General features: G+C 41.6%; 1 protein-coding gene across 1 annotated transcript; it reads left to right on the top strand.

Annotated features, from left to right (window-relative positions):
- Positions 1 to 30,791: 30,791 nt before the first annotated feature.
- On the top strand, positions 30,792 to 56,281 carry LOC128621049 (roundabout homolog 2-like). The gene is made up of 2 exons (XM_053646527.1): positions 30,792 to 31,971; positions 55,848 to 56,281. The coding sequence occupies exons 1-2, from the start codon at positions 31,917 to 31,919 to the stop codon at positions 56,279 to 56,281; spliced, it is 489 nt and encodes a 162-aa protein (XP_053502502.1). The 5' UTR covers positions 30,792 to 31,916.
- Positions 56,282 to 72,089: the final 15,808 nt, after the last annotated feature.

Below are 72,089 nucleotides of genomic sequence, written 5' to 3'. Positions count from 1 at the left end.
ATTCCATATTGCCTGGGATGTTTTACAGTGCTGCCAGAATCACACATAAGCATTCACTTAGACACACACATACACACATGTACACACACACACACACACACATTGTAATGGCTCCTCAGAGAACCGGAGGAAAGTGCTTCTTCAGCATGCATTAATGGAGCAGTTTGGTGCTGGCTCTGTAATGAGTGCCTCAACCTCCCCCCCCCCCCCCCCCCGCCATCCTCTGCCTGTGTGTATTGCTCCAGCACTCACAGGTCAGCGCTGACGGGCTACAATCAAACGCCACAACTCTCTTCTGCTTATTATTTTGGTGGCAGCCATTTTGTTTATTGTCCAGGTTTTAAAAGCCCACCCTGCCCCCGCCCCACACACCCTCACCTGACCCCCGGGCCACCCACCGTACATGGCTTTAGGATCAATACAGGACCACAGTTAAGTAGATTTACAGTATGTGATTACATTAGTAATGTACATGTAGTGTGTATTTCTATTTTTCAGTTCTATTTTTCAGTTTCACATCTGTATGTTTTTTTCTTTTTTTTTCTTTTCCATTATGTAAGTTTTGTGATTTTTCACGTGAATTTTTCTAACCCAATTAATTTATTTTCATGATAATTTTTCAAGTATTTTTACTTTTCAAATGTGATTTTTTCCCCCCACGTTAAAAAAATATATATATATATTTTCACTTAGAATTTTTTTGGTCAATTTCTTTTCCAAATGATTTTTTTTTTTCGCAATTCATTTGTTTTCACGTGTATTTTTTCATGATAATGCGTGAATTTTTCACATGTTAATGTTTGTTGTTTTTACTTTCCACATGATTTATAAATGTTCACGTTATTTTTTTTATTACGCAGATTATTTTTTATACATTATTCATTTATTCATTATTCATTTATTGTCATGTTATTTTTTCACATAATTTTCTTCATGGGTTGTTTTTCACATCTGATTTTATACACAATTCATTACTTTCTCATTTTAATATTGAACACCTAATGCATGTGTTTGTATTTTCTTATGTGATTTTGTTGGGGGTTTTTTTTAGCTTTTAGGAAACTTTTGTTTTGTCTTTTTTTTTTGATTAATGTATTTTCACGTGTAAATTTTTCCCATATTGTCCACACGAGGTCATGTCGTGTTGACTTGGGCAATTTCAGGTCGTATCAAGCAATTTTTCATGTCATCACATTTTACTCATGTGAAATGTTTGTGAGTTTTCCGTTATGGTCACTACGAGGCCATTCACTTGGACATAACTGGAGTTCATCTACTCCTTGGTCATAAAACTGAAATGTGTCCTCTGATGCTTTTCATGACCTCCAGTTAATTACTGAGTTTTGTGTTTATAGCCTTCGCTATCTATATAAGGGTGTGTGTTTGTGTGTGAGTGTGTTTCTATTCGAAAATAATTCTGTGAAGGACGAATACCAGACACTCTAACATACTTGAGCTGAGTATCACAGATTGTGATTAGCGCCCATCCCTGGCCTCAGTAAAGAGAAGGATTAGAGAAAGTGGATGAAAAATTGGGCCGTAATCGTTCACTATCTTGGGCTTCATCCAAACCCGGAGCGCATGACGAGAGCACGCTGAAGAACAACAGAGTGTAAATGAGCAAAACACTCTCTCATCTCACTCAGATTTAACACTCATTATACTCACTCTGTCTGTCTCACTAAGCGTGCCAAACCCTTACGACAGGCAGACAGAGGGATGCAGCATGGCTTTATTAAAAGAAACCAATGCAAACAAACCAGAAGGACAAAGCAATACCAAAACCAATGACAGGCAAACAGTCAGAGGATCTTTTTATAACATATTATTATTTCTGCTGTGGCTCCTGCTGAGTTGGAACGCAAACCTGCAGCCACGCGGTCAGTGCAAAAAAACTCAGTATGTGGTTTATTATGGGAAATCCAATAATCATTGTCTATAGCTGGTGTCAAAACACAGGCAGGCAACATCAAACAGGGCTAATCTAGAACCAAAAACATGAACAAGCCTGACCATTTAGAACCAGCTTGATCACCTAGGCTATTGGAACTGACCATATAGGACCAGCCTGAGCATCTATAACCAACCTGACTATCTAGGCTGTCGAGCCTCATCAGACAGAATCAGCGTTCCCGACTCGTCTAGTAAACCTGAAAAACTAGCATCAGACTGACCATCAAGATCAACCCTTGAACATCTAGTGTGTTGAGCTGACTAGCTAGAACCTGCATGACCATTTAGACCCAGCCTTAAACATCTACGGTGTTGAACCTACTAGCTAGAATCAGCTCGTCTAGTTAGAACCAGCCTTAAACATCTGGGGTATTAAACCTACTAGATAGAACCAGACTGAATCGCTAGAACCAGTATGACCATTTAGAACCAGTCTGACCAACTAGGCTGTTAAAACTGACCATATAGGACCAGTCTGACCATACAGAACCAACCTAAACATCTATAACCAACCTGACCATTTAGGCTATTGAGATTTCACAGAATCAGCCTTCCCAACTAGGCTAGTAAACCTGAAAAACTAGCATCAGACTGACCATCAAAAACCAGCCTTGAACATCTAGGATGTTGAAATTAGCCTGACTAGCTAGACCCAGCATGACCTAGTCATTTATTCTGTTGAACCTGACCAGCTAGAACTAGGATGACTAGACAGAACCAGGGTAACCATCCAGTATCTGGCCAGTTAGAACCAGTCTGAACATCTGAAACCATCAAACCAGAGCAATATTTATGGCTTAAGAGGAACTTGTTTCCTCTGAATATGCTTTCATGCCATCTTCACAAATAGCCACCTAACCTACTCTATATTGCAAGAACGTTGCTGTTCGGTGACACCTCAAATGTTATCCACAGTGCTATTTAATAGCACCATTATCCTCATTGCAAATCGAGTGCATATTTTTGTAAACATGTTGAGAGCTTTTGTTGTGACCTTGGTTCTCACGAGCAGAGAGAACGTCCCGCTCACTTTCAGCGTCAGTGTCAACCGGGCTCTCGTTATCCTCAGACATGAGCTTCATCTGTTATTAAAATATGCAGCTCTGCTCTTCATTCAAGCAGCACACGAGTGCATAGAGTTTGAACAAATTATTCCAGTCTAGTAGGGTTTAAGAGCAGGACAGCAGAGAACAGCTGATGCAAAAGTTTACACCCCCGTATAGTTTTAAATGGAAAAACGTTAAATGTGAAATGGCTGCTTCCTGAAACAAGACTACAATCTGAAGAGCTAAAAGCAAGCAAAGGTTTTCTTCAGACCTGATTATTAAGAAGGCAGAGTATTTTGGGAAGAATGTTGCATGAGTTGGCCCTATCCCTATCCGTATCGTCAGGCGATAGCGAACTCGAATCCCACCAATACCTCAGCTATTTGCAGCCAAGAGAGCAAAACTGGCTGGTTGGTAGGGATGGCATTACACTCTCTCTCCTGTCAATCACAGTGACATTAGTCAATTGTGGGTGTCTTTGAACTCATATGTATGCATAAAGCAGAGGTCACACTAGACTTTTAGCATGCGAAATTTCTTCGCTGAGAATATGGGCAGCGACCGGATATGACATCACACGTCAATGTTAAAATATACCATCCGTTCCTGTATGCAGCGACACCACAATCCAGGCAACTTCTCTTTTCATGTTGATTTTATATTCTTTTAAAGCTGTGTTGTATAAAACTTTGGCGAAATGCGCAACTTCTTCGCATGATACTTGCGTTTCCGGGCTCCAGCATTCGGCTGCGTATGAATGGAAGTCTGTGGAAATTTCGCACGCTGAACGTCGAATGTGATCATCCATTAAGAGTGTGGATAGCTCTTTCCTCTGTTTAGCTGCCCTGTGACATTGGAAAAGATCTGGTAGCTTCACATGTCTAATAGGAAACACTTGTTAGCCTTGACGCTCCCTGGTTACTAGCTATCATGGGTGGGAATTGGCAGGTGACCAAACTGGGAGTGAATTGGGTAAAATCTCAAAAAAAGAGATGAAGCAAGGATTTAATTAGATTTCAGTTCTTACATGTTTTGGACACACAGAATGTACGGAATGCTAGTCTGAGGTAGGATTTGAAGGTATCTGAGTCATGAATGGTGAGCGATTTTGAGGTTCAGTCAGGTTAAACCGCAATGATTTTCTCTTTATTCTTGTCTTTTACTCAGGAGGAGAAGTTTTTTTTTTTTTTTACTGTCCTTGGAAAAACCATCTGGTTGGTGGGGAAAAAAAACCAGGCATTTTTCCTGTCAGTGTTGTAGAAACATTACTGGATAGAGATGTTGAGAACATTCTGGCTGGTGTGTTTGACACACAAGTGCACTTTCATACTTTTTTGCACACACGAGTTAGCAAGAATGAACTGTGTGAAATATTGCGATGGAAAAATGGTGAAGGAAAGTTCAGGAATGCAGTTGAGCGATCTCCAGTGCGCAATACTGTGACCGATTATTTTAATATTCTAACAGATGTGGAAGCAACACACCAAAGTGTTGAATGATAGAAAGTAGAAGTGAGATTTTCTTTGTCTTTTTTTTTTCGACAGAGACAAAGCAAACACAAATACGGCTGAATGATATCATTCAGTGGGAGCTGGAGAACTGATTTATAGAGTGGTGGATATGAGAGAAGAGGAGAGATCTAATGTTATTTAGTGCAGTGTGGTGCTGATAAATGGATAAAAGAGATAGTAAGATGGAGTCAGACTCTCATCATCATCATCATCATCATCAACATTCCTGCATTCACCTGGCTAAGTCAACATTTATACACCACTTCCACCAGGAACTCAATTAAGAAGGAAGTTTCACTGTGATTGCCTCACTCTTACAGAAAAATCACATCCGTCTCACGTGTGATTTCACGTGATACACGTGAAAGACCTACAGAACAGAATTTTAATATTATGCAAAAATAAAAAAATAAAATAAAATCACAGGATAAAAAAATGAAAACACACACTACACATGGATATTATGATATGATAGAATGAATCATATTATTAAAAAACTATCACGGGAAAATAAATGGGAAAAATAAGACATGAAAAATAAAACCTCATGCACTACATGTGAAAATGTAAATAATAATAATAATAATAATAATAATAATAATAATGAAATGTGCAAAAATCACAGTTCACAATAAATGAAAAGTGTGTAAAAAAAAAGTGTGAAAAGTGTGTAAATAAATAAATAGATAAATAAATAAATAAATAAATAAATTACAAATCAGGTGAAAACTAACAAAGCAAGCACTATATATATATATATATATATATATATATATATATATATATATATATATATCACGTGAAAATAATTGGAAATTGTGAAAGATAAGCAAAAACAAATATTATTAGCATGTAAAAATAAATGAAAAATGTGGGGGGAAAAACTTTGTGAAAATAACAGGTCAGTCACTTCATGTGGTATTAAAACATGAATAAAAATGAATCATGTGAAATAAATGACTCGTGAATTTTGTTCAGTTTGTGTTACTAATAGAGCTGTAGTCTCTCTCTCTCTTGCCCTGTTTCTTTTATTCCACTTATCTTTTTTATTTTCTCTCCCCACTCCATGCTCTAGTTTTTGCACTCTTCCCTCATTCATCGTCTCTCTCTCTCTCTCTCTCTCTCTCTCTCTCTCTCTCTCTCTCTCTCTCTCTTATGCTGCTCCTCTATCTGAGCACACAGACGGTCTGAGTGTTTGTTTGGGTTGTTCTGGCTCCTCTGTTTGGCCTCCAGTAGGGAGGACAGGAAACTGGCGTGTAATTACTGAGAGAGGGTTATTTAAAGCAGACTTACATGCTTAAAAGGCATTTAATGATGGATGTAACTGTGCCTGAGGCGCTGGGATAGCACACGCAGTCCAACCTGATAAGATGGTCTAAAAAAAATTCAAAATTCCAGTCTCTCGACCTAATCTCTCACTTCATTTATTCAGCTTTTTGATGTATTTTGCTCTCCATCTTTTTTCCCCCGTCTGTCTGACTTTGGTCAACTCTTAGGGTGGGCTGCAGCAAATGACAAGGATTAAATTAATCAGAATTTGAAGCTAATCAAGGATTTGTTGATTGAAATCATACTTTAAATCTGTGGTTTGTGTTGAACATTGAACAAATCAGCAATTAAAATCCAAAGCGCTGATTAAGGGCTTTACTTAGGATTATTTCTAATTAACTACATTTTTCTGTCATTCTGAGTAAAAATTCAAACTTTTTTTGAGGAAATATTTAGTATTTTTTTTGTATATTCAATGTTGTATAAAGTATGATAGTGTGTTGGAAACTACTTAAACCACTTAAGATAAAAAATGTTTAAAAAAAAAATGTATCAAAAGACACAAAGGTTAGTGTTATGGGTGAGGTTTTTCTTTGTACATTTTTATTTATCTTTTTTTTTTTACTAATTTAACTTTTAAGTTACTACTAAATTGAATAAAACTAAGATAAATTAATAGTTAACTAAAGTTAACTAAATTAACAGCTAAATTATTATTATTATTATTATTATTATTATTATTATTATTAAACATTAATACAATAAATTGCCACAACCTATCATTATTGCTTATTATAAAATAAAATTAGGGTAAAACTATGTTTTAAATTTCAATGTTTATGTTTTAAAACAAGGATTGTTCCAGCTTAATTAATAATAAATGTTCATAATATCATCTATTTTACAATAACCTGTTTGCATAAGTGTGCACACTTTATATATATATATATATATATATATATATATATATATATATATATATATATATATATATATATATATATATAAAAAACTGTGGATTTGGCTATGTTCAGAATCAGCCAATCACATTCAATCTCATGTTCAAAATTAATTATCATACAGCTTTCATCAATGAAATTATTCCGATTAACTACCAATAAAGACCAGCTGTTTCTGTAGGATTTTATGGATTCCTCCTGGTTTCATCTGACTGCTGAAGTTATGGTCTGCAAAGAGCTGTCTTGCTGTCAAAATCTAGCAATCAGGAGAGGGGTACAGAAAAATTTCCTAATCATTAGTTGTACCATGGAACACCGTGAAGGCCATCATCAACAAATAGAGAAAAGGGAGCACGAGCAGGATGTCCCTTCAAACTGTATAATAGGACAAGACAGAAAATTACCACAGAGGCTGCCAAGAGACCTGCGGCAGCATTAAAGGAGCTGCAGGAATATCTGACAAGTACCGATTACTCTCTGCATGTGACAACAATCTCTCATATGCTTCACACGTTTGGGCTATGGGGTAGGGCGGCTAGACAGAAGCCATTTTTCACAAAAAACAGCCACACCCTACTAAATCAACCATGTTGAAAAATGTGTAATGGTCTGTTGAGACCAATTCCAACAGGTATATTAATTTCATAATTCCAAAAGGTTTGTTTGGTGCAAAAAAGTACCACCAAAAGACGGCCATCCCCACGGTGAAGCATGGTGGTGGCAGCATCATGCTTTAGGGCTGCTATTCTTCAGCCAGAACTATGGATTTTATCAAGGTGGATGGTATCATGAATAGGTCTACTAGTCTACTAGTAAGCTGAAGATGAAAAGAATTTTCAGCATGACAGTGACCCAAAGCATATTCGCAAATCAACAAAGGAACGGCTTAACCAAAAGAAGATCAGTGTTTTTGAATGACCGAGCCAGAGCCCAGACCTGAATCCAACAAAAAAATTCTGTGGGGTGACCTGAAGCAGGCTGTGCACATGAGATGCCCTTACAGTTTGATGGATCTGGAATGTTTTTGCAAGAAAGAGTGAGAAAATATTGCTGAGTCAAGATGTGGCACGCTGATAGACTCTTACCCAAAAAGAGTGAATGCTGGGATAAAATTTAAACTAAGCATTAGCTTAGGGGTGTGCACACTTACTATTGTACATTTATATTATTCATTTTGTTCCCCCTAAAATGAGTCTTATTGTTTTTCAATTTAATTTACAGGCTGCAATTTCACATTAAAGGTGGGGAAAGGTCTGACATGATTTATCTTGGCTTGTGAGTGTGTTTAAATATATATATTCAACAGCTCTGGAAAAAAATTAAGAGATCACTGCAATTTTTTCTTAAATCAACATCTCTACATGTAGGGCAGCCATTCCATTCCAGTGTCTGTTGAATTCCAACTGATTAGCTGATCAACTGACTGTGGTCTATCCTCTTGTAATTGAACCAGATGGATGGCAAAGACTGTGCTAGTAGTACCTCAAAAGTAATTGGAATCAAAAAATAATTATTGATCATGCCAAAAGAGATGAAAAGGAAAGTTTTGAGTGAGGAAATGAAGGGTTCTGGCAATTCTGGCTTTACTGGCAGAGGGATACAGTGAGTGTCGGGGTGCTTCCATCCTTAAAATTTCAAAGATGGCGGTTCATAAGAACAACGTCAAGCAGCAGACATTGGGGACAACAAAGCTACAGAGGGCGAAAACGACTCTCCACTGACCGGGGATGACCGCCAACTCATTCAAATGTCACTCATCAACCGTAGGATGACATCAAGTGACCTACAAAAAGAATAGCGAACGGCAACTGGGGTGAAGTGCATGGTGAGAACGGTTAGAAACGGGCTCCTAGGAGGCAGGGCTGAAGTCGTGCAAAGCTAGAAATAATGCGCTTCATCAATGATCAGCAAAGAAGAGCCATGGCTGAGGTTTGCAAAAGATCACAAGGATTGGAACGTAGAGGACTGGAGTAAGATCATCTTCTCCGATGAGTCCAATTTTCAGCTTTGTCTAATACCTGGTCATCTAATGGTTAGACGGAGACCTGGAGAGGCCTACAAGCCACAGTGTCTCACACCAACTGTGACATTTGGTGGAGGATCGATGATGATCTGCGGCTGCTTCAGCAAGACTGGAATCAGGCAGATTTGTCTACGCATGAATCAAACCACGTACAAGGTTGTCCTGGAAAAACACTTACTTCCGTCTGCTCTGATAATGTTCCCCAACTTTCCAGCAGGACAATGTGCCATTCCACACAGCCAGGTCAAGCAAAGTGTGGATGGAGGACCACCAGATCAAGACCCTGTCATGGCCAGCTCAATCTCCAGATCTGAACCCCACTGAAAACCTCTGGAATGTGATCAAGAGGAAGATGGATGGTCACAAGCCATCAAACACAGCCGAGCTGATTGAATTTTTGCACCAGGAGTGACTTAAAGTCTCCCAACATCAATATGAAAGACTGGTGTAGAGCATGCCAAGACCCATAAAAGCTGGGATTGAAAATCAGGGTTATTCCATGAAATATTGATTTCTGGACTCTTCCTAAGTTAAAACATTAGTATTGTGTTGCTTAAAATGAATCTGAACTTTTCTTTGCATCATTCAATTTCTGAAAACACCGCATCTTTTTTTTTTTTGTTGTTGTTGTTGTTGTCATTTTCCGCAAATAAATGCTCTAAATTACAATATTTTAATTTGGAATTTGGAAGAAATGTTGTGAGTAGTTTATAGAATAAAATACAATTTTAATTTTACCCAAACACATACCTATAACTAGTAAAACCAGATAAACTGATCATTTTGCAGTGGTCTCTTAAATTTTTCCAAAGCTAAAAAAAAAATAAATAAAATAAAATAATTAACATATATAGTATTTTTTTCTGCTGCAGCTCATTTGGTGCAGCTCAGTATTCAACATTCTCAGCCTTCTCTCAGTATAGATTTTCTTTCTTATTATAAAACACCATCACTCCTCACTGGGATGAGTCTGTGTGGTGTGTTGTACGGGTTTGATTAATTGCGTGTTGTGTTATTGGGACCAGGCCGGGCTGTATGGGGATGGCAGGTGCAGAGCTGTTTACGCTCAGCCGATGAAGATGTTTTCTCCTGAGTGAAGAGCTGAAGATCTGCTCCCATAACGAGCCACAACTCGCTTCCTCCGTCTGCTGGAGGAGAGCACTCTTTCATCACAGAGGCAGGAATCTCATTAGGGAAAGAGAGCAATGGAGGAAGGTTGTTTTTTTTTTTTTGTTTTTTTTTGACTTGTATGAATTGAGACCTAGAGGCGTTGTAATCCTGGCATGAAGATCAGACAGTTTATACCACCGCTTTCTGATGGAAAGAATATGTCAATCAAATTCACATCTATTTTTACTTGTTTATGTCTGGAATGTGAAATGGGGAAAAAAAAAAAAAGTTGTGTCTGTCGTTTCACTTTTTGGTTTTCCAGCACGGGTTAGATTCCCACTGTGGCTTGGCATACCTGACTCTTCCATCCAGACGCTGGAGCTCACCTGTGGGAATTCCCCATGCACTCAGCTGTGAATTATAGGACAATTACCCAGCAGGCTTAGCCCCTTTTCCCTCTGTCATTATAGCGAGCACCGGTAATAAAGCCACTCTTTCTGTACATTCTCTCTGACACCAATGCCCCCCACCAACCCCCACCCCCAAGAATCACAGGTGGGAAACAGCTTGCCTCCGTAGTGGCTTCCACTCCTATTGCCTCCATGGGATGCTTTAATAGCATGGGGAGGACTGTTATTTTTGGATGGGAAGTGGCTAAAAATGGGAGACCATCCAAACAGTGAACTCCCCTCCTGAGCCACAGTAAAGATGGTTAGATAGCTTGGCCATACTTTTTTTCCCTTCAGTGCACGAGTGTTTACCTTCAGGCTTAGCTTGACGATCATTATGTGCTGTTCTAATGTGTACAAAATTATCAGCTGGTCTTCATCCTAAACAGTTCTGAGTTTCCAGGAAAAATCATCACAATCCTCCAGACAATCACTGAGCTCACCCACTGGGATGTAGGGAGGGGATTCATCCTCATCAAGAGAAAACTACTGGAGAAGAACTTCTGACGAAGATGAAGAGTAGTAATGTGTTTGTGAGTTGGGGGGCGGGGTAATGAGAAAAAGAGAGATTAGACAGTTTTCTGGTGTATCCAATTCCACTCTCAGTCAGGGTTTTGAGTTCAAGCTCAACCATTCAGACATTTTTTCAAATAGTTTTCTCCACGTCTTTCTTGTCTTATGAAGACAAATAAGTGGAGCAGAACCACTAGGTGGGTTTCTGCTTTAGGAACCATGTCAGGAACATACTGGGTGCTTTTGCAGGAACACAAAAACCAGGGCTCATACCTTCGTGGTTAGTTTGAAGAGTACTGAACTTCCAGTAAAGGACACCAAACATCTCACTAATAAATGAATTATAACATGATCCTTAGTCCCTAGCTGAGCTTCTCTGCTGATAGTGAGCAAGAGATGACTAAAGAAGAGCTTCAAGATTAAAAATGTTGTTGGATTGGGGTGGTAACTGGAGAAGAAGAGAGGGTAATGGGAAGAAGAATCTCAGTCTCAGTTTTAAGTCTATTCTGGCCCCTTCAGCCACTTTCCTTTCAGTTTCTCCCCCTCTTTCTACACTGAAGATGAGTGGAGAAGAGCTGCTGGGTGTGTTTCCACCTCCAAACCTAAACAAGAACCCAAGGAAATCAGGAGGCCTGTTTTTATTTCATTGGCCTTAAGCCTTAAATCAGGAGTATTCCAGCCCCAAAGGTCCAGTGTGGCTGCAGGCTTTCATTTCAACTAAACTTTGGTTTTGTTTGGCTAAAATAAAACATCCTTTGCACTGGCCTTTTGCAGATAAGATTGGACACTACTTATTTAAAGCCCGATGTAGATTTCTACAAAAGGGGATTTGTACAAAGTCAGAGCCCTCTAGAAAGCTAGACCGCATAACCATCCAAGCAACCCTTGGGTAGGCTTTTTTCTTCTTCTTTTGGGTTTACAGGAACCTTGCCATACTGAATGCCACTGATTGCCCTTCAATGGCATTTTAAAAACATTTGTTTATCCTTCTAGTTCCTCAAAGATCCAGGAACATCAGTGGAAATGCACTTACTATGATCCCCTCCACTGTGGTCACATGCTGGAAATGTGAGGTCTTAATCCCTTTACATGATAAGTGAGGAATAAAATGCTCCATGTCGTGATGTTATAGGAAAATGATCAACAATCAGGTGGAGAGATGAAGCGGAGTTACCAGCTGCACTACTGTTACCCAAAACCTTCTGATGAATCAGAATCGAGAATTCACCGGCACTGTGATATAAACAAGCGTAATCTATAATTTAGTATCTACTATACAATGCCTTGTTTACTTAAATAAGTTTAATGGTGTACATTCATCAATAATGAAGCAAGGTGAATGCTTTACTGCAATCAGCAGTAGCTATTACTCCTTTCCGTGCTCAATTTATCATAAGCAGGGCTATATGCAGTGATATTAATACAGTTCCATGAAGAACATGTTGGTAATGTTTCTTATCGCTGCCCGGGGCGGTTCCTGCCTGTGTTCCTGTGCTTATTCATGGCTGCTATGTGAGCAAGCTTCTCATTAGCTCCTAGCCTGGGCTTGGCTTGGGATTTCCCTCCCATAAACAGTAATTGGGGAAATCCACAGAACCTCCCCATTACCTCCAAACCTTACAACCTGGCCTCTGTGCCTGGGCTCACGCTCACTGGTTGTTATTGCGTTGCCATGGAGATTGCATGGTAACCGAGAAGCCCTGAGGCATTTTGGGTGGCAGTGCTATCGACTCTAATGGGAAACAGTAGGAGAGGTTGAAAACATCTTTTGAAGCGTATATCATATGTCAGAATTGATTTACAACACGCTTTGGTTTCAACACAGAAGCATTTGAAGTGTATTAGAATAACATTGAGCAGAAAATTTGTAATATGTTGTGAGGTTCTTTTTGTTCTATATCTCTATGATATTCTGCACCACTTCCTAATAGAAATTAATCAGTCCTACAGTGCATTTTAGTAGTGTTTTTACAACAAGGCCAGTACATGATGAATCTGCGAAGCACTTTGTTTACTTGCTCCAGTCTGGCATTGTTCAACCCAGTTCACACTTATTGGACCGCTGATGGTCCTGCGCTGGTTCATCACAAGATATAAAACACGATCTATCAACGTTTGGTGTGCAGCGTTGTTCCACGAATTGGGAAACCATAAGAGCCTTCCTTGACCAAGCCTTCTGACAGCAGATGGTTTGATTAAATAATGTATCTTCAGATGCATTTATTGTGATTCCACGATTGGTGTTCTATGTAGCTTTTGTATCATTTTTCAAGCTGAAACAAAATATGTGATATATATATATATATGTATGTGTATATATATATATATATATATATATATATATATATATATATATATATATATATATATATATATATGTATGTATATACATCCATCCATCCATCCATCCACCCATTTTCTATACTGCTTATCCTAATATAATATAATATAATTTTTCAGCATGGAATCTTAAACGCAAATGCATTTGACTGCATTTAACAATTCAAAAAATGGTGTGCTAGCCACCTCAGGCAACACTTTCTCAATCTTTTTTTTCTTTCCTTTTTTTTCCTGTCACTTCTTTGTAACTGACTGTCCAAATTCTTCCCTGTTCTCATACTGTAACCTGTCATGTTTACCGAGAGACCACAAAGTGTAAACCCTTCCTCCTTGAAGCCTCTTACAAAGTGCTAAAACTGGAGACTCCTTACATAAAACATAACCGTATCAACATTCATAAACACTCTTTTGTTTGATAACAAAAGGTGTTTTTTTTGTTTTATATATTTTATTTATTTATTTATTTATTAGAATTTGTTCATCTAAAGGATCAGCCATGCAAGTCCCTGTGTAAGTTGTTACTATAGCAACTAGGGATGCATCGATAGTGATACTGGTATTGTGCATCTTTCTGCTACCATGTGATACTGATTCCGATGCCAAAAGAAGACGACACTTCATTTAATATCAACTCTCTCACACAATAAAGAATGAGTATGGTAGCCTAAATGCAAGAATACGTGTGTTTTCTTTTCAGGGGGGAAACTGAAATGTTCAGTGATGTCCCTGCTCGACTTGTAAAAAGTACATTACTCATTTCTGCATTAGTATCAGTGTCGTTATTGACATGTAGCAAAAAAAACAAAACACGTCCTCATACTCGTACTCGATCTGAGAAAAGTAGCATGTATGCATTCCTACTTGAGATTCGAATGTATTAGAACGAGCACATTAATGTAAACCTGAGATCTGTCAGAACTACTGTTCTTGAAAGTGAATTAACTAACTAATCAGAACTGAGAATCCAACAGTGCTGTTGTATTTTTCCCTCGCATGACTACCTGGGCATATTTGTGGACTATGTGTGTGTGTGTTTGTGTTACAAAACGTTGCTTAATACCCGATTGGTGACAGTCTAGAGCCATTAATAAAATCCTGATCCACGCTAAGCTGACAGGACTGTTCACGGAGGTGTCCTGGGAGAAGATCATGCCTGGAATAAAGATCCAGATCCTCAGGTAGCCCCGGTCCGCCATCCCCAGGTGTCATTACTGATGCTGGAGCTGCTGAAGGGGGTGTTGCTCCTACCTCTGACACCCCATTAATCACCCCGCACCCCGCCAGCAGACTAATCACCATAACGTGGGCGCCCCCGAGCTACAGAGGGGGACGTGAGCGTGTGAAGGATGTCCAACAAACCGCTTCCTGTTTGGCTCCACTACATGACCATGACTAATGGAGCGCACAGAACCTCGCTGACCCACCATACGATTACATATCTCCACACTCGCTGACCGAGACAAATTAAACCCCCAATTTAGCCCACATTCATATCGTCTTTATTTCCATCTCGGCGTGCCATTGTTGATCTGTCGATAACGGGGGTTTTGCGGGATGAAGAATGCTTTTGTATGGTAAAGAGAATGAAGAGAAATATGGGATTGGATATTGAAGTCAGTTTTAGGGTGTGTGGGTGGTTGAGAGAAGGTGATGGAGGGGTGTAATCTAGTGATTGGTATGATGGAATTAAAAGGGGAAAAAAACCAGAGCTACATCTACAGAGCTTCTGAGGTGACACGGTGGTTATTTTTTATAAGGCATGGCGACGATGAATGTAGACGAACGTTGATATCTAAAGACGAATGAACCTTCAGAGATCTACGTCTACTTTTGCCCGTTTAAAAAAACATTGAAAATGTAAGAATTCATTAATAAATAAGATTTGATAGAAAATAATGATGCACCTTTCTTTCTCTAAACATTCAGATTTTTTCCTCCATCGCTATGAAAAGTCCATATGGCGTTTCTTCTGTCTTATAGCTGATTATTACAGAACTTTAATTAAGGAATTCACTTCAAGCCAATTTAAACCTTCCTAATTTATTCACCATTCATTGGCTGTTTGATGTCGTTAAACATCTAAATGGCACATGTAAATAAATTAACTAAAGCATGTCAATAGGCGTGCAAACTTTTGAGCTTGACTTAATGGCTGTAATATTTAGACCCTATTGAAAATCTAACATCAGTGATGAACACAGGAGTCTGAATTTATGAGTATGTTATAATGTAGAGGTACATTTGATATTTTTTCACTCAGAAACCAAGAGGATTGTTGTTGGGGTTTTTTTTGGTGTTGTATTCAGTCCTTAAACATAAATCTCATGACAAGTTGTCCTAAATTGTCTGAATTGTCCAGCGTTTCAGACCAAAGCTGCTTTCATTTCAGCAGCTCCAAACTGGAGGTGTTTTTTGATTGGCAGCCGCCTCCCTGCTAATTACAAACTACTGCATTAGCAGCGGAGAGGCTGATTTGCATGCGTAAACACTAGAGTCGGCTCCGTCATTATCAGCCGTAATAACAGCACACGCTAATCAAAGGCCAGAGTGTCACTCAGTACACACGGAGGAAAAAAAATACTGCAGGTTCTGCTAATGTACCGCTCCGTCTTTCCTCTCTGAAGCTCACGGGCCACTAATGATAGTGACGCGTTAGCAACTGGAGCTTGTGGTGTCATAACACATGACGTGTTGAGAATTTGTAAGCGGTGCTTTAAGGACCGATGATAGAAATCAAACGAGTGCGTCAACATCACCGGGAAAGTTTCAGGCTCTGAGAAATCTTTTTTCTTCTTTCAGTTCAAGTTTCTAAGGTTTTAATCAACAAAGTACAGTTCAGTTAACATTGTTTTCTCAGAAGGTAAATCTAGAACCATTAAGAGCCTTTGGTTTGACCATCTGGGGGTAATCCTTAAAGGTTCTATGTAGAACCTGAGAGTTTCCTTCTCAGAAACAGTTCCAGGTAGAAGATAAAACTGATAACCATCCAAAGAACCACCGAAGAATACTTTTTCTAAAACCTTGTACTTTTAGGAAAATAAGGCTAATGCTGTATATAACTGTTGTGTTATTTGGTTTGTCCGTCCGAGGTAAAAGTACTATGCGGAACCCTATATCAGACTGCTATATAATGACTGCTTTATAATAAAAAAAAATAATAAGTTACCCATCCAAAGAACATTTTAGGAACTTTTTCCCCTAAAATAACCCACTGTTGAAGTCTAAAACTCTTAGAGGAACTCTTTTCTAAGATTACACATTCGTAGAAAAAATAAATAAATCTAGAATCCCAAAGGGTTTTTTGATTTAGGTTTCCACTTGAGGAACACAAGTTCTGGAACCCGACAATTTCCTTTTCCAAAAAGTCCCTTCAGAAAGCTATAACCATTAACCACCCAAAGAACCCTAGAGGAACCCTTTTTTTCAAAGAGTATACAATCTGTTAAAGTGTAGACTCCTGAACAGTTCTTCAGTTTTTCTCTATGGGAGAACCTCTGAAAGTTCTAAACCGTATTGATGGTTCCCTTTCAGAAGGGTCTTTAGTAAGGCAGAACCCTTGAGGGAACATTTTATGAGTGTAGGCTAGAGGTGGGATTAGCATTCGCATCTTTTTTGTATTTGTACAGAAATCTCGTGAGATCAGGCTGATACTTCAAAAGTCATGATGTATATTCTTACAAAAAAATGTTCCACCTAGGACCCTTAAAGATTCTTTAGCTTGTCCTTTTAGAGAAGTTCTATGTAGGACCCTATGTACTATTATTTTACTCTCATCCAGATGCTAGATTGGGATCAAAAAGTAAGCAAAAAAAAAAACAAAGAAGGTCGCTAACAGAGAAGTATTATTTTTTTCCAGAAAATGTTACAGGTAGAACTTCTTAGGAAAGCTAAAGCCTTTTATAACAAAAAAGTTTCATCTAGAAACCTCTTGGACAACCCCTAAAAGTTATAAAACCATACAACAGAGGGTTAACCTTTCAGAATGGAGCAACAGAACATTTAATGTTTACTGTTCTCGAGTAGGCAAAGATCTTTAACATACTCAGAAAAGAGTTCCATCTAGCATTGTTAAGGATCCGTCTCTTTAAGGAAACCCCTTAAAGGTTCTCGGCAGAATCCCATAACAAAAGGTTTAGATTTCAGAAAGAATGCTGTTATTAGATCAAACTTCTAGCCATCCAAAGTACCATGAAGAACATTTTTTAGAACATAGAGCACTCTTCAGGAAAAAAAGCTTACATTTAGAAGTGTAGTCTGTAGTGAACATTTAAAGGTGGTATGTACAGTTCCAAAACAGAGGGTTTCTAAGCTTCTAGGCCCCTTCAGAAAGCTATAACCATCCATTAACCATCCAAAGAACCCCTGAGGATCATCTTTCTAAGCGTGTACACTTATAGAAAAAAAAAAAGTAAAATCAAGACGTCTAAAGGGTTTTTTGATCTGTCCCTTTGGAGGAACCGCTAGAAGTTCTAAAACTCTAAACAAAAGGTTTTCTTTTCAAAAAAAGGACAGGTAGGACCATTTTAGTAAGGTAGAACTTATCGTGTAATTGAAGATGCAAGTGCAGATTTATTAGTGAAAAAACAAACAACTATAGCAGTGATACATGAACGAGGAACATAAACACTGGAACAAAAGCAAAACGGCAGACTAGGAGCATGGCTGTGGAACACATGACTACACAAACGTACAAAGATGACAACAGTAGCTTGACAATGAGGTGCTCAAACACTAGAACATAAACAGAGGTCCTAATGAGGGTGAGACGGAGCACAGGTGAGCGTGATTAGGACATGCGATGGGGTCATGTGACATGCTGGGGCTGATGGGTAATGCAGTTCAGTGCCAATTTTGGCATGACCATGACAGAACCCTTAAGGAACCGATTTGTACACTTATAGAAATAAATGTCAAATCCAGAACTCGAAAAGGGTTCTTTGATCTTTCCCTTTGGAGGAACTACCAGAACTTCCAAAAACTCCGAAACAACACCTAAAAGGCCAGGTAGAATATGTTTAGAAAAGTAGAACCCTTTTATTAGAGTGTAGATTTAGGGCTGGGATTATCATTGGATATCTCATGAGATTAGGTTCTAAAGTCTTTAAAAGCTATTAAGGTTTTTAGGAAAAGTTCTGTACTGTAGGAACCTGTGTACTGGCTCTGAATTCACCTTCATAAAGATGCAAGCTAAAAAAAGAAAAAAAAAAATGAAGAAAGAAAGAACCTAATATTGATTTCTTTTTCAGAAAATGTTCCAGGTAGAACCTCTTAAGAAAGCTAAAGTCTCTGACGGTCCTTTGAGGAACTGCATTAATGAGCACATTAAGTAAAATTGAACATAAATGCCAGATGTCGCTAGCACAAACAAAAGCGTTTAAGGTTTTGTTGCTTGAGTGGCTGTCTGTCAACGTCAGAAAGACAACCACGAGTCAAGTCCATCAGGGCAGAACCATTTGAACATTATAGTGCTGAGGTTCTGCCGGCTGAACCCCGGCTCCCCGAGCAGATGGTCAGCAGACAAACCCTGAAAGATGAGAGTCTGAGAGATGATTGGGTTTGATGTGGTTATGCGCACATAATTGCTGAAATGAGCTGACAGTCATCGGGGTGTGATTTGTTTAAGCGGGACTAAAGAACAAGGGGTGCAGTTTGGCGGGGACGGAGGGTAAATGGGGGGGGGTGGCGGTGGTGAGGTGGCAAAAGCAGGAGTAATTGAACGTGTGGGTGTGTGTTTTGCTTCACTGAGGTTCAATTGATGTGTGTGTTTGCCCTTTTGTCGACGTGATTCGATTCAATCGCATGAAAACTAATTTCAGGGAAATGTTTTGAATGTTTTGAGAAGACCATTTTCCTTTTCTTTCCTCTTTCCTTTCATTTTCTGGGCAGATGGTAGCTAAAAAACTAACAAAAAAAAAAAAAAACACTAAAAGACACGCTAACTTCGGATGCTAGCAAGCTAGATAACTATTATTTTGTGAAAAACCACTAGCCGAGGTTACTTGCAAGCTTGGAAACATTAAGCTAGCTATTAATTTTGGAGAAAACACTAGTCCTGGCCACTATCAAGCTAGCTAACTTTAGACTGATTATTATTTTTGTGACAAACCACTAGACAAAGAAGCTAACATTAGGCTAACATTAGGTTATTTACGATTTTGTAAGGGGAAAAAAACACTAGCCATGGTCACAAAGTAGCCAACTAGCAAAAGTCTGGCTATTATTTTGCGGTGGGGAAAACACTAACTAAGGTCACTAGCAAGCTTGAAAATGTTAGACTAGATGTTAATTTGTGAGAAAACACTAGTCATAACAACTATCAAGCTAGCTAACATTAGGCTAATTATTATTTTGTGACAAACCACTAGACAAAGAAGCTAACATTGGGCTATTTATTATTTTGTAACCCTACAAAGCTAGCTAACATTAGCCTGGTTATTTTTTGTGTAAAACCGGTACTGCAATATCTAGCTTGGTCTGACCAGCTCCCAGCTGCCAAAGCACAGGCTAAGCCGGTCAAACTGCTACACCTGGCAAAGAAGACCTGTGTTTTGGAAGCTAGTATTTGTTTCCTAAGTGTTTTGACTAACATTTGGCTAATTATTATTATTTACGGGTGGGAAAAATGTAAATCATTATCACTAGTTACTGTTTTCTGAGGGGGAAAAACACGACAAGCTAGCTAACATTATTAGTAAGCTAGCTAACGTTAAAAAAGACTATTCACTGGTTTATATTAATGTGCCCGTTTTCATACGCTACCGTTGCTATAGTAGCAGCTCATTCACAGGGACTTGTACGGCGGACGCTCCATGTAAACGGATTAAAAATGTGTGCAGTCATGGTGATTTTTTTTTTTTTTTTTCTGTAAGGAGAGGTTTATGTAACAGTTACGGAAGGAGTCTCCAGTGTCAGAGCTTTGTAACAGTCAGACGGAAAGCTGTGAATGGAAGTTTTCAAACATCTGTAGGACAGAGGAGGGTTTTTTTTGTTTTTTTCTTTGCACTTTCTCTGCGTCATTGTTGTTGCTGTTTTTTTTATACCAGCATGACAGCGAGTGTTTTATTCCTGACTTAGAGGAGAGGCATGTCGTTATGAGAGTGAGGAATGTACGTTGGCTTCAGGCGCTTGCCAGTTTAAAGAGTTAATACTCCACTTTACAGCGATTTACCATAAATCTGATGCTTATTCAGCATGCGTTTGAACGAGTCACACCATCGTCCTCGCCATGTTCGGTTAGACACAGTGTCTTGTTTATAGCAGGTGTCCCTCCTGAGGCCAGTCTCCCAAACATTAAAGGATACTTATCACCCTCCCTTCATGATCCTATGCTGCTTTCCACCTTAGGTTTTTTTTTTTTTTTTTTGCTTGCTTGAGACGTGTCTCTGAATCGTACTCTTGTTTCAAAGTGTCTCCCTCAGCCTTGGGTAAACATATACCTCCTTTTTTAATTAAAATAAATCTGCTTCGCGTCGATATTTCACAGCCATCAGGGACATGGCTCTGGAGGAAGATACAGAGATATGGTGGCTGGATTTCGAGTGGAGGAATAAAGCAGGAGGGCAGAGATGATGGGGTGATAGTGCTGGGACGGGTGCGGGGTGATGGTGTTGGTGAACTACAGCCTTTTTTCACGTGTGGTAAAGACACGGTGTGTTGCTTATGGATATTTAGGATTTTGTTCTCACTAGGACGTCACCTGGGGCTTTTACACGTATCCGTACACAGTGCTGTTTATCCCAGACCTGTGCACTGCGCTGAAACATAAATATTGTTTAAACCACTTTTTCTCTACAGATCAACTCTGTAAAATAAAACACATCCACATTTCCAGCTGGATTTACCTCCGACGATGAGTGCAGATGGATGGATGGATGGATGGATGGAGAATAGAAGGAGTGAAGGAGAAAGTAAGGAAAGAAGGAATGATGAATAAGGAAGGAATGCGTGGAGGAGTGAGGAAGGATTGAGTGAGGAGGAAAGGAAGTAGGAAGGAAGGAGTGAGGAAGGAAAGGAGGCGTGATTAAGGAAGGAGTGAGGAGGAAAGGAAGAAGTAAGGAAGTAGGAAAGAGTAGGAAGGATGGAGTGATGAAGGAAAGAAGGGGTGAGGAAGAAAGGATGGGCAGCTGGACGGCTGGCATGGAAGGAAGGACGGATTAGGAAAGAAGGAAGAAAGGACGGATTAGGAAGGACGGATTGGGAAAGAAGGAAGAAAGGACGGATTAGGAAGGAAGGCTTAGGAAAGAAGGAAAGAAAGGAAGGATTAGGAAAGAAGGAAGGAAGGAGGGATTAGGAAAGAAGGAAGGAAGGATTAGGAAAGATGGAATGAGTAGGAAGGAAGGTGTGATGAAGCAAGGAAGGAATTGTGAGGAAGAAAGGACGGACAGATGGAAGCGAGGAAGGACGGCAGGACAGAGGAAAGAAAGGGAGGAATGAGAAGAAAAGAAGGAGTTGTAAAGGGAGGGAGGGAGGGAGGGAGAGAAGAAGGAAGGGGTAATGAAGGAAGAAAGGGTGGACAGACAGATGGATGGAAGGAGTGAGTGAAGAAGGAACAAAAGATGGAAGGAGGGAGGAAAGATGAAAGAAAGCAATGATAAGAAATTATAATAACTCTGTAGATCAGCAGTTATTACACCTTTACTTTTAGACATTAAATTAGACATTTACTTTTATTAGTTTACGTTTATCTTATAATTTATTTATCTGAACTGGTTAGTTAGCAACCCTGCTGTAATAAAAGTGATAAATAAACAGTATATTTATGTATAATATATATAGTGTATTATCTGTTGTCTCAACTTGCTCTGAAATTGACCATGTAAATATCAAACATGGATGGATTGAAAATGTCAGTGTGCTCATATTAACTGGAAGAGGGGGTGGGAATGGAGGCAGAGATTTTTCTGTTTGTTTTAAGCGGGCGGACGGCAGATCGAGTCCCGGCTCTGAAATTTACAGCTCTCCCTCCTGCCCCCACTGCTCGCTACTGCGGCAGACAACAAAAGAATAAATCATTTAATAAACGTGCATTCCTCAGACATGCATTTGAATATCAAGACAAATCGTGTTATTCTTTTTCTCCTGGTGAATGCAGATACTGCCGAGCTGAAAGTATTCCAGCGGAAAATCACGAGGTTCAGCGAGAAGCCAAACAAACAAAATAAACAAATGCTAAAGTGGGGAAGGAATGAATGAAGGAAGAAGGGAGTAATGAAGAATAAATGAAGAGGGGAAAATAGAAGGAATGAGGAAGGAAGGAATGAGGAAGAAAGTAGTAAAGAAGAAATAAAGAGGGAAAAGAGAAGGAATGAGGGAGGAAGGAAGGAAGTAGTAAAGAGGAAATAAAGAGCGAAAAGAGAAGGAATGAGGAAGGAAGGAAGGAGGAAAGAAGTAGTAAAGAAGAAATAAAGAGGGGAAAAGAGAAGGAATGAGGAAGGAAGTAGTAAAGAAGAAATAAAGAGTGAAAAGAGAAGGAATGAGAAAGGAAGGAAGGAAGGAGGAAGGAAGGAAGTAGTAAAGAGGTAATAAAGAGTGAAAATAGAAGGAAGGAGGAAGGAAGTAGTAAAGAAGAAATAAAGAGTGAAAAGAGAAGGAATGAGGAATGAAGGAAGGAAGGAAGGAAGGAAGGAATGAGGAAGGAAGTAGTAAAGAAGAAATAAAGAGTGAAAAGAGAAGGAATGAGGAAGGAAGGAAGGAAGGAGGAAGGAAGGAAGTAGTAAAGAGGTAATAAAGAGTGAAAATAGAAGGAAGGAGGAAGGAAGTAGTAAAGAAGAAATAAAGAGTGAAAAGAGAAGGAAGGAGGAAGGAAGTAGTAAAGAAGAAATAAAGAGTGAAAAGAGAAGGGATGAGGAAAGAAGGAAGGAAGGAAGTAGTAAAGACGAAATAAAGAGGGAAAATAGAAAGAATGAGGAAGGAAGGAAGGAAGGAAGGAATGAGGAAGAAAGTAGTAAAGAAGAAATAAAGAGTAAAGAAAGAAGGAGTGAGGAAGGAGGAGGGAAGGAAGGAAGGAAGGAGGAAGGAAGGAAGGGAGTAGTGAAGAAGAAATAAAGAGTGAAGAAAGAAGGAGTGAGGAAGGAAGGAAGGAAGGAGGAAGGAAGGAGTGAAGTAGAAATAAAGAGTGAAGAAAGAAGGAGTGGAGAAGGAAGGAAGGAAGGAGGAAGGAAATAGTGAAGAAGAAATAAAGCGTGAAGAAAGAAGGAGTGAGGAAGGGAGGAAGGAAGGAGGAAGGAAGAAGTGAAGTAGAAATAAAGAGTGAAGAAAGAAGGAGTGAGGAAGGGAGGAAGGAAGTAGTGAAAAAGAAATGAAGAGTGAAGAAAGACGGAGTGAGGAATGAGGAAGGAAGGAGGAAAGAAGTAGTGAAGAAAAATAAAGAGTCACAAAAGAATGAGTGAGGGATGAGGAAGGAAGTCGTGAAGAAGAAATAACGATTGAAGAAAGGAGGAGTGAAATAGTAAAGAAGAAATAAAGAACAGAGAAAGAATGAGGAAGGAAGGACGTAGTGAAGAAGAGATACAGAGTGACAAAAGAATGAGTGAGGAATGAGGAAGGATGAAGCAAGGAGGAAGGAAGTCGTAAAGAAGAAATAAAGTGGGGAAATAGAAGGAATGAGGAAGGAAGGAAGGAATGAGGAAGAAAGTAGTAAAGAAGAAATAAAGAGTAAAGAAAGAAGGAGTGAGGAAGGAAGGAAGGAGGAAGGAAGAAGTGAAGAAGAAATAATGAGTTTACAGAGAAGGAATGAGGAAAGGAAGGAAGGAAGGAGTGAGGGATAATGGAATGGAATGGTCATTCTACATGAAATTCCCAGCTGGAACTTTCTCTGTTATAATGATCTCCACTCTCCACTCTGGGAAGGCTTTCAGCTAGATTTTGGGGCGTGGCTGTGGGGATTTGTGTTCATTCAGCTACGAGAGCGTTAGTGAGGTTGAGATCAGGCGCTGATGTCGGGATGGGAAGGAGACTCCAGTTCCAATTCATCCCGAAGGTGTTCAGTGATGTTGAGGTCAGGGATCTGTGCAGGACACGCGAGTTCTCCGACCTTCTTCCGGCCTTCACACGCCGTGTCTTCATGGAGCTCGCTTTGTGCACAGGAGCATCGTCATGCTGGAACAGGTTTGGGTTTCTCAGTTCCAGTGAAGGGAAATTATAATCCTACAGCACACAAAGACGTTCTAAACAATTGTGGGCTTCTAACTTTGTGGTAACAGTTTGGGGAAAAGCGAAAGCGAGAGCGAGAGCGAGAGCGCGAGAGAGAGAGAAAGAGAGCTGTAGGTATTCAGGCATTTGCTTTTAATTGCTGTTCTAAGAGATGTTTTCAGTGCGTTTATTCGTCTTTGATGTTGAGACATCACTTGAACGAGGGATATTCCAGAAAAGCGCTCCGCAGGGGGGAAGTTTATCCTGACACGGTGCTCAGAGACGTCTGTACAGGCTCGGCAATGACTTCTGAGCAAGCACGACTTATTTGATGATTTTTTCAGCTCTTCTTTAATCAGTTTCTCCGCCTTTGGTTCACTCGTGTTTCAGTGTAGGTTCAAAAGCCTGGCTCGGAGCAGCTAACTCAAATTTGGCTCGTTGCTTTTATTTTGTGTGTGTGTGTGTGTGTGTGTGTGTGTGTGTGTGTCACATGAATTAAGCAGCTATTGCATAACATGTAAAACATTTAAGGTGAGGGGGAAAATGGGATTGAAGTAGCAGAGACATTTTAGCTTTTGTACTTTCATCTGTACAACAACAATCGCTTGTTTATTGACGTTTAGGGAATATTGTCTGTTTTGTTTCTCTACAAAAAAGGATAGCTTCTTAGTTTCTTAAAAGGATTCTTACTTGGACGACTCCTCTCTGTGTTGTAGGGTTCGGTAAAGAACGACACATCCTGAAGTGTTTTATTCCTTTTACACCACAGAAACTTACCAACCACTACTTTTTTTTTTATTTTATTTTATTATTATTCATTAAACAATGGCACATTGTACTTTTTATCCATTTATAGTTACATTTAATGTCCACGATACAAGTCCGGTCCTGTTCTCTGACTTTATAGCAGCTGTAAACAGTCCTTCCTTGACCAGCCCGTCGTTTTTTTTTTTTTGGTTTTTTTTCTCTCTCTCTCTTTTGAAGTTAATTAGCAAATAAATAAATAAATAAATAAAAGTAGCTTGTTACGTTGCCATGAAACTGCAAAACACAAACTGTCATGTTGCAAAGCGCTGACGGTGGAGACTCCTTCCGTAAATGTTTCCTTACAAAGAAAATGCACCATATCAATGATTATGATAAAGAGGAAAATTATATTTTTGGGGGGCAGTGATGGCTCAGTGGTTAAAGGCTTTGGGTTACTGATCAGAAGGTCGGGAGTTCAAGCCCCAGCACTGCCATGCTACCACTGTTGGGTCCTTGAGCAAGGCCCTTAACTCTCAGTTGTATAAAAGAGATAAATGGAAGTCGCTCTGGATAAGGGCGTCTGCCAAATCCATAAATGTAACATATTGTAAATAGCAACACACTTTTAATCTGTTTATTTTTATTAATATAGCAGCTGTAAACAGTCGTTTCCACATTTCTTTCCTAAGTGTGCACTTTTTTCTTTTTATAATAATAATAATAATAATACAATTTACAACCCTAAAGGTCATTTCATTTTATCCTGCTTGAGGAACCCATACATGTTCTATGTATATCCCCTATGACTGTTAGAACCCCTTTAGGAAGCTTAAAACCCCTAAATATCCCTGATAATGTACACTAAACGCTCAGTTATTACTTTTTTTTTCCATTTATCATGCTCCTTGGTGGTCTTAGTGTTTATGCAGACACCACCCTGAACCTCTGCTTGTATAACTTCTCAGATGAACCATTGGGGGGCGCTAATGTCTCACTACTCAATATACTCAATACACTCGCTGTAGAGAAACGTGATCTCTCTCTCTCTCTCTCTCTCTCTCTCTCTCTGTGTGTGTGTGTGTGTGTGTGTGTGTGTGTGCGCTCTTCCCATCCATCAGCTTTACATCAGCCTCTCAGTTTACACTATGACTTCTTGTCATTCACGATATAAAGAATGTAACCTTGAACATCACGGTTTCCTCCGTTATTCAGGAGCAGTGAGGATAAATCTGTTTTGTTTTGTGTTTTTTCTTCTTCTCACTAACAGCTCGAACTCCACCTGTACTGTACTGTACTGTACTGCATTGTGTCTCGTAATATTGTCCTGGAAGTCATCTCGGTGTGTTTTTGCGCACTAACACTGCAGGCCGTTTCTGCCCACATGAGTAATGATGGAGTCATTTCTCAGCAGCTTTTCACAATTTAATGAAGGGAAATTGCTAAATGCACAAGGCCTGGATGGGAGTGGTGGGCTGAGGTGATACTGGAACAGGGGAGACAGCGGTGGAAACAGTTCGAGCAGGTTTTTCAGCTTGGTGAGGTGGTGCATGTCACAATAAATACATAAAAATTAAAATAAAATAAATAAATACAAATAGAATTCAATATCAATATCTATTAAATGAGAGTATAATTGCTGAACATAGTGGCAAAGGACATGTCAGTACAGCAAACAACAACAACACTACTACTACTACTACTACTACTAATAATAATACAGCCACAGTTACATGCTGCTGGGGTTGAACAATTTGACGGTTTAATATCAATTATCACAATATATGTCATCATAATCTTTTTTTCTGAGATCTCACCAGTATCTTGATATCTTTTCCTCTGGTTTTATGCATTTAATATAATTTTAAAAAACAATAAATAAATAAAAAGAATTACACTGGTAATAGATAGGTAGATAGATAGATAGATAGATAGATAGATAGATACTGTAGATAGATAGATAGACAGAGAGATAGATAGATAGATACTGTAGATAGATAGATAGACAGAGAGATAGATAGATAGATACTGTAGATAGATAGATAGACAGAGAGATAGATAGATAGGTACTGTAGATAGATAGATAGACAGAGAGATAGATAGATAGATAGATATTGTAGATAGATAGATAGATAGAGAGATAGATAGATATTGTAGATAGATAGATAGATAGAGAGATAGATAGACAGAGAGATAGGCAGATAGATAGATAGATAGATAGATAGATAGATAGATAGATAGATAAATTCTGTAGCTAGATAGATAGCTAGATAGCTAGATCGATAGATAGAGAGATAGATAGATAGACAGAGAGATAGACAGAAAGATAGATAGATAGATAGAGAGAGATAGATAGATTGATAGATAGATAGATAGATAGATAGATTGATAGATTGATAGATAGATAGATTGATAGATAGATAGATAGATAGATAGATAGCTTGATAGATAGATAGATAGATAGATAGATAGATAGATAGATAGATAGATAGATTCTGTAGCTAGATAGATAGCTAGATAGCTAGATCGATAGATAGATAGACAGAGAGATAGATAGATAGATAGATAGATAGATAGAGAGAGAGAGAAATAGATAGATACTGTAGATAGATAGATAGACAGACAGAGATACTGTAGATAGATAGATAGACAGAGAGATAGAGAGATACTGTAGGTAGATAGATAGACAGAGAGATACTGTAGATAGATAGATAGACAGAGAGATAGAGAGATACTGTAGATAGATAGACAGAGAGATACTGTAGATAGATAGATAGACAGAGAGATAGAGAGATACTGTAGATAGATAGACAGAGAGATACTGTAGATAGATAGATAGACAGACAGAGATACTGTAGATAGATAGATAGACAGAGAGATAGAGAGATACTGTAGATAGATAGACAGAGAGATACTGTAGATAGATAGATAGACAGAGAGATAGAGAGATACTGTAGATAGATAGACAGAGAGATACTGTAGATAGATAGATAGACAGAGAGATACTGTAGATAGATAGATAGACAGAGAGATACTGTAGATAGACAGAGAGATAGAGAGATACTGTAGATAGATAGATAGACAGAGAGATACTGTAGATAGATAGATAGACAGAGAGATACTGTAGATAGATAGATAGACAGAGAGATACTGTAGATAGACAGAGAGATAGAGAGATACTGTAGATAGATAGATAGACAGAGAGATACTGTAGATAGATAGATAGACAGAGAGATACTGTAGATAGATAGATAGACAGAGAGATACTGTAGATAGATAGATAGACAGAGAGATAGAGAGATACTGTAGATAGATAGACAGAGAGATACTGTAGATAGATAGATAGACAGAGAGATAGAGAGATACTGTAGATAGATAGACAGAGAGATACTGTAGATAGATAGATAGACAGAGAGATACTGTAGATAGATAGATAGACAGAGAGATACTGTAGATAGATAGATAGACAGAGAGATAGAGAGATACTGTAGATAGATAGACAGAGAGATACTGTAGATAGATAGATAGACAGACAGAGATACTGTAGATAGATAGATAGACAGAGAGATGGAGAGATACTGTAGATAGATAGACAGAGAGATACTGTAGATAGATAGATAGACAGAGAGATAGAGAGATACTGTAGATAGATAGACAGAGAGATACTGTAGATAGATAGATAGACAGAGAGATACTGTAGATAGATAGATAGACAGAGAGATACTGTAGATAGACAGAGAGATAGAGAGATACTGTAGATAGATAGATAGACAGAGAGATACTGTAGATAGATAGATAGACAGAGAGATACTGTAGATAGATAGATAGACAGAGAGATACTGTAGATAGACAGAGAGATAGAGAGATACTGTAGATAGATAGATAGACAGAGAGATACTGTAGATAGATAGATAGACAGAGAGATACTGTAGATAGATAGATAGACAGAGAGATACTGTAGATAGATAGATAGACAGAGAGATACTGTAGATAGACAGAGAGATAGAGAGATACTGTAGATAGATAGATAGACAGAGAGATACTGTAGATAGATAGATAGACAGAGAGATACTGTAGATAGACAGAGAGATAGATAGATACTGTAGATAGATAGATAGACAGAGAGATACTGTAGATAGATAGATAGACAGAGAGATACTGTAGATAGATAGATAGACAGAGAGATACTGTAGATAGATAGATAGACAGAGAGATACTGTAGATAGACAGAGAGATAGAGAGATACTGTAGATAGATAGATAGACAGAGAGATACTGTAGATAGATAGATAGACAGAGAGATACTGTAGATAGATAGATAGACAGAGAGATACTGTAGATAGATAGATAGACAGAGAGATACTGTAGATAGACAGAGAGATAGAGAGATACTGTAGATAGATAGATAGACAGAGAGATACTGTAGATAGATAGATAGACAGAGAGATAGAGAGATACTGTAGATAGATAGATAGACAGAGAGATACTGTAGATAGATAGATAGACAGAGAGATACTGTAGATAGATAGATAGACAGAGAGATAGAGAGATACTGTAGATAGATAGATAGACAGAGAGATAGAGAGATACTGTAGATAGATAGATAGACAGAGAGATAGAGAGATACTGTAGATAGATAGATAGACAGAGAGATACTGTAGATAGATAGATAGACAGAGAGATACTGTAGATAGATAGATAGACAGAGAGATAGAGAGATACTGTAGATAGATAGATAGACAGAGAGATACTGTAGATAGATAGATAGATCCATCTACAGGATTTATAAGCATAATGCCTTTTGTGACATTTTTATTTCTTCTTCTTTTTTTGTTAATAGTTGCTTATTTATTTTAATGCATATTTATTTATCTGTAATTGACACTTAACGAGCAATCAAACGAACTCCTGAGCACACGACATGAAGCAGTTCTGCGCCTCAGCTGGATTCCAAATCCCAGTGTTCCGCGTCCTCAGGTGCGTAAACTTGATGCGCCACAGAAACCGCAGCGCTTAGACACCCGAAACCCCCGTGTGTGCTCCTTCATCTCCCTCTGCTCCATCCTCCTGCTCCACCAGTCCTCTCCACACGCTCCACACTCCTTCACCACCCCCTCCTCCTCCACCAGTCCTCTCCACACACTCCACACTCCTTCACCCCCTCCCCCTCCTCTTCCACCAGTCCTCTCCGCACGCTCCACACTCCTTCACCCCCTCCTCCTCCACCAGTCCTCTCCACACGCTCCACACTCCTTCACCACCACCTCCTCCTCCACCAGTCCTCTCCACGCACTCCACACTCCTTCACCACCACCTCCTCCTCCTCCACCAGTCCTCTCCACGCACTCCACACCACCTCCTCCTCCACCAGTCCTCTCCACGCGCTCCACACCCCCTCCTCCTCCACCAGTCCTCTCCACGCGCTCCACACCCCCTCCTCCTCCACCAGTCCTCTCCACACGCTCCACACCCCCTCCTCCTCCACCAGTCCTCTCCACGCGCTCCCCACCCCCTCCTCCTCCACCAGTCCTCTCCACGCGCTCCACACTCCTTCACCCCCTCCTCCTCCACCGGTCCTCTCCACGCGCTCCACACTCCTTCACCCCCTCCTCCTCCACCAGTCCTCTCCACGCGCTCCACACCACCTCCTCCTCCACCAGTCCTCTCCACGCGCTCCACACCACCTCCTCCTCCACCGGTCCTCTCCACGCGCTCCACACCCCCTCCTCCTCCACCAGTCCTCTCCACGCGCTCCACACTCCTTCACCACCACCACCTCCTCCTCCTCCACCGGTCCTCTCCACGCACTCCACAATCCTTCACCTCCTCCTCCTCCACCGGTCCTCTCCACACGCTCCACACTCCTTGCCCACCTCCTCCTCCTCATCCCTTCACGAGCTTGCATGCCAGTTGAGTGCTGAAGTGCGCTCAGAAAGCAGAGTACTCTCTCACACTCTCTCTCGCTCTCTCTCTCTCTCACACACACACACACACACACACACACCTCTCTCTCTCTCTGTCTCTCTCTCTCAGCGCTCTTATACACTACACACATTACATTACACTACAGTACATTACTGCTGCTGGACTTTGGCTTGGACTCATCTAGCACATGGACGAGATGTTTCTCTCTTATTTTCTTCTTTTGAATGCCATTACAGATTTGGAGTTTACATATTACAGATTTTTTTAATTATTATTTTCTTTCTTTTTTTTTATTTTATTTTTTTAACAAAATGTTTTGCTTTGAAGGCGCGCGGCTGATTTGCGAAGTCCCGGAAACGGACAGCATCACTTTCTTCTAGCTTCTAGACGCGTAACCTTGTAGTTCACACACTGTTCTCGGGTCATTCCTAGAACCGGAAAAGGACCGGAGACAAAATTATTTAACATGAATGAATGAATCAATCAATAAACAAACAAATCATTAAAGCTCGTCTCCAGAGTTTCCGGATCAGGATCTTCCGCATCAGTTCACTTGACACGAATGCGCGCGGGTTTCTTGGAAATCTCTTGAAAATTCACGGATATGTGTGTCTGAGGTCTGAGTGTGTACAGTACGCGCGTGCGTAACGTTGCGATTTAACGCACACACACACACACACACACACACACACAGACACGCGCGGAGTTTCAAGGAGTACGCCGCGTGCAGCGCGTGCGTCCACGGATTCTCGTTCTCCGTTCCCGGGAAAGGCAGTATGAGCTCGGTGCATGCGTGTCCGTCTCCACCGGCTTTCCTCAGTCCCTAAGCAAAGGACATAAAGTGTGTTCTTGACGGGCACACACACACACACACACACACACACACACACACACACAGACAAACAGAGAGAATTAAAGTGGTGCTTGGATGTGTACTATGCCAGAATGGGTCCGCTAGCGTGGCTCTTCCTCTGCGGATTATTTCACTCACAGGCTGGGGGTAAGTTAATATTCAATCTTTCTCTAAACCTCATGAATGAATTGTAAACGAGTGTTTGGTGTGTGTCTGAAATGAGCAGTGTGCTGGGTTGGACATGAAACACACCCATGGGTTGCATGGGTTAATTGCTCATTAGTGGGAATAAACTTGGTATGGTGTTGGAGCGCAGTGTTTACGCATATACAGTGTATATATATATATATATATATATATATATATATATATATATATATATATATATATATATATATATATATATATATATAATAAGTTTGTTGTTGATGTTTTTTCTTTCTTTCTTAAATGTCTGTATGGACTGATAAAGATTTTAGCTGACTGGATGGAGAGGAGATCTTTTTTTTTTTTTTTTTTTTGGGATTGGCAGGTGTGTTTTTGCTCCTCATGTACCCTCACAAGTGCAGTGTGGTCCTTAAAGGTCTAATTATTCCCCTCCCTTGAATGAATGAATGAATGAATGAATGATAAAGGTGCAGCACATATGCAACACTGCATGTTCCCAGTGCCTTGTTTTTGTCTGAGATCCTTCAAATAAGTTCCGTTACACACGAGATTTCTTAAAAACGGTGGAAATGACAGAACTGCAGACACACACACACACCTGCTAAATCAACAGACCATTTGTCCATTTGTCCTCGCAAACCCAAGAGAAGAAAAGAAAGAAAGAAAGAAAGAAAGAGAAGGAAAAAAAACCAGGTCTAGAGTAATGAAAGTTGGTTTCTGTGTTATATCTCGAACATGTCCAGAAACGAGCACGCTGGTGTATGAACATGTCCAAATTTCTGTGTGATGGCAGAAAAAAAAAAAAAAAAAAAGGGTGTTGCTCTGAAACGGAAACAATGAACTCCTTCCCAACGTGTCGAGCGTCTCGGATGCGTCCTGCCGCTGTTTCTCATCCCACCGCCCTCCTGTTTCATCCACACACTTTCCCGTTTTGTTCCGAGATATCACATCACATGATGAGAAAACTGGCACTGAACCGACAGGAAGCGCATCTTGTACTGTATGCACTTTATACAGGAGTACAGTGTACACCGTATATTTAATCCAAACATTAATCAAAGATGACATTGTTGCTTGTTTTTACAAACTGTGACGTTCAAACCTGGGCGGCGAATCCATACGGGGGGAAAAAAACAAAAAAACAAAAGAATAATGATGTTTTCACTAAGCACCGAATGTTTTCAGCTTAATTCTGCAACGATCAGACACGCACGCGTGAGTTAATATCATTTGCGTACGAACGAAGCAAGCTGCACGTTGAAGACTGTATATGTGCATGTCTTTTTAAACAAGCTGTGCGAGTTTGTTTCAAGAGCACAAAGCTGGTGTAATAAAATATCTAATACTGTAGATGATATTGCTGTGATGATAATATTCACCCTCGTGCTCGTACAGCAGCGTATTCCTGGACCATAGGCTTTAACGACGGACGTGAATCTTCTCCGTCTCGCTACGTGAGATTCTCTCTTCGTACTGTAGTTCTGCTCTTATTTATACGTCGGTATCAGTGCCGAGAACTTGAAATGTGCGGGGTTTAGACTTAGGTCCGTGGTTCGATCCTGAGCCGGTTCCGTGTGTGTGCGGAGTTTCACATGTTCTCTCTGTGTCCGTGTGGGTTTCCTCTGGGTTCTCCGGTTTCCTCCAGACTCTCAAAACATGCTAGTAGGTGGCTTGGTGACTCTAAATTGCTCTTAGGTGTTAATAAGCGTGTGAATGTGTGTGTGTGTGTGTGTGTGTGATGTATTCCTGGCTCACGCCCACTGTTCCCGGGATAATCTCCGGATCCACTTTAACCCTGGCCGGGATACTGAAGATGAATGATGGAATGAATGCAGTTCATGTGTTTTTATTTTTAACGTTTCATTAGTTTTCAGCTTGGACACACCCTCTCTCTCTCTCTCTCTCTCTCTCTCTCTCGCTCTGCCTCCCTCTGTCTCTCTCTTTCTCTCTCCCTGTCTGTAATTCCTCCCATCCACTGGTTGCTAGGTTCTCTGAAGGCATGAGTAAGAGGGTGAGTGCATGAATCACCTTGCACCCCTGTGCCAGGGCATTTTGAGGGCTAATCTTCGGGCACTGAGAGAGAGAGAGAGAGAGAGAAATAGAGAGCGAGAGAGAGCGAGAGAGGGAGGAGCAGACTGTTCTGAGAGCTCCTCTCCAGGAAACAAAAAGGCCATGGAGATGCATTGAGAGCAGTGTGGCGTTCGGAACAAAGCCGCTCTGGGCCTGAATGGTCGCGGCCCGTCACTGTGTTCAGGACCGGAGTGATTAATGCCGCTGGATGGAGCAGTGGAAAATCAGTGGGGGTGGGAGACATGGAGAAGAAAGGAAGAATTAGAGATTCAGGGCGAAAAGCTGGTGTCGGGGTTGGGGAGGGGGGGTGACAGAGTGCGGAAAGAAAAAAAGAAAGCTCGGGAAAACATGTGAAACGGGTTTGGCACATGATAAGCAATATGACGATTTCACGATAAAGATCACAAGCCACTTTTTTCCGAGATATCATCCGTATCATCACTAGACTTCTTTGAAACTTTGAACATCAACGCCGAACTGCTCGTTTCTTCTCAGCATCTTTGTCTGTAGGTTCGTTAACTCAAGAAGTTGCTACCAGTGACTTAAAACAAACAGCTACCAATTAGTGAGCTACCCATTAGCTCAGTGGTTTTCAAAGTGGGGGCCGCGGCCCCCTTGGGGACCACCAGGGGGCGCCCGGGGGGCCTCGACAATTTGGTGTGAGAAATAAATTCTCACTCTCAGACAACCACACACACACATAATCAATTCCTAATGTAATGTAATGTAATGATGTAATATCCAATTATTAATAAAAAAAAAGGGGGGATATATTCAGAAGTCTGTGTTTTTAATGTGTTTTAAAGACATCTTGCAAAAGGAGGGCCTCGGTCAAATGCTAATGCCATTTGGGGGGCCTTGCCCTGGAAAAGTTTGGGAACCCCTGCATTAGCTAACCAAAACGATATCTTAGCGAGTGACGATCTCTTGAATGTAGTCGAATTTATGTTGAATTTGCTATTACGAGAGTACAATGAACCAAACGTATGAACCTATTTTTAGACGTGTTTAAGCTAATATTTTGATTTATAATAATCCTATAATTATTAAGATTAGATAAACTTGCCAAGATGGCTTTTTTTTTTTTTTTTTTTTGCAGTGAAGCAGCTTTAAAAGTTTGCTCGAACCATTTATTGTCATTTAAAATAAAACTTTATTGAAATGCTAGTCCTTACAGCGCTACCGTATATCGCGGTATGATTTCGTCCTGTAGTTTATAGTTTACGCCTCTGATTTCGACCGTGTATCCGTCTCCGGTTTGTAAGCTGACGCTTTGTCTCCATCTCCTCCTCCTCCGGAGAAGATGAGCTGAAGGACACCGGCAGGCTTGTATACCCCGGTGAGATGATCTCAGAGCAACATGCCGCTTCTCTGGTGCCTGAGGCTTCAGTTCAGCTCACTCAGGAGAAACCTGAATCCACCCCACTGGGTTTGTGTGGAGGAGGAGAATGTGTGTGTGTGTGTGTGTGTGTGTGTGGTTGTTTGAGTAAACAGCACATCAGCTTCAAGAAAAATGAGCATCACTGTATGACTCAGACATATACACCACAGCGCTGTTGAATTCTGGATTCCGATTGGTCCGAAGGTGTTGATTCATTTTCTAGGCCACGCCCACACGAGCCAAGCTAGAGTTTTGTCTACAGAAAGTCAGAACTTCTTGTGTGTGAGCCGCAGCAGAGATCGAGCTCGCTGAAAAGACACACCAAGCATTTGACATTAGCGATGAAATGAGCAAGCTCCGTGTAAATGAGAGCAAGCCGCAATTAAAGTGTGGGTTTGTGCCGAGGTCACAGCGTAAGAGCCACATCAAGCCTCGCTCCAGCCGGATTGTTCTGCGTCTGAACGTTGGCCGAGGTGCCGAGCGTCGCTGCTGTAATTGTGGCTCGTTTTTGGAGAGGACAGGCTTGTGATAATGACGAGCACTCTTCTGAATCCTTCAGGCAACCACACTGGAGTCTAACTATGGACGGATGTGTGTGTGTGTGTGTCGGAACTGTTTAGCAGTCTGATTAAAAGGCTAAACCGTGCTCTCCAAGAGGACGCGAAAGAACATGAGAGCTGGTTGAACACAAAGAGACAGTACGAGAGAAGAGAGGAAGGTGGATAATGATGGTTAAAGTGTAAGGTCAGTGTGTGCTCCTCACTGACTCTTATCTCTCAGCTCTTATTGTTCGTTGAGTCTGAGAGGGAGTGAAGTCCCCAGCAGGGCCGTGCTCTTTCCGTCTCATTAAACCGCTTATTTTATTTCCAGAGGCTAAGCAGCACCATCCGAAACATAGTTCTTTTGGCCGGAAGGTGGAAAAGAAAAAAAAAATCTCTCATAACGGATAATGGCTAACGTCACGCCGCAAAAACGCTTCGCAAGAACGCACGCGTGGTTAACGCGGTTTTATCACGGTTATTTCAGGAGACGACGGAGTCGCTCGGTTGGCGCATGCTCAATGGCGGTTAATGCAGCTGTGGATTTGAGTGACATTTAAAGGTAACTATTGTTGCTTAAATTTATGGCCGAGCTCAGCAATGCCCCCAGGTGCAATCCTTTCTGCACTGGACGAAAATGTCACACGTAGCTCCCAGAGCCGCGATAGGCCCGTCCAGAGAGAAAAACGCAAGACGAGCGTGTGCGAGAGCGATCCGTTTTCAACTGCTTTAGCTTTCCTTGGCTGGAACGCAGTCAAGTAAATCAGTGACATTTCCTACAGGAGACGCTAATGCCTCGTTACCGAAGCCGAGGCGCCGATCGAGGATAGACGAACTGGATCTGTAGCTGTCAGTTATTATTACAGTCATTATCTGTTAAATAATGGATTGTTTATGAAAAGTTTGCGCTCTTAGTAGCCCTCTCATTAGCCACTGTGTGCTCTATGACAAACATAAATAAATAAATAAACCGTTTTTGAATTCTGTTTTCTGTTACTGTCGGCAAACTCTGCACTAATAAGTCTTTTCCACTGGATAGTTTGGTTCGGTAGGATATGGTTATTACACCAAATTCAGAGCTATCCGTACCAGGTTCGAGTATCCTTCTCCCATCACACTGTGAGTGCTGTGAGTTGCTATGATGGTGAACACGATTGGTAGAACACTAGAATTTGGTTTTTACAACTTCACCAGGTCTGTGGTTTACAAGTTCTCGTCATGTCTGTGTGCGGTTCTAATGAGTTTTCTGGCTTCCTCCTGCTAAATCACCTTTAGGTGTTCTTTAGTTGGGCAGCCCTTGCCCTTATGTGGACAGTGGTAGCTTAGTGCTTAAGACCTTGGGGCACTGCCAAGCTAGCACTGCTGGTCTCCTGAGCAAGGCCTTTAACCCTCAATTGAATAAATGAGATAAACGTAAGTCGGTCTGGATAAAGGTGTCTGCCACATGCCATAAAAGGAAAAGAAAGGTGAAAGGTGTGAATGTTTGTGGTGTCCTGCCATGGAGGGTGGACATAAAGGGTGTGTTCCCGCCTTGTTCCGTGACTCCAATCAGGAATGAGATTTTCTTTGCACACACTTATCTACTATTTCCTAGGCGAATTCTCTATTAAACAGCGAGTTTACAGTCGATGAGTGACCTAAATGAAGGCAAGGGTGCCAATACTTTAGTCTTAGACAACGGTGAAAGTTGGCAGATGTTATATAAAATATGACCAAAAAAAAAAAAAAAAATGCAAGGAGTTCCACGTCCAAGTGAACTCCAGCTCGGTTCGACTGTACTGTAGTGTGAGAGTGATTCGACTCCGAATCGACTCACCTGCAGAGAGCGAATCGAAGAAACCCAAAGTATCGATTTCGCTCTGATTCGGACTCTGCGAACGGACGAACAGGTGTCAGTAAAAGCACGATTAAAGTTCCGTACGTGTGTACATGTGCGGTTTGTCTTGTGGTGTGTTTCTGTGACGACCAACAACGAAACCATTTCTCACTGACACTAGAACCTTATACGTTGGTACTGAATAAGGCGTCCTATAGAATAGAAATGTAAGCTTAAAAATGATTTCTAAATTAGACGGCTCGGTTGTCTGTCTTTAATCTGTCGCCGTGTGTGTGTGTGTGTGTGTGTGTGTGTGTGTGTGTGTGTGTGTGAGAGAGAGAGAGGTCTGGAGCTGGTGTTCGCTGTGTTTGATTACGTGTATAGGGGAGGAATGTAAGGCCACTGAAGCCTCCACCTGAGAGAGAATACGTATAATAGGACATGTTGTCCTGCCCCCACTGACAACGTTAATACCACAGTGTTCATACCCTCAGTGACTACACACACCTGTACAAACACTTGGGAAGAGCTGAGGAGTGAGCTGTGGGTATGCATGCGAAATGCACACACGTTACACTCATACAAACATGTTAGGATTTGTTTTATTTAAATAGGCTTTTAATACACATGTTTACTTTTAATGATTCGCTTCTTAATAACAGATATACTAGCTTCTCTGGTAATCTGGTTTTTTTTTTTTGTTTTTTTTTTTTTCCGAAGCAGGTGATTTCAGTCAATCATGTTTAGGCATATTTTTGCATCAGATAACCGCTTTACCCCAACCATGGAAGCCGAAACGTCAGTTCTGGATGTGTCGGGAAAACTAGTGTACGTTTATGACTGGCGAATATTTCGGTTATAAAATTTGGCTTTCTGTCCACTCATTACATGGAAAAGATATTATTCGAGTCTGGCTAGTGTCTTCCTCTCATCAACTGGAGGCTACAGCCTGGACATTGCTGAGGATGGTACCGCTTGAAGTACCATGAAATGGTTCTGGACCTCAATTCCACATGGACGTTCTCGCTGTGGTTGCTGGGACTACGGTTGCTGCGATGTCCTTGGGACTGCGATTACCACATGCAGTTTTACACTCAGGTCTCCTTTAGTGAACAGTGGACTAGTTCAACAAACAGACTTCATATAAAACCATAACGAACTTTCTTTTACTTTCACACTATCCGTCGTTACCCAGATGAGGACGGGTTTCCTTCTGAGTCCGGTTCCTCTCAAGGTTTCTTCCTCATATCATCTTAGGGAGTTTTTCCCTCACCACCGTCTCCACCAGCTCGCTCAATAGGGATAAATCCACACACTTACAATCTCTATCCTGTGTTTATATGTTTCCCTAAAGCTGCTTTGATATAATGTCCGTCGTTAAACGCGCTACACAGATAAAATTGAATTGAATTGAATTCCTTTTCTATTTTTTTAATGTCTAATCATGAGGCGAATGTGTGTTGTGCTTAGGCCTGTCACGATATAGTACGATCTACGGACGTGACCTCGATCACTTTTCCTGACCTCGATATTACCCGTCGTGCTTTTACATGTGTGTTCGTTTACATGATTGTGAACGTCAGCACATATAATAATATATCAAATGTGTGAATATTTTGTTTCATTTTTGCATTTTCTCATCAACTACAATACCGCTGACTAAAGGCTCGTTCACACCACGGACGGTAGCTATAACGATAACGATAACGATAAGGATGTCGTTCTGAAAATCGTTCTAAATATAAAAGAACAGCAGAGGCCACACCACAACTGTAACGAATCGTTTCACAGTGTGAGCATCACGGTCAGAGCGATTTCTTCCAGCTGACGGACGATAAAAACGCTGACAGCCAATCAGAATCCATCCTGCTTTAAAGAGCTCGAGCATTTAAAGCAGCAGACGACATAACTGCGGTTACGGTAACGTTCTTGGTCTGAACAGGCCTTAACATTCGATGCCATTTTTGTCCGAGTAAAATTGACCAACCTTACTAAATATGACATGATGAAATACTGACTAAATTTAAAGGAAATCTGAATATTGTCTAATATTCTTAAGAATTAAAAGCTCATCGCTCTTCGAAAAGAGTGTACTTGCGTTCCTACGCTATTATATTATCCTTCTATCAGTGGCATAAAATGGTCTTAAAATGACAATAATATCGTTTATTGCAATTAATTCTGGGACAATATATCGTCCAACTAAACGTAGTTATCCTGACAGGCCTAGTTGTGCTAGTAGGAGAGCTATATGACTGCTTTGCGCTGCTCGGTTTCATCAGCGTTTCAACAAAACTGCGTGTTCCTGATTTGGAATCAGTTGCATGTGCTGTAGCTACATTGGCGATGAATATTACATCACCGTGATTAGTTCTAGTTTCTAGTCTCTTGACTCTTGTCATCGAGCCAATCATTTGGATTTGTCGTTTTACCGCATCGTAGCTACTTTGCATAGAATTGAGAGCAAAATAAAGACAATTCAAATGTTGGTCGTCATGCCGTTGCTTGCTGTGCACGTAGAAAGAGCAAGTCGCTTGCTAGTGTGAATGTGGGAGAAGTTATAGTTATAAAAAGCAGAAGTCTATAAGGGTGGTGTTGTTGTTTGTTTGGTTTTTTTTTACGTTTGTTGAACCTACTTGTCCTCCGGGCAACTCTGAATAAAAAATGACTAGACCGAACATACAACCTTGCCCCCGGTGCTCAGACTACTGAATTGTTTCACACACCGTCCTCGGCTGAACCGAGCCAGACTCTCAACCCGAGGTAATGATACAAAAGAAACTAGCGGGGGATCGATTTAAAGGCCCATTTCTCTGGCCTTAGATAGTGTTGGCGAGATAGCACACTGGCCTTATCTCCCTCTACATGTGGCATGCTACCAGCTTGGGTTCACGGAGGCAGTGAATTATACACGCTTCGCTCCGGTCCCTGCCTCAGTTTGCCCTCCGGTTTGCTCTATCTGAGCAGCCCTGAGATAGGGAGGATCTGTGTCAAGGTTGAGTGACTCACCATAACACAAACAGGATAGAGTACACACAGCAAAGTTCGCATCAGGTTCATTTAGAGTGTGTACACAAAACTGCCCGTGTTGTATTTTTTTCTATTTTGCATCATTTAGGTCACGATAGAAGTACTACAAATCCGAGGGAAGCCGAAGGTCCTCTGTAGCGTAGCTGAAATCACTCAAGACCCCGAAAACGCAGTTTCGCAATTAATTACACGCACTGGAAGGAGTTGTTTAGCATCGCATTCATTCATTCATTCATTCATCTTCACTAAGGGCTTTATTTTAACCCAAGTCAAGGCACAAGACGGGAACAACAAAAAAAAAAACATCACAGAAATTCTAATGGTTTTCACTACAAATACCATTACAAAACATCAGCTAACCATTAAAACCATTGCCATCACTGGTCCTTAATGGTATCCACTATAGATAACATGCCACCAATAGAAAGCAACAAATGACCAGTAGAGACCCACAGGGACCATTAGAGTTCCCATTAAAACCAATACAATTCCCATTAAAACCAGAGTTTGTGGTTTTTTTATTTATTTATTTTTTATTCAGCTGGGCAGCCTTGATGGGATTCCAGACCACAACATGGCACCATACACACACACACACACACACACACACACACACACACACATACACATATTCACACACTCATTCACACCCAGAGACAATTTAGCATAGCCAGTCCACCTACTGGCATGTTTTTGGAAGATGGAGGTAAACACACGCCCAGTTGATTAGCATGGTTCATAAAAGCATTAATGTGCAGCTAGCTAGTTAGCTGAAGTTATCCTGTCTTATTTAATTTCTTTACTCAAAAGTGGCGCAAAATCCTAAACGTCACTGACGACGATGCTCTTTCTTGCATTACGTCTAACGGGCTTCCCGTGTGTTTCATCGATGCTGTAACTTTACATTTCTCTGCGATTTAAGCTCAGCTCGCAGCTTAAATGTTAGCAATAAGTAATCCTGCTAATATGCTCAAAGTCCAATGCTAATATCTGATCAAATACTGCTTCCGTTTACACTGGAAAAAGCAAACATTTCTCAGGCATGTCTTTAAAATCACATTGTAAACGCCAAATTTATGACGCTGCTCTGAACACGTCGTGCAAGCGTAAAGCGTCCGTCCTAACACTGCACTCTTTCACCTCTAGCGTGATTGATGATTTCGAGCTGTAAAAGTAGTCCAGGGTTTAAACTAGTTCATAGCAGGAGTTAAGGCTCGAATAATTGATTGCATTCTCATTTCCATTCCATTAGTGCATTAAGAGTTGGGGCAGATGATAACCTACATCAATATCACACATTTCAGTATTGATCGCTTGTATTGAATGAGAGTGGATGCATGCTAGCATCAAGAATGCATGCATTAGCTTAGACGCTTTAGCAGCTGCCGCCGTGTTAACTAGCGCTACGCCGAACGGAGCTGGGTGTAGTGTTCAGGTAAATGGTAGACAATGAAGAGATGATGGACGTGGGATATCTTCTGTACAGTGACCCAGCCACATGTTTTTCTTTAGCAAACAACGTCAGAAATCAGTGTGTAGTTTCCCCAAGCCAAAGTCCACGGTTAGTTCAGAAAGTTCACAGGTTGCGCTTTGGTATTGACCAGCGTTTCAAGCTCGTTACAGCCGTCTACACAGAATCGGCCATGGTTCAGATGAATTTCTGGCCGATCGAATGCGGATTCGAGGCGTGGTCGATCAGTTTTACGGCAAGACCCTACAGAAAAATATGACCAAAAAATAACAAGATATCGCAATCAAGCTTCATCACGTGATTGCTGATATATGTGCACATTTTTGTATTGAAACTTGAAATGTAAATGAAAACGAGGCTTTTTCTAATTATATATGCGTACTTAATAGAGCAACAGAATATTCAGAACATGTTCCATCCGTCCATCCATCCATTTTCTATACGACTTATCCTACTGGGTCGTAGGGAACCTTGAGCTTATCCCAGGGAGCATCGGGCACAAGGCGGGGTACACCCTGGACGGGGTGCCAATCCATCACAGGGCACAATCACACACACGTTCATACACTACGGACACTTTGGACATGCCTTTCAGCCTACCATGCATGTCTTTGGACTGGGGGAGGAAACCAGAGTACCTGGAGGAAACCCCCGCAGCACGGGGAGAACACCCAAACTCCGCCCACACAGGGCTGCAGCAGGAATCGAACCCCCAACCCTGGCGGTGAGTCGAACGTGCTAACCACTAAGCCACCGTGCGCCCATATATCTGGATGATGTTAGAATTAAAATACAATTATCTTGAGGTCAAACTACACCCAGTATCCACTTTAATAGGAACACCTGTACACCTGCTCATTCATGCAATTTTCCGGTCCGTCAATCATGTAGCAGCTGAGCAGTGCATTCAGTTATGCAGAGCTTCAGTTAATGGTGTGAAAAAGACCAGGTGAATTTTTTATTTCCGGTATTGTAGCCTCGGATTTGGTCTTGGCTGACGGGACTGGAACTCGATGGGTTCTTCTGCAGTTGTAGCTCATTCATCTCAACGTGTTGCCGTTTCGAGACGCTTTTCTTCCCACTACCGTTGTGAACAAAGCATGAATGTAGTACCTGTCGCTGGCTTGTCGAGTGCCCATTGTTAAGTACGCTATACAAATAAAACAAGTTGAAACCTTCATGCATCGCTGTTCTCCCTAAGAAAGGAGTTTCGGTTGAACTGTTGGTTGAAATGTTTATAAAAAAAAGTTCGAAATGATAAATGGTAGACCTCAAGGCATGGTTTTTTTTTTTTTTGGTGTTGCTATTGGCAGGATCTGCACTAAGTGTGTTTCTGTGGCAAACATTTTTCACTGAAACCATGAGCATACCTGTGCCAACCCCTGTATGCTGAATCAGATGTCCTATAAAATAGAAACGTAATAAATCTCATTGGTCCGCTGTGCGTTATTTGGCTTACGCAAGCAGAATATTGGGCGATCCAGAGACTTTTGATTAAATTGTGCTCTAAGCCCCAGTTTGATCCCGCCATCTAGGGATCATTGCAGTCCTGCTGGCTTTGAACTAAAAATATTTAGCCAATGTATTGACATGAGTGATCAGTTTGCAAAAGCGAAGTCTCCTTACAACCCCTTCAATTATCCATTCATCTTTCAACACAGATTAACATGGCATCCTAAATAACTTTAGTTTTTTTTTCTTCTTTCTTCTATAACACCCCCCCCCCCCCCCCCCCCCCATTTCCAGAGCAATAAAGGCCGTATTTATTTTTCTCTCTATTCAATTTGCCTGGCTCCAGGGCCATGTGGGTGAAGACTAAAGAGATTACAATACAGGAGGGGGAATCAATCGCTGCTTTTCATTTTGCTCAGCCAAGCCCAGCCCGACGGGACTGTTTAGAGTTGGCCCATCACATGTAGAGAAAGCTTAAGCTGAATCGGTGAAGAAGGGCGCAAGCACACCTGCTTTTGTGGAATAATCAGAGCTTGGGGCATGTCTGCACACAACACACACACACACATTTTTACACAGGGCAAAAAGCCACATTTAAACACAGTGGGAAAGATATTCGTCTTTTCCTGTTTCTTATTAAATAATGAAATATGCGTAAAGTATTAAATACGTATAGGATCCATAGTTTGTATACTGACACCTAGCAGCTCGTTTGATGATATCTGGAAATGCAATCTGTGCTTTGATTAAGGGATAAAATGCTTTGGGGGTCGTGCTGTTATAGGAAAATAATCAATGACTGGGTGATGTGATAAGGCGGAGTCGGAGTTACTGTAACCACCCCATTTTTGTCTATTTGTAAGCACATCCTGAAGTGTTTTTATTTCTCTTATACCACAGCGATTAGAATGTTTCCTTTATTCACGAATGTATTTATCGTTACATTGAATGTTGTGGAACATCCACGAATCAAGTTAGTTCTTATTCTCACTATCCTGTTACCGCTGTCAAAGTGCTGACACTGGAGACTCCTTCCTTAAATGTTAAAGAAACGTCTCCTTACAGACTTCACTCTAGCAGTGATTGTGTGTTTATGTGCAGCTGCAACCTATTAGTAACGTACGGGAGCACTACTGTCTGAGCTGCTGTTATAGAAAATAAATCTAACCTTCTGATCAGTTGAGAATACTACGTAGTGAAAAAAAAGTGTACAAAGCATCTAAACTCTTTATCCGTGAGTGTATATCAGTCCATACAGGATTTCGTGGAGTTTTGTTGGTAAACGAGACCTTTTAGCTGTACTCATGTTCGACGCACGTGAATCGAAGAGCGCTTTGGCTGAACGTGCGTCGTGATGACGTCACATGACGTGTCTCGGCGCGAACCTGCAGAAAATCGGCGGTAATTTAGAAAAATAGTATTGGAATATTGCGGATTTGATTTTGATTTTGCACGGATTTCGGCGATCGAACAATCACGAAATCCTGGAGAGGCTGGTATATTATGAAAGCAACGTAAAGCCCTGAAGAGCAGAGGGAGAGTGAGGCTGGATGACGTGCATGTGGAAATGGCCAGAGCTGGACAGTGGGTGGTGGGGAGAAGGAGCAGTGGAGTGTGCACTCCGGAGTGCATTGGCCCGTTGGAAATCACTTGATGTGCATCACAGAGCTCGATGTGCCTGCCAGCCGCTCTGACAGCAGCCCAGCGGGAACCGCGCTCAGATTCCTCACGCTCACCCGCCCTCACAACACAGCAGAACTGACTGACTCGCTCGCCATCCTCTCGACTTCTCATTCGAGTTTAAACTTTGAAAGACCGGTTCCGGATGGGAGAAATAACACTCACACACACACACCCATAGAAACAGACTGTAGGGCACTAATATACCACATTCTTGATTCTGATTGGTCAGAATGTGTTGATTCGTTTTCTTTAACAGCAGCTCACAGGCAAATCACATGCACTCGTTCTGTTATCGTTTTGAACGCACCACATAATCTAAGGCTAATACTAAAAAATTAAAAAGTGCTGTTATTTAACAAAGAAAAACATATCTAATCATTTGAAACGCTGAGGTCTTCTGTGAGGAGACGTTTATTAAACGTTTATGGAAGCACTCTACTCTACTCTACTGTATGTTGGGAGTTTCACCCACATGTTTCATTCCTCTTACAGTATACCACAGCAATCTGATAACACTTTGTGCGTCACGTCGTACTTTTATCCGTTTATCGCTACATTCAATGCTGTGGAACATCCACGAAACAAGTTCCCGTTGTCACTTACATTATAGTAGCTGTAAACATTCATTTTCTCACCAGCCTCTCTTTTTTTCTCTCTCTCTCTTAACGTTAATGAGACAAAATAAAACCACAGCTTGTCATGTTACAGACAAAGTGTCAGAAAACCGACCGTTACAAAGCGCTAACACTGGAGAGACCTTACAGAAAACTGCACCGTTATCAACGATTATACGTTGTTTATTTTTATCCGTTTTCATTGGTAGGCTCGGGTAATGTGGAAGATCCGTCGTTGCATTAGAAATCCTTGTTACTATAGAAGCAAGAACGTATTAGAACGATCGCATGAATAGAAACCTGTAATTTTCCTTTGAGTTGGTGTTATAAAAAAACAAAAACAAATCAAGGCCATCTGACCAATCAGAATTGAGAATACAGTGCTGTGGTATAATAACATATATATATATATATATATATATATATATATATATATATATATATATATATATATATATGTGTGTGTGTGTGTGTGTATATATATATATATATATATATATATATATGTGTGTGTGTGTGTGTGTGTGTGTATACATATGTATGTATATATAATATATATATATATATATATATATATGTATATATATATATAATACACAGTAATGGTTATGTTAGAACTAACACTGAGAAATTTTTATAAGATATTTATAATGTGATATCTATAAAAAGCTGAGATTTACAACAATATATAAAATGTAAATGCGTGAGATTGCGTAATGTATATGAGTGTGTATATATGGTTGTATTCTTTTCCCAACACACATCCTGAAACATCTTTTTCTCCGTCCATTTTTCCCCACCTGTCTCTATCAATGGCAAAGCAAATGAGCTCGGCGCGTCCGCTGTTATTTCTATACATAATAGCCATCACTTATTTGCTCATTAATATGCGGCTAAAACACAAGCGGCCCTGTGATTTAACCAGCTTCTGGGTTTATACAAAGACAGGTTGTTAACAGAGCATGGCTAATTTCTGAAACATATTTTGGTTTCGCATTACACCTTGCCACTCTGATTGGAATCCCTCCGGACCCTGTTTGGATAGTTGCCAGGAGTTACCTCTGATTGGCTCCACACACACACACACACACACACACACACATACACACACACATACACATCTGCTTGGCAGAATAAGTGATTTGTCTTCGGGGAGCTCTTTCGCCCTGCTGGTGGGATGAGACGCTGTGCCTGGTATTGATTTGGTTGGTGGGCTGAGGGATATCTCTAGGGAGCTAATAAAAATAATTACGAAAAGATCATCAAAGCTCAGCAACCTTCTGCCCTGCACATGAATAAATATGTGATAAAATTAATCAGAGGGGAGCTGAGGCTGCTTGTGTGGTCAACAGAGACGCATTTTCGACTGTAGAGTAGGCGTTACGTACTTTAGGTGATGCACGACTACTTATTTTGGCTAATTGACCAGTCAGCCAAAAAAGTTAAGATTAACAGACTAGAAAAAACAGTACTTAACTGTAATTCCCTTGTCACTGTGTGGGGTTTTTCTAACTTAAAGATTTAAAATAAATCATTAAAATGGACCGGATTTTAATGTAAAGCTTTAAAGGTGATACTGTATCCTTGTCTGTAGGACTCCGGTCAGGTCTGAAGGTTTTTTCTGTACTGACTTGGTCTTATCTCGGATTTATTGGCACGTATAGTTGGACTTTTTGAGCGTTGGTCTCGCTAAATATGGTCTCGGTTTCGACAGAGAGTCCGTGTTGTTTTTTCATTTCTCATGCACAAAGTTTGACAAGAACTCATTCCTTCTTCGAGAAAACAACCTAATCACGGGCACGAACGAATGAAGCCAAATAGCTGAAGTAAAGGTCTTGAAAAGGATTTGATGGTTTTCAGCCTCGATCTTGACTCAATCTCGCTGTCATTTGGACTTGATTCGTGGGTCTCGACCCTTTTAAGACTCTAGGATGCATACTAAAGTGACCAAAGTTGTAGGTTTGGAGCTAGCACTCCGACAGTAGGGAAAGTTACAGTTTTGTAGCCTTTTTTACTGAGAGTGTAGGCTAAAAATGACACTTTGAGCTGAGCCATATCACTCATGACATCACGACATGACCTAGCTTTGGGACTGAAGGATTTTCCCAATGATGCTATAGACCATCTGTGGCCAGGAGTTTAAAGAGCATGATTGCCCTCCCAAATGGAAGAATGACCTTCCCCTTCTTTCAAGTCAAGTGGGTTTTACTGTCATTCCTCTATACAGCTCGTATACGATGGATACTCGAATAATAAGTACAATAAATGGACATGACAGTGCATGCTAACTAGACATGACAACAGAAGAGTTTTGCATGGAAGAAACCAGTCTCGAAACTGTAGACTGTACTGTACATCAGGGGTTCTCAACCGTTTTTGACCGTTGACCTCTTTTTAAGGACTACAAATTCTCACGACCCTGTAAGGCATTGAACCCTGCTCACTGTAAATAAGTGCTAGCAAATGTTTAGAGTTGTCAGTGTAGTCGGGTTCACGTGTTGCATTTTCACAAAAAGCACAATGTGCAAATATCTGTACATATTATAAACATGCATTAACACTGTATATGATCTCATAAAGTTCATTAATTCAGTGTGATTTTCACTTTCAGTGTGTTACCCATACCAGACGTATGCTGCGGCGCTAGGCTACAGACTGAAATATCACGCATGTATTTTGTATTTTGGATACCAAATACACATTTTTTTTTTTTTTTTTTATAAATGTCTGTTGTAAAGTCCTTTATGATTAACAAGGCAGCGTGTTGGATGCGTCACGCTGTGGTCTGGCGTATATTGAGCTCGAGTGGACCTCCAATCTGAATGGTGGCTAATGATATTAAGAATAATCTGACAATTTCATTTATTGTTTTAAAATAATCCGTAAAGCAAGTCGCTGTACATTGTAAATAACGGTTGGTAAAAACCTCTGGTGAACCCATCCACCTTTGCCCTGTGGTATTATGGTATTTGGGTAGAAAAGGCGAGGCAGCATCTTACCATTGTAGAGTGGGATGTGTCTTAATTAGTCCGGGTGGGTGTTGTTCTCCTTCCTTTCAGTTCAATGAGGGAAATGGACATTTGGCTGTATGTATGACATTTGGCACATGTACACCAGTGGTCACCAACTTTCTTCCTTGAGATCTATCTTCCTGCAGGTTTCCTCTCCAACCAAACTCTAACACACCTGTTTTAGTTGAACGAGAACTTCTTAATTCGATGGACAGGTGGCCATGATTGGTTGGAGCTAAAGTCTTTAGAAAGGTAGATCTCCAGGAACAGGGTTGGTGCCCACTGATATACACCAACTAGGGCAGTTACGGTCTCTTCATATGATGCTATGAGTGACATTTAGAAAATATGTGTTGGCTGGCTATACCCATCTCAGTGGAATATACCATCCTGGATAATGGGCTGAGAACTGTGTAAAAAGTACAGAGTCACCTTAACGAGACAAATCGAGGCTGTTGACTAGTCAGTGCAACCCCTAGCTCATGTTTGGCTAACAAACCACATGGTGTGTAGGTGTCCATGAAAAGAGAAAATCCATATAAATCCACAACTTAATGTTCATATGGAGAGAAAGAAACAAAAACAAAGCACCATTTGCCCTGCTTTGAGATGGCGCTTCCCTCCATACCTCCCACTATGTATTCTCTGCATTCTCCTTTTTCCCCTTCATTCATCATCCTTTTCTAAATGCATACGGGACAACCTGATGTACAGAGGATAAAATTAGCTCCACCCCCCCCCCCCCCCAAACCCCCCCCCCCCATGCGGCAGAGCAAGGAGAACCATTGGGAAGACAGCATTGTCCTTGACCAGCACGTAAACAATGCCTCATATTACAGCATCCCCCCTGAGGACTCTGTGCATCCATAGAAACCATGTCCTTCTCCCAGTTCTTCTTGAGAGGGAACAGAAGAGGTGTGATACATCCTTTGATCCTGAAATTCAATTCTATCGGTTTGAAAAGTAGTGGTGCAGCTGTCCAAGGTTGTACCCTATCATCAGAAGATTGGGCTCGGTATCTTCAGGATTGGCCATCCTTGACCAGATGTCCAACAGAGGATAATTGGTCCTGTTCTTTAGGTGGGATCATTGGACTTCCTGATTCCTCTGTCACTATCAAAGTGATGTTAGCTCATATCTAGAGAACAGAGCAATTAATGTTGCCCTCAAAGCAAGTCTGGGTTCTCTAGGAGTACACGAGAAGCACTCGAAACGATGTGGCAGCTGATTTGATTGATCTTGGAGGAAATACTTGCTAGACCTCTTCCTTGTACATTGGTATCAGTCCTGGTATAGGGCCGGGGTCCAGATGTGAACCTAGCATAGTATTTCAACGAAAGCAACATAAAGAATATTGTAGAAGAGCCGATAAGCATATAAAAAAAAGTGCAAATAGTTCAGCGACTCTCGTTTTTCTAAAAATGCACTAGCTCTGTAGAGCCTCTGTTATGGGTTTATACAGTCACATGCATTTCGCATTTCAGACGAGGACTATCTAAGGGATGGAGACATTAGTTCAGAAAGGAAAGAATTTTCTCAGGCGTTCATAAAAAATAAAAATAAAAAAAAAATTAATTTCCCCATCTCTTGTCGGATTTTTGAACTGCCAACCTGGTCAAACACTGAAAATATTTAAAGATAACTGGACAAAGACATGCGCATTTATTCTCCTAGCATCAAATTCAAAGCAGATGTCCATGGCGCTAGTCAAAAGTGGTGGCGTTAAATGATTACTGTTGTTGCGATTCAGTCATGTCGGTCGCTTTTCCGGACCATTGTGAACATCAGATTTTATATAACATGACCTTTAGAAATTTTACTTTAATAAGCCTGCTTAGGAGAGTGTTCGCTAGCAATGGGATCCTTATTTGATTGAGTAGCTGTATAATAATGGCAGCTTTTCATGCCGTAACCTTTCCTCTTTTTTTTTGTAATTTCTAAAATGATCCCATTTTGACCCCACTTGCACACATGCAGAACGTCCTGTTCATCCTCTTTCATATGGTGATATACGGCGGGTAGTGGGTGAAATAACCGTGGTGCTATAGCAGAGGTCTAAAGGGGAGTAATGACTCTTTGATTGGAGCAGGCCTGGACCAGAGTGAAGTGCACTCGTCTGAACTGCAGAGAGCCCTTGATTGCACAACAACCTATGATCACATTAGGAGAGGGCACCGGTGAGAGGCTTTTACATAAAACAGAAAGAGACCGGGGGACGGAAAAGTGCTTCTACGGAATGAAGCAAATTGATTTAGCCTGAGGAATGCTGAGGAAATGTACCTTAGCCTTTCGGTTTGATCTGCTACGTCCCCGTGCGTCAGAGGAGAAACAGTGTTGGGATTGAAGGTATACAGTATAGATTTATCTTTTATATGCGTTGACCAGTGAGGTCAATGCAATCACGGTAAAACGAAGTTCCTTCCATTTTCTTGATTGTTTACAGATAAGTGGGAAGCATTAATTATGGCCCGTGATTGGATAATTGGAGTAGATCATTTTAGACTGAACTGATTACGTGTGTCACGTCTAAAGGTGCCTGCTTTAAGAGATAAGACAACAACATATGTGTGCGTGGCATGCCAAGAAAATACACAAATCTGTTTTACAGTTCTACATGGTGAGAAGCACACTTGGCACAGCCATGGTGATCCCTCGCGCGTTTGCCTTTACCCGTTTTTTTTTCTTCTTTTTTTTTTCTTGTTCTCAGCAATCACACAGGCATCTGCTGAGTACATTTTTTTCCTCCTGCTGTAGAGAAGCAGCGGGCAGATGGTGGCTCAAGGTTTAAGTGATTAGAGGATGTAGATCGGAATACAAATTGGATTAAACGAAATTAAACCGAACGAAATTGAATTGCGTGGCCAGTGCTGATGTCTTTGCCTCATCTATGTAAAACCTCTGCCAGTTACTCAGCACTGTAGAAGGGAAGCAGATGCTTCAATCAGGTAGCCGTGTGTGTGTTTGTGTGTGTTTGTGTTTGTGTGTGCAAAAACACTTTGTTCATTAAATAGCATTTTATGCAAAAGTCAGGACTTAAGACCGGAGTCCTAATTTTGAATACGGAGAGTTTTCGCCAGCGATCCTCACATGGCCGACTTATTCTCTCCGTAGTAAGAAATAAATATCAGCGTACTTATCTGGGGAAATCTCAGTCAGTCCGTACAGGATTTCGCGGAGTTGTTTTGTGATCATTGCCACTTGCAGAGATTTTTGTGCTTTCTAGTGGAAACCTACTCGAATTGGTGAAATCGCAATTGCACAAAATTGTTCCGTACGCTCTTTCGCAGTAAGGTTAGTTGGTAAACGAGACCTTTCAGCTGTACTCGTGTTCAACACACGTGACTCGGAGAGGGGTTTGGCTGAATTCGCGTCGTGACGACGTCACGTGACGCGTCTTGGACCGAATCTGCGGAAATTCTTCGGTAACTTAGAAAAATTGCAGGTTACTCCGAATATCTCGGCGTTTACTTGATTTTGCGTTCACCAAATACCGAAATCCTGGAGGGACTCCTCAGTGGCATTTGGTGAGAGCGTGCCGATCATGGAGGACAACGAGCAAAAAAGCGATCCAGGTTTCTGATAGGAGCAAATCTTATTAATGTATTACAGAGATGATCATGCCAGTCTAATCAGGCCGTTCCGAGTGTTATTGTGAGGTAGATCAGGACCTGGAGGTCATGACATAGCATGAACCGTGAACTGTGTGTGTGTGGCTGTTAATAAATCATCTCACGTCGCACTTACGTACCAGCTCACTCGTCATGAAAAGTAATGCCGCTTTATCCTTGTCATCGTTGTCGACGCCGATCTTCAATCCTCAGCACACAGGCATCCAACATAAACAAATGATATAGATTCTAGCTTACACGAATGGCAAGAGACAAGAAGAGAGTAGAACATGTTTACATTACGTTTTCATACACCTTTTAAAGACGGTCTAGTCTTTAGCGGATTAGATAATGACCCATTAGTCGCTCTCGCGGTTGTTGAGCTTCACAGTGGCCCGTTTCCTGTCTGTTACCCCACTTAGATAACAGACAGCAGCTCTGATCGTTAATCAATGAGAAGGAAATGGCAGGGATTAGCCAAAATTAGTTGGGGTGTGGAGGAGTCACCTCTTCTAAACCAGGGGTCAATACAACACACTGGGAGGCAATTGACGTTATGGAGTCTTTAGGAAGGGATGACGCCCATCACACTCTCTCTCTCTCTCTCTCTTTTACTTGATTTACTCTGTTATAAACATGAAAAAGGACGCCGTTTCGTTCTGGCTGCACCGTGTATCTATCTTGTCCCGTTTCTTGTTATCAGATCCACACAGTTAGCTGGGATTATACACAACCCGCATTCAAGCTCTTATCAGCCTGCTAAACAAAAAGCCTCCTGTTTGTACTTTGCTTCCTCTACAAATCTCAACCCTCAGTTGTGTACGTCAGCACAACACCTGGTCCCCTGAGGGAGGTTCTCGTCCTTGTCTCTGTTGCTCAACTTGCCCCAAGCGTCTCCCTCTATCTTCTGAGCTATATATCCTTTATAACATGGATAGCATGACCTATATAGCCTTCACAACACACCTAGCATGATTATACTGTATACATTTACATTTTAAAATAAAAAGTTAGCATGAACTATATGGCCTTCATAACACACCTAGCATGATTATACTACAGTATATATATACTTAATAAGACAGCTAGCATCAATCATACTGTAAATATTCATAACACAACTAGCATCCCACATACCAGCTAAAATGAACTGTATAAGTATCCTTCTTAACGCAGCTAGCATGAACTATATATCCTTCACAACAGCTAGCATGAACTATATATCCTTCACAACAGCTAGCATGAACTATATATCCTTCACAACAGTTAGCATGAAATATATATATCCTTCACAACAGCTAGCATGAAATATATATCCTTCACAACAGCTAGCATGAACTATATATCCCTCACAACAGTTAGCATGAACTATATATCCTTCACAACAGCTAGCATGAACTTTAGATCTTTCTTAACATAGCTAGCACAAACTCATTCGTAAGAGAGCTAGCTTGGACTATACTGCATATCCTTCTTAACACAGCTAGCATGTCTTCTACTGTATATATTTTACAACCCAGCTAGCATGAACATAACATAGCTAGCTTGCACTTTTATCTTGAATCACACTCGTTCACACACACGCACACACACAGCAACACATTCATGCAGTATTCATGCAGTGTAAACAATGACCCTCTCCCTTCAGCTTTTCTAAACTCCTTCTCCGAGGTAAACTATTCAAATCTGTGAAAAGAGTGGAAAAGGAGCATTTTAGAATCAACAGAGCGCCGTCACCACCAGCCACATCGTATTGAAGCGTGTAAAGCTAGCACGGCAGCATTAGCCCATCAAGCTAAGCCCCTGTCTTTGGCTGGGAGTTTTTTAGGGGATCAGGGCCTGCTTTTGTCTCCGGCTGGTCCAAACTTCAGTAATGTAAATGCAGGGTGGCCCTTGGCTCCTTATCTCTGGGATTAAGACTCGCGCCGCACGCTCTCCCACACGCTATTATCATAAGGGCCAGACTCGGAGCGCAGCCTGCCAGCATCAACCATACACGAAGCAGAGCCATGCAGGGGAAGGCTCAGGGGATTAGCATTTTAACACAGTGTGGGTCTAACCCTTCGAAAGCCCTCTGTCATATGGGTCAGGTCCCAAATGGCCCGCTAGGACACCCGGAATTAGTGTTTTGGGTAAAAAGGTTGGAATTGTAGATGACGTGGGAAGAAAATAATACTTGGGATTGACAGGTCAAAGACAGGTGGTGGGACTTCAAGGACTGGGATTCAAGGATTAGAGTGAAACTAAGAAGTCAATATTTATTTTATTTGAATTTATTAAGCTATTTATTTAGCCATTGGAATAACATTTTTAACAACATGTAAAATAAAATAAAAATGATTTTGATAGGGTTTGTTTTTCATTGTGAAGTTTTTTTTTTTCAGTCTAGCTTGAAATTAATGGACGTAATTATTTTTCTTTTATTTTCTTCTTTTTTTTTTTCAATTTATTGTGCAGAATTGATGTCGGGATCGGAGTATTAAGGTAAAACCGCAGTGTTAACCACCTGGCGTTTGTAAAATCCAAACCAAAACTGTTCTGTTAGATCCTCCCGGTTATCCTGTATTGTTTTCGCACAACCCATAAAGAGCATCGACGAGCATGGGAAAGGATTTTCAGGCTACCTTTCTATCAGGACTGTAAATATCGATCATCACTGAGACGAAGACAGTATACTGTGTATTGGGGATTTGAATACAAAGCGCTTTATTTATTGTTGTTAGATAAAAACGATAGTCCAGTCGTGCCAAGTCGTGAACAGCACAGGATTAAAGTCCGTGCCAGACAAAGATTAAGGCTGCTCTTGAAATAAATGACAGTCAGTATGGATTCAATCGAGAGGCTTAACACAGAAACCATTATACTTTAGAAAACATATACACTTATATACCACAGCTCTGTTTAATGCTCCATTCTGATTGGTCAGCTCGGTTCTGATACGTTATCGTTTCTATGGTAACAGCTCATTCACTAGGATTTAACTATCATGTGTAATCACTGATATGGTGAAGTGTCATGGTGAAGGAGTCCTCAGGGTCAGTGCTTTAAAGTTAAAACTGTAACTTCAGGAGATTATATTTTACATGTAAAGCTGTTTTTTTTTCCCCTTTTAATGTTAACAGAGAGAGAAAAAAGACCGCCCGGTGACCCTAACTCATGAATTCTGTTTGCGTTCTCCAGGATCTCGTCTGCGGCAGGAGGATTCGCCGCCCCGCATCGTGGAGCATCCTTCTGACCTGATTGTGTCCAAGGGCGAACCCGCCACCCTCAACTGCAAGGCCGAGGGGCGGCCCACGCCAACGGTGGAGTGGTACAAGGACGGCGAGAGGGTCGAGACAGACAAAGACGACTCTCGTTCCCATCGCATGCTGCTGCCTACCGGCTCCCTCTTCTTCCTGAAAATAGTCCACGGCCGCCGGAGCAAACCGGATGAAGGATCGTACGTCTGTGTGGCCCGCAACTACCTCGGGGAAGCAGTGAGTCGTAACGCCTCCCTGGAAGTAGCATGTAAGTCTCTGATTTTCACATGCACACACGTTGGGTTCTTTATAACGTTCTCCGAAATTACCTCATGGCTGATTTTGGTCATTTCTGCTGACCCAAACATGGAATGACTGTGTGTGTGTGTGTGTGTGTGTGCGTGTGTGTGTGAGAGAGAGAGTGTGTTTGCCAGGAGCCTGAAGGGAGGCTCCAACCTTGGAACATTATTTTCTTTGTTGTTTAATGTAGATTGCTGTTGGCCAATAATCGTGTGATTACATGGACATACAATTTTGGTCTGCGCCTAATACAGGAAATAACATACAATTAGAGTCTTAAAATAGACAGCAATCAGAACAAGTCATAAAATGGATGAAGGGTTAGAAAAGCCACGCATGAGAGCTCGCTTGAGCTGTATGGACTTAGACGATCTGGTCTTAAATTTTATTGGTTTTGTAAAAATGTGGTTTTGGTTAAAAAAAAAAAAAAAAAATCATCCCTGCTTCCTTTCCATAGATCGAGGAAAGGCAGGCGAAGTCGTTCCTCGTGTTCTTTCTAAACAATCAACGTTTACAGGACATTTTTTCCAGAGCTACGTTTCTTAATTTTAGTTCCTTGTCTCCAGCGCCATGGTTTCAATGTTCCGTGTGCTGGAGATGGAAATGAAACGCAAGGCCAGGGAAAGACGGATTTGTGTGGTGGTCTTGGGGTTTATGATGCTGTCTGCCAGGAAGTCCAGAGGGAGGAATATTGGCAGATCGTAGCCGAAATGAGGACGGGTCTGAACTTTGCTCCTTATCCAGTGTGTGTAACATCTATTAGGACGAGGAGAACTTTCCAGGATTTGCTCAGGTCTTCATGGACGCCATCGTTTTATATCCCAGCTTTTGAGTCACATGACTTTTGCGTTCCTCGCAGCACAAATGAAGGTCCAGGGAATACAGAAAGCAGTGTTTTTTTTTATCAGGCTGGATATGTGTGCTAGCTTTTATAAAACTTCTCATGGGCCAGGTGTTAGAGGAGGAGTTTTATCAGGTCTAGCTCCACCCACTGGATTTTCGGTTGTGGGAAGAATTTCCCGAATTTCCGGCTTCGCTGCACAATCCGACCGTGCCTAGAGGTGAAAGATGGATGAAGTTACAGCGTTCCCGACAGCTCGTGCTTCTTGACATCGGACGCTCTGTTGCCTCTCGACCGATCAGGTCGCGCGCTGAGATTCAAGAAACAAACGTGAAGAACGAAATTCCCGTACAAATGTTGTTTTACTCTTAATTTCTCCCCACTACTACGTGCAATGCAAAACAAAACATTTACAATCTACAATTTCTACTGTTCTCTCATTAGGTAGCGTCGGATACTGCACAATAATGCGCTTTGATGGTTTGGCAATCAAATAAACCACACCCCTCGTCCGTGATGTCATCATGGCTGTATAAACCATCTGTGGCCTGAGAGTATATCTTTTCTGTTAAGTGTCAATTAACATACTTTTTTGTTGTTGTTGTTTTGAGGAATACATTTGGTAAAGGAGCATTAGTTAGCATAAAGTTTCAGATCATGTTTTTTATTTTTATTTTTTTAGATTGTTAAATAATGAAATTGGGTTTAAACACAGCGTTTAAAGAGTGACTCTATTTTCATATTTATCAGCAGGAATTGAAGATGCTCAACAGTGCTGCAGGGGAAAAGAAGTAGGAAAGGGAAGTGTGTGCGAGATGTAGTACGTGTGTGTGTGTGTATATATATATATATATATATATATATATATATATATATATATATATATATATACAGTGAGGGAAAAAAGTATTTGATCCCCTGCTGATTTTGTATGTTTACCCACTGACAAAGAAATGATCAGTCTATAACTTTAATGGTAGATTTATTTGAACAGTGAGAGACAGAATAACAACAAAAAAATCCAGAAAAACACACATCAAAAATGTTATAAATTGATTTGCATTTTAATGAGGGAAATATGTATTTGACCCCTCTGCAAAACATGACTTAGTACTTGGTTTAAAAACCCTTGTTGGCAATCACAGAGGTCAGACGTTTCTTGTAGATGGCCACCAGGTTTGCACACATCTCAGGAGGGATTTTGTCCCACTCCTCTTTGCAGAGCTTCTCCAAATCATTAAGGTTTCGAGGCTGACGTTTGGCAACTCGAACCTTCAGCTCTCTCCACAGATTTTCTATGGGATTAAGGTCTGGAGACTGCCTAGGTCACTCCAGGACCTTAATGTGCTTCTTCTTGAGCCACTCCTTTGTTGCCTTGACCATGTGTTTTGGGTCATTGTCATGCTGGAATATCCATCCACGACCCATTTTCAATGCCCTGTCTGAGGGAAGGAGGTTTTCACCCAAGATTTGACGGTACATGGACCGTCCATCGTCCCTTTGATGCGGTGAAGTTGTCCTGTCCCCTTAGCAGAGAAAAAACCCCCAAAGCATAATGTTTCCACCTCCATGTTTGACGGTGGGGATGGTGTTCCAGGGGTCATAGGCAGCATTCCTCCTCCTCCAAACACGGCGAGTTGAGTTGATGCCAAAGAGCTCCATTTTGGTCTCATCTGACCTCAACGCTTTCACCCAGTTGTCCTCACAATCATTCAGATGTTCATTGGCAAACTTCAGACGGGCATGTATATGTGTTTTCTTGAGCAGCGGACCTTGCGCGCGCTGCAGGATTTCAGTCCTTCACGGCGTAGTGTGTTACCAATTGTTTTCTTGGTGACTATGGTCCCAGCTGCCTTGAGATCATTGACAAGATCCTCCCATGTAGTTCTGGGCTGATTCCTCACTGTTCACATGATCCATGCAACTCCACGAGGTGAGATCTTGCATGGAGCCCCAGGCCGAGGGAGATTGACAGTTCTTTTGTGCTTCTTCCATTTGCGAATAATCGCACCAACTGTTGTCCCCTTCTCACCAAGCTGCTTGGCAATGGTCTTGTAGCCCATTCCAGACTTGTGTAGGTCTACAGTCTTGTCCCTGACATCCTTGGAGAGCTCTTTGGTCTTGGCCATGGTGGAGAGTTTGGAATATGACTGATTGATTGCTTCTGTGGACAGGTGTCTTTTATACAGGTAACAAACTGATATTAGGAGCACTCCCTTTAAGAGTGTGCTCCTAATCTCAGCTCGTTACCTGTATAAAAGACACCTGGGAGCCAGAAATCTTTCTGATTGAGAGGGGGTCAAATACTTTTTTCCCTCATTAAAATGCAAATTAATATATAAAATTTTTGACATGCGTTTTTCTGGATTTTTTTGTTGTTATTCTGTCTCTCACTGTTCAAATACAACTACCATTAAAATTATAGACTGATCATTTCTTTGTCAGTGGGCAAACGTACAAAATCAGCAGGGGATCAAATACTTTTTTCCCTCACTGTATATGCGTGAAGCGGGTAGGGGGTGTTTGTTGCCACAGCAAGCTGTCTCTGATCTTCTCCCAGCTCTTCTGTGACTATGGTAGCAGCCCCCAGGTGCTAACTGTGTGACAGGCGCTTGATCTATCGATCGCTTTAAGAGGGGTCTCCTCAACCAAATGAAAATTCATGAAAAATTGATGAAGTCCCTCGATTATTCTTTTATTTCCCAGCTTTGCTCTTCTCTTCTTCTCCTTCTCTCTCTCTCTCTCTCTCTCGCTCTTTCTCGCTCTTTCTCTAGCGATGGGGATGAGATCTTAAATGGACTGTTGAACACTTTATAGCCTCAGGGGTGAAAGGTTAAAGGTCGGAAGCATCAAAAGGATGAAGGGATCCAGAAAGTACAGCAGGATGACTCCAAAAGAACCAATGGAAATGGGAGAAATAGTCAGCATCAAAGTGCTAAGCCGAAGGAAACTATAATTTATAACATTTTGAATTCTGGATTCTGATTGGTCGGAAGGTGTTGAGTAATTTTCTATAACAGGAGCCAGCTGCCAGGCAGGTCACAGGTTTAACCTATGGCATTGCCCTCGATCTATTACGTTATGGTTTCTGTATTAACATTTCGTTTGACAGAGACGTGTAGAGTGGACGCTTCATATAAATGGTTTAAGAAAACGTGTGTAATCGTTGATACGCTGAGGTTTTTTTTTTTTTGTCTTATTAACGTAAAAGAAAGGCTGGTGAGGGAACCATTGTTTAAACACTAGCTGCTACGCGAGAACAGGAACGAATCGTTAGGTAATTGTTGTCAAATTGCTGCGGTGTAAGCGGAATAAAACACTTCGGGATGCCACGTCATGCTTTATCCCTTACTTATTCGATGCTACAGGGGCACCGGTACCTTTACTCTAATGACGATTGTAGCGAATCCTCATTTGAAGACACTTTGAAACACATGCTGATGTGTTTCTGTACTTAACGAGGCTTATGAAAACCTTCACCCTTGTCTCATTTGTCTTCTCTTTCCTTTAAGAGTCAAAACGTCCCTCTTTGTTATGGTGTGTTCTTCAGTTCCCCGTGTCTGGTCCCGAAGCCCCAGAATGGGCGGTGTTGTGCCGTACAGGACCCCTGTGAGTTCTCTGAATAGGCGTGTGGAAACAGATTGAAGGCAGGCGTCCTGCGCGCACCGCTGGAGCTGCCCGGGTCAGCGGGAGCCCGATCTGGGCCACGGAGCAGCGAGAGAAGAGCCTTTGAATGGAGCTCGCTGCATTATTAATATAAAAGCAGATTGGAGGGAGGTGCAGCGGGATTAGCTAGACTAGCGTATCGACCAGGAGCAACGTAGCAAAGCGTACACGCACAGGATGTACGTAGAAGTGGGGGTTTTTTTTGGAAATAGATTATTGTTAAATTTGAGGGGGAAATATTGTTTTGTAATACTGATTTAACTCCGAGGACGATGAGGAATGATCTGGTATCACGTTGTTGTCGTTTATATCTACTTCATCTACTTTACTGTCTAAAGTTGAGTGCAAAAGTTTGTGCACCCTCTAGGACCGCTTAAAATAAAAGGCCTTCAGTTTAATACCGCAACGGCACTCTTACTTAACAGGTATTCGTTCATTAGATAGAACAAAACAGCACTGTTGAATTCTGGATTCTGATTGGTCGGATTAGTAGTGCAGCTGCAAATCAAAGGTTTATACTGATGCGCTCTTTCGAAGACGTTATAATTTAGGGACTTGTATGTTTTGAGACATTAGGAAACGCGACGCGGTGAGGTTTTCTGTAAGGAGACGTTTATTTAACGTTTACGGAAGGAGTCTCCAGCGTCAGCGCTGGATTGCCAGTTTTCTGACATCTTCAGGACGGAGTGTTTTACACACTTTGTTTCTTGTCTTTTTTGGTTTAACTTCAAGAGAGGGGAAAGATAGAGGCTGGTGAGGGAACGGCTGCCGTAATGTGCTGTAAGTGAGAACAGAAACCTGTTTCGCACGACATTAAACGGCTCGATAAATGGATAAAACGTGCGACGTGTGACTCGTTTGTAAAAATTAAAATGTTGTAATCCTTGAGGCATTGCTGCAGTGTAAGAGGAGTAAAACACTGTTATAGGAAAATACTCATCTAAAGTGCTATTTTATTCTTGCGTTTAATATTCGTGACTTTCCCTCCCACCCAACTGTCTTTCTTCCTACTGAGCTTTATTTCCTGTCCGTCTTATCTCTCCTGAGTTCCTTCAACCTAATTCATTTTCTCTCAGAGACGGCCGAAAGATCCCTGTCTCCGATACGCAGTGAGCATAGCGGGTCCTCGTCTCTTCGTCTCGTCCTAATCTCGTTCTGCGTCTCTGTTCGGGATCGTGACTCGGGGCTCCGGCCGCGCTCGCCGTAGTGTCCCTATCTAGTGTGGAAGCGCTGTCAGGAGCGCTCGTTCCTTCCCTTTTCCGCATAAACTGGGTCAATGAGCAGGTTCATAAATCATTGTGAAGTGTGTGTCAGGCGGAAACGAGCTCCTTGTTGAATAAATTTGCCGGTGTGGCGGATTTCTCGGTGTGTTGAGTGTGTGTGAGACAAGTTGCAGCTGTACTCCAGGAAAATGTTAATTAGACTGGCCTGTCTCTCCGCAGGTGTGTGTGTGTGTGTGTGTGTGTGTGTTATGAGTCGCTATAATTGAGCACATGGTTGTGTGTGTGTAGGGAATATATTCCGTGTGTGTGTGTGTGCTTATGAGTTGTTTAATAGTCTTTCCATGTTCTGTGAGTGTAAAGGAAAATAAGTGTTCCTACACCAGTTCTTGTCACTTTGTAACCTTTAAAAAGTAGGCTAACGATGAAGCTGTGGAACAGATGTAATGGCTGGGTTTGTGTTTGTGTGTGTGTGTGTTTGTGTGTGTGTGTGTGGGGGGTGGTGGGGGGGGGGTCGGGGAGTTAAGGCCACTCGGCTTACGATTAAGCTTGTTCTCTTTCATTCTTTCTTTCCTGTCCTTTTTTCTTTAAAAAAAAGGAGAAAAAAAAAAAACAAACAGGAATGTGTGTGCGATCCAAAATGGAACTGCACCAATTAGGCGAGTCATTAGCCCGGCTTTGCTTTGTGGCTGGTTGGAAAATATAATTATTTGAGAAAGTCAAGCTTTGGAGTACAATTCAAGGGGAGACCGAGTGTGTTCCGCATTATAAGCGTCTAATAAAGGAAGATGAGACTAATTATGTGGATAAACACACACATACACTCTATCTCTCTCTCTGTCTCTCTCTTACACACACACACACACACACACACACACACACACACGCGTGCACGCGCTGCCTTTTTTGTGATTGTGGTCTGGTGGAAAATCTTTAAACTGGAAGCAGCTCGTAAAAACATAGTGGCATTTAGGACGACTCTTAACTCTCACAGTGTCGGGTTCTCGATTCTGATTGGTCAGGGGGTGTTTTATTATTATTAACGTGCTGATTAATGTATCGTTATCGTTTCTATAGCAACAGGTCGTTCACAGGGACTTGTAGAGCGTACGCTCCGGCGCGTGCGTGTAACGGTTTTGAAATGGCGAAAGGGTTGGTTCTGTAAGGAGATGGAAGGAGTCTCCAGTGTCAGAGGTAAAGATGTCCGACATCCTGTAGCATGACAAGCTGTGTGTGTGTGTGTGTGTGTGTGTGTGTGTGTGTGTTTATTTATTTATTTAGTCTAATTAACGTCGAGAGAAAAACGAAGAGGCCGGTGAGAACTGGAACGACGGTTTATAGATGCTATAACGTGGGAAAGTGGGAAGTTGTTTTTCAGGACGTTCCGCAACGTTAAATGTAACTATAAACGGATAAAAGTGTTAATCACACAAACGCAGAGTGACAGAGAGAGAATTTGAATCTAGAACAAGCAGATCTGAATGCAGAGTTCATGTATCAAAAGGAATCATTCAGGAAATCTGGATATTAAATACTTACAAGGGACGTTAACACACACGCTCTCTCTCTCTCTCTCGCTCTCTCTCTCCCTCACACACACACACACACACACTCACACACATACAGTGCACTTCTCTGGGATGGCACTCGTGCAGGTTGCGGTTTGATCTTTGCGAGTGTGTAACAATAGCTTCGGTCTCTGTGGTTAACTTAGACTGGGCATGTGTATAATGTTTGTGTGTGTGTGTGTGTGTGTGAGAGAGAGAGAGAGAGAGAGAGAGAGAGAGAGAGACGACTTCAGAGGGAGTAAGGCTGTGTGGAAATGTGGAATGTAAAATTGGCGCTTTTGAAAGCAGATAAATCATCCGTCCCATGTGCGCGCAAACACACACACACACACACACACACACACACATCATTCTCCCAGATACATAGACTGACCTTTTCCTTTTATATTTACTGTCTCTCTCTCTCTCTCTCTCTCTCTCTCTTTCTCTCTTTCACACACACACACACACACACACACACACACACACACATATACAGCATTCTTACAATTCACTGGAAGTCCTTGATGCATTCCCAGTTATTGTTATGTGGGTTTCTCAGCCTCTTTAAGAAACTAAGCGAGAGAGAGAGAGAGCGAGAGCAAGAGAATCATCAAGTATCTTTGTAGTGTCTCTCGCCCACACAGTCTTTTATTGGAAAGTCCATCACCCGTTTTTCCCACGTTGTTGAACGTTTTGGCTTGAGTACCATCCATACAGTTAAGTTGTGTTGTAAAATGTAATGTATACACCGGAGAGAAGCGTGTAGGACTACAGATGACATGGACAAAGTTATGAAATTTGAGCTTTCAGTTCTTTCCTACCTTTAGCAGCTGATTTTCCAGCTTGCGCCCAACTTCCTGCCTCAAATCGAGCTCCGGTTCCCTTAAATCCTATCAGCCGGGCGATTTGTAAATAATTGAAAGCTCTTTTGCCGTATTATTGATCGTTTTCTCTTTGTGAAGCTTTGAAAGCCTTTTTTTTTTTCTTTCTTATGCAGGTCAATTTACCTAAGTTGGTGGCATTTGCATTTCTTTTTTTCTTCTTCTTCTTCTGTGATTTGTGAGTGTGTGTGTGTGTGTGTGTGTGTGTGTGTGTGTTGTTTTGTGTGATTGATTAATCGTAGTCTCGATGACCTTAAACTACTTAAAACTCCATTACATGATTGCCTGGCTTCAGAAGAAAAAAAAAAAAGAGGCCTTAAGCAAGGGATCATTTGAATGGATCATTCAAATCCAATCACAAGCCAGACTATTGACTTCAGTCCAGTCGCGCACTCGGGCTCGGGCTGTGTTCCGCAAACGCTCTGTCGCTCTGTACTTCGGTCGTGTCTGATTGAAATCACGGCCTCGTCGCCGCCCTCGCGGCCACCCGGACTGCACGGGTCTGATAATAGAAATGGAAAAACTCGATAAGACCCCGATCCGGCCGCGAGACGCAGGATTCCCCGGAGACGGTGAATTCTGACGCTGGGATTGGATCCGGTGACCCCTAAAGACCTTGTATCTCCTTCTATTCGGAGCAGCCATCGTAATTCCTTAAAGCACCTCTCTCGGAGGGTGTCGCTTCGCCTGGGACGCCAATGAGCGCGACCTTCCGAGACGCCGAGGCTGCAATCCATCATGTGTGTTTACGGTTTAAAACTGAAAACGAGGAAACATCGTGTCACGATATTCCCAAGCTACACACGCAAACACACACGTACAACACCTTTCCAGCACCCTGTGTATGTGTGTGTCATCATCCAGGTCGCCTCGTTGATGGATGATGTGCTATTGAACCCGCACGCTTAATAGAGTTGCACATCCGCACACGATCGCTGAACTGCGGAAGTTTCCGGAATAAGCATGCCATCAGCTGTCACAAAAAATGCACGTACGTTGTTAAGGGTCATTTGACTTCACCACACACACACACACACACACACACACACACACACAAACATACACACACAAATACACGAATAAGCCATGCTACATACTTATTTTCTTATTTTTTCTTTCTTTTTTTGGTTACTTATTTATAAAATCCACAAAGCGAGTACTCACTTAAATCGCTCTCTCACCATCCTTTCTCTTTTGTCCTCTCTCTCTCTCTCTCTCTTGAAGTTAATAAGACAAACAAAAAAAACCCCACAAAGTGTGTGTCCCGAAGACCTTTTAGCATGTCCCGTGTCTTCCTTTGAGTCCTGACACTGGAGACTCCTTCCATAAACGTCGAATAAACGCATCCTTAAAGAAAACTTGCGCACGTTTATGCGGACTTGCCCGTCGTACGAGTCCCTGTGAGGGAGTTGTTACTATAGAAACGATAACGTATCATCAGTCGTACGATTTGCAGCTGCGGTGCTCTCAGAGAACGAATCGACACCTTCTGACCAATCAGAATCCAGAACGCAGCGGCGCTGTGGTGCATAGGGTTTATAGGGCGCTTTCACGGGTTCTACAACACTGTTATGTTATGTTATTCCTAGATAACAGGAGTGTATTCACTTACTGTAGTTAATTCATTAACCTTTTCATGCGACACTATTAATGCTCCGTGCCCTTCTGTGTCCCTGTACACCCCCGAAAGTGGTACTGTCCACTTAGTATTGAATCAGCTAAGACGGATGGTAACGTCACAAGGTCTCTGTACTTAGGACCATCGTTATTATGGCGCTCTCTCTCTCTCTCTCTCTCTCTCTCTCACACACACACACACACACTGATGTGAAATTATAGCCTCTCGGTCACTGTTATGACTTGTTCGTGGACAGCTGTTGTCTTCGGGTCCTCGAGTTACCCCGGGTCGAAGGTCGTGCGGTTCCAGACTACTCTGTAACCCGACTCTCCACGTCTCTCTATCTGTCCTGACTGAATTTCTCCACCCTTTCTACCCGTTTTTTCGGAAATGTAACGCCTCATCTGTCAATGAGAAAACCTCCTGATTCACAGATTAGCGTCATTACATCTTCACGGTGACGCTTCGTCTGAATCCCGTATTCATAACGCGTCATAGATACAACCGACATCTTATACGGCATCAACGATACCGTAGAAATGCACGCATCGATGTCACGCATCGGTATAATTACATGCCTGAGCATGCCGCGTCATAAGAACACACTGTAACGCTTTACAGCGCGTCGTATATGCGTATGGTGTTAAAGATATTATGCATCCGGACATCGTGAAGTCATGTGCTCCTGCTTTATAAACAGATTGGTATTTATAAATGCTCGTAACTACTGCCTTTAAAGCGTCGCTTACAGTATGTGATGCATCATAAGATATTATAATGCATTGTTACAGTGACACCGGATTCATAGGAAATGTTCCCATGAAGGATTTTTATCTCTTTATGCATCCCGACATTATAAAGGTCAGTTTATAACATGTTATACATGAAGCTATAACTGTAACTTTACATTCTGTAACACACACACACACACCACATGGTGATTACTCACTGTCACCTACTTTCATTTCCTGCGCAGATCAGTAATCTGATCCCAGACCTTCCCTGAGACACCCTGACACAAGGTGTGAGCTTCTCCAGGTCTCTCTCACACACACACACACACACACTCGCGTGCGTGCGCACCAGGAAACAACGCACACAAACACGTTTAACCCTGACAAACAACACCACGGTTAAATAAATGTGATGGATTAGAACAATCTCTGATCACATAGAAGCAATCTCTGAGGCTGAGGCTTTGTGGAGACACGGAGACAGTGGCGAAGAAATATCAGGCGGTTAGCGCGCACACGTCTCCTAACGTCTCCTAAACCGCTCCTAACGTCTCTTGCGGGTGCTAACGCCTCAGTATTACACACCGTGATACAGTTAGGACAATATGAGATGAGTTATGACCTTCATATATCTGGGAGAGCGTGTGCTTAGACTTTTCTTCATGATCAAGAAAAAAAAAAAAACGCTAACATTTGTGATGTTTTGTGGAGAAAATGTCAGACACGTATATGTGTCTTCATTTCTCATACACACACACACACACACACACGTGCGCGTTCACACAGGGCGTATTGTAAATAATCGCTTTGCCCTCGGTGATGTAAAGCAGGACAGAGCAGTAAAGAGCGTTCTGTAGATAACACTGCGTTTTGCATTTGAATGGAGCAGTTCTGATTTCTATGCGTATGGCTTTTGTGTGTGTGTGTGTGTGTGTGTGTGTGTGTGTGTGTGTGTGAAATTGTCACTACACTTGCAGGTATCACATAAACATCTTTTCCCCATAACCATTACAACCCTGGGTTTGGTTTAGGGTTAGGTTCACGGTTAGGGTTAAGTTTAGGGTTAGGGTTAGGTTTAGGGTTAGGGTTAGGTTTAGGGTTAGGTTCAGGGTTAGGGTTAGGCTTAGGATTAGGTTCAGGGTTAGGTTTAGGGTTAGGGTTAGGGTTAGGTTCAGGGTTAGGTTCAGAGTTAGGGTTAGGTTTAGGGTTAGGTTTAGGGTTAGGGTTAGGTTCAGGGTTAGGTTTAGGGTTAGGGTTAGGTTCAGGGTTAGGTTTAGGGTTAGGTTTAGGTTTAGGGTTAGGGTTAGGGTTAGGTTCAGGGTTAGGTTCAGAGTTAGGGTTAGGTTTAGGGTTAGGTTTAGGGTTAGGGTTAGGTTCAGGGTTAGGTTTAGGGTTAGGGTTAGGTTCAGGGTTAGGTTTAGGGTTAGGTTTAGGTTTAGGGTTAGGGTTAGGTTCAGGGTAAGGTTTAGGGTTAGGGTTAGGGTTAGATTTAGGGTTAGTAGATTAAATCTTAATTACGTTTAGATTTTTTTATGCTTGCAATAATTTGAAGCTTGGAAAATGTTTTTTTTTTACAGCATTTAAAAAAAAACTTCTGTTATATTTCTGTTTTACTGGCAGTATTATATTGTTTTACTGTTTTTTCCCCCCAAGGGTATGGATTTGTAACGGCATGCCTTTCCCATTAGGTTAAAGATAACTGGACAGATGATAATAGTTACTGAATAATAGTTTAAGAAAAATATTAATATGAAACCGATTCATATTCTGTGTCCAAGTTTACAATAGCTATCTCTAGCATCTGGCATGGAAAAGAAATGTCTAATATTATTAGACATTATATATTGACTGAGGAAGAGTGAGGCGATATGACTGACAGGAAGAGCGAGATGAGCTGACTGACAGGAAGAGTGAAACGAGCTGACTGACAGGAAGAGCGAGGCGAGCTGACTGACAGGAAGAGCGAGGCCAACTGACTGACAGGAAGAGCGAGGCGAGCTGACTGACAGGAAGAGCGAGGCCAACTGACTGACAGGAAGAGCGAGGCCAACTGACTGACAGGAAGAGCAAGGCCAGCTGACTGACAGGAAGAGTGAAACGAGCTGACTGACAGGAAGAGCGAGGCGAGCTGACTGACAGGAAGAGTGAAACGAGCTGACTGACAGGAAGAGCGAGGCCAGCTGACTGACAGGAAAAGCAAGGCGAGCTGACTGACAGGAAGAGCGAGGCCAGCTGACTGACAGGAAGAGCGAGGCCAGCTGACTGACAGGAAGAGTGAAACGAGCTGACTGACAGGAAGAGCGAGGCGAGCTGACTGACAGGAAGAGCGAGGCAAGCTGACTGACAGGAAGAGTGAAACGAGCTGACTGACAGGAAGAGCGAGGCGAGCTGACTGACAGGAAGAGCGAGGCGAGCTGACTGACAGAAAGAGTGAGGCGAGCTGACTGACAGGAAGAGCGAGGCGAGCTGAGTAAGGTGACCATTCAAGCAATTGTCGCCCCGAATTGCCGAATTCGAAAGCGAAATTTAAATGCGCACGAAACGATTTATAAGCGAGGGGGGGGGGAAGAAGGAAAAGTGGAAAAATGCCAAAGCCCCCTTTCACAGCCACTTTCTTCTGGTAAGCTCTGCAGATCTTCTATTTATCCAAAATATGACCACACTTCAGATTTGCTCCTCTTGGAAGGTTGGAAATTCTCCCGAGCACTGCCACTACCTTCTGCCGTGTTCTCTAACTGACCTAAGTGATTTTTATTACTATAAAAAAGCAAAACGACAGTGGTGAGGGGGTTGCCACGGTGCCACGGTGCCGCGGTGCGCATGTAATGTAATCGGCGTGCGGCTGAACACCGTGTGACTCCAGAAACGCCGACAGTCGCAGTAAGCCTAGTGACAACCATCCATCGCTTTATAGTAAAATATAAAACCTGTTTAAATTATTTCAGTGTGTATATTTTTTTATTATTGTGTATACATTTTGTATATTTTTAGCACATTTTAACAATACCATGATAATACTGGTAACTGTGATAGTTTTGGTCACGATAATCGTGATATGATATTTTCATACCGTTACCTCAGGTATAACTGAAGCACAGATCAGACAGTGATAGTCCATGGATTTGGGTTTAATCCAATAAAGCTCTAATTTATCTGTATTGTGAGAATGATGTAGGTTTCAGGATTCAGTAATATCATTCCTGGACCTGGTCCGAACATAAATCCATGATGTTTATAGTGTCTGATGGAGAAGTGATAAATCTGGCTGTGACATTTGTGTAGAGCTAAGAGGAGGAACCCTGGAGGAACCCTGATCATCCCCTGAGATATGACCTCTGTATGACCATTGATTGACCGTGTACTGAACCTTCGCTAATGCACTGCCCAGGCATGTCTTAAACTAGGAACTGTCACTGAGAATGAAAATATATTTCTGTCATCGGACACGCCCTGATGGATCATTACGGCGGATGAGCTGGTGCTGGAGTTCTACTGCGACACTTTCGCAGATGAAGGTCATCTTTATGTGCCTTCATAAGGCATTAATGTTATAATTGTTGATGAAAATGCAGTACACTTTATAGCTGTGCTTATTATGCATTACGTAAGGACTAAAACACTCTGTGTCATGCTGTTATAGGAAAATCATCAACAATAGGGTAGTGTGATCCAGCAGTTGTGCAGTATCATCATAATGAACCTTTGTTACATGATTATAAGTTATTAAGGAATTACTAAGAGCATGTTATTAGAGCTTTGCTAGACATTATTAGAGTTTATAAACGAATGCTTACAAAGAATTATAAACAATGTTCTAATGATTCCTCCTCCTCTCTTTTATTTCATTCTCTTTTGCCCTTTTTTTATCCCTCTATCTTTAATCCTCTGATTACATTGCCATAACTGTCTGTGGATGATAACTGACACCCACGAGCTCGGCTCCTCCCCCTCCAGCCATGCGCAAATCAGATAGTGGGAGTCTCTCTTGATGGGCAGCTAATGAAATTAGCCGCTCATTCCCCGTGCGCTTTAATAAGTCACTTGACTCGATTAGTGGTGCTTGGAGCGGGATGGGGCACGGGGGGCGATGTGGGGAGGAACGGAAGGAGATACATCAATTCATCTAAAAGTCACCCAGCGGTGCGAACCAGGGTGTTGATTGTAATAAATATTCCTTGTCTATTTGCACATGTGCTCACCCACCCCCCCCACCCCAACCCCACACGCACATGCCGTTTCGATGCCTCGGGGCAAAATATCCATAAGCCCCATGCTCATCCTCATCACCCTGTCACCTCCGCCCCTTTTCTCTTTCTCTTTCTTTTCCCCTCCCCAGATCTGAATCTAGTCGCTGCGCATTTGCCAAGCGCCAGCCAGACATTTGGACCGGGTTGGGGGAGAAAAAACAGAGAGTTGTAGGGAAGGGCATGCCAGCAATGTGGTGTCATTAACTTCCCTTGAGTGGCAGCTGTCAGGCTGGCCGAGCTCCACCATCATGCTGTTCAGCACTCAGCGTCTCTCCATCATCACCTCCTCCTACTCCTCCAGCAACTCCAAAAAATGGCACAAAGCCTTCGGGTCTCAGCTGCAGGGAGAATCTCGACTTACGATACCCCGCTGTTCAGGGCAGCTCTTCTTGGATCAGTGAGGAGTTATCCAGGCACGGGCCAAATCCATAAACAATCACAGATCCCTTCCCATAGGCCCTTCCTGGAGGGCGCAAAAAGTACAGGCTAAGGGGAGGTAATCTCTTTGGCTTAGAAGTGAGCGCAGAGCTCTGCTCCAGATTGGCCACAAGGCTCGAAAAAAGATATTGGATACAATTTGATTTTACACTTCCTGATTGTAAATCACACAAAAAATGTACACATTTTGACCATCCAAATCCATCAGCCATTACTACTTTTGCAGTGGCGCTACAAGGAATCGACAGTTACACCCTGGACCGAGTGAAACGAAATTATGCATAGTCGACAAACTGGTTCCCTGGTGGACTCGTGGCTAGCATGGGGCTCTCATCACCGTGGCCCAGGTAAGGGAACCAATCCCAGTCACTGGAGGGTCACACAAGCCAGTGCACTTTCAGTGCCGGTCCCAAGCCTGGAAAATGGGGAGGGTTGCACAGCAGTGCAAGCAGTCTTAAACTTGTGCCAGAATCAATATGTTGGGGGTGTTGGGAACCGGTGATGATGGCAGTTGCCTCACTTCTGGGTTTGGTCAAAAAATCTCAAATTGAGTGTTTTTCCCTGGGGGAAAGTAGGAATGACATTTTTTCCCGTATGTAATTATACTAATTACAGTTTTCCAAGACAGATGAAGTTTCATTCATGTTTATAGATGACTTCACTTCAATTACTTCACACTGTCTCCTAA

The sequence above is a fragment of the Ictalurus furcatus genome, chromosome 17 (genome assembly GCF_023375685.1).
Source record: "Ictalurus furcatus strain D&B chromosome 17, Billie_1.0, whole genome shotgun sequence".
NCBI lineage: Eukaryota > Metazoa > Chordata > Actinopteri > Siluriformes > Ictaluridae > Ictalurus > Ictalurus furcatus.
Note: the sequence above shows the minus strand (reverse complement) of the source record. Positions and strands in the feature narration are given on the sequence as shown.

Excerpts from the sequence above, each read along its gene's own strand:
- LOC128621049 (XM_053646527.1), top strand. The coding sequence starts at position 31,917 with ATGGGTCCGCTAGCGTGGCTCTTCCTCTGCGGATTATTTCACTCACAG. Across the intron at positions 31,972-55,847 it reads ATTTCACTCACAGGCTGGGG|GATCTCGTCTGCGGCAGGAG; the intron begins GTAAGTTAATAT and ends TGCGTTCTCCAG.